Source organism: Rhinichthys klamathensis, unplaced genomic scaffold, assembly GCF_029890125.1.
Source record: "Rhinichthys klamathensis goyatoka isolate OS25496 unplaced genomic scaffold, OSU_Roscu_1.1 h1tg000082l_1, whole genome shotgun sequence".
NCBI classification, from domain to species: Eukaryota; Metazoa; Chordata; class Actinopteri; order Cypriniformes; family Leuciscidae; genus Rhinichthys; species Rhinichthys klamathensis.
Genome location: NW_026606624.1, coordinates 1,461,482 through 1,514,682, shown reverse-complemented (window position 1 = coordinate 1,514,682; position 53,201 = coordinate 1,461,482). Strand labels below are relative to the sequence as shown.

Here is a 53,201-nt window from a genome sequence, read left to right as displayed (position 1 = left end):
TTATTTTGACAAACAAGGAAAAGTTCCGTTTCCTTACCATTATATGTTTAGTCTCTCTCTCTCTCTCTCTCTCTCTCTCTCTCTCTCTCTCTCTCTCTCTCTCTCTCTCTCTCTCTCTCTCTCTCTCTCTCTCTCTCTCTCTCTCTCTCTCTTTCCTTTGCAGCAGTCCACTTTCTGGTGTAATTACTATATTATTACATATATTTTTCGGTTGTAACAAACGACTCCAAGCCAGTATCCCCCTGTTGACTCGACATAGCATGCCGTACACACTACACGAATATCACAGTTTAACTGTGAGATAGTAGCCTACCCGTCGGGATTATAATAGTAACTTCAGTCAACCAATCAAATTCCAAAACAGGTTCCCATTTTCTACGTCTGACCAATTGCATTTTAGCTGTGGGCGGGTCTTTGATGGCAGTCCAGCACTGATAACAGGGTCGATGGGAACCCTTTAAAAAAAAAAAATTAACCTCTTTTCAGGTAGTGCCACAGTTGCATCATGATCAATATATATATATATATATATATATATATATATATATATATATATATATATATATATATATATATATATATACAATAATCTAATTACAACCACAAACGCTTGTGGCAGATTCTGTTCTCATTAAAAATGAACTATAATGTAGCCTACCTTTTCTTTATTTATTAGTAGGCTATAATAAATAGACCTATATGGACATTTTTTAGCTTTAACAGTAGGCTTATTCAGTCACTGCACAATTCTGATCTGCTCAGTGATTCGAATCTTTTGAATCAATTCACTAACAAGATTCAAGCATGGTAAAGCATAAGCCTTTTGAGTATGTGAGTTGCTGGGCATTGCAGCAAAATGGCTGCCCACTGCTCCGGGTGTGTGTATCCATGGTTTGCAGTGTGTGTGTGTGTGTGTGTGTGTGTGTGTGTGTGTGTGTTCACTACTCACTGCTCCTAATGTGTGTGCACTTACTTGCAGAGGACAAATGCTGAGTATGGGTTACCACACTTGGCCTTCACGTCATGTCACTTTCACTGAATCACGATTTAAGCGATTCTCTAGAAACAAGTCACAAACAAGTTGTTTTGTTCTTTATTAAAATATGCAAACCCATTAGATTACAGAACCAGTAAATCTACTAATATACTCCACAAAAAGTGTTCATAACCATTTCCCCACAAACGTCATGGCAGAACTATTATTTTTTTCATCAATGTCAACTTATCAACCTGTATGACTTTAAAGAGGACTTATTATGGCCATTTACAAATTCTTTATTTTGTTTTTGGGGTCTACTAAGTTTTCATGCTTAATGTTCAAAACCCCCTTTTTTCTACATATTTCAAATGATTGCAGCACCTCTCTTCCCAGTCTGTCAGTAACGCTCTGTTTAGTTCCGGTGACTATATGCTAAAGTCCGTGTGGAAAAGTTCTTTGTTCACTATGGATTGCTTGGGCCTTTTCCACAATGGAGTCAATGTGATTGTCACATTCAGGTCCTGAGAGATAGTGGTGCCCAGGAACCTGAATGACTCCAATGCTTCCACAGCAGTTCCTTCTGAAGTCCACTATCATCTTGACTCTTTTGAGCGTGTTCAACTCCAGGTTGTTATGACTGCACCAGACAGACAGTTGTTTGACCTCTTTTCTTTATGGAAATTTGTCAGTGATGTCTTTCAGCAAGGCCTACGCCAGTCTCTCAAATGACTTCATAACCACAAATGTGAGAGCGACAGGTCTGTAGTCATTATGTCCAGTGATTTTTTTTTTTTTTTTTTTGGGGGGGACCAGAATGATAGTGTGGAGGGTTTGAAGTAGCAGGGAACTTCACTCTGCTCCAGTGATCTGTTGAAGATCTTGAAATTGGGGTTTGTCAGTTAGTCAGCGCAGACTTTTAAACAGGCAGGTGAAACATTGTCTAGGCCTGAAGTTTTCCTGGTCTTCTTTTTATGAAAACCCGGCTCACGTACTTCACTGCAGGTTAAATAGCAGTAGGGGGGTTGCAGGAGGTGTTGGTATATGTGTGAAGTGCAGATCAGAGCTGGTGTGGGGTGTGAGACTGGGCTTTTCAAACCTACAGTAAAACAAATTCAGATCCTCAGCCAGTTGTTGATTCTCCAGATCGTGGGGCATTGTCATGTACTTGGGAATGTTCTTCAGACCTGTCCAGACTAATGGTGGGTCATTGGCTAAGAACTGTTTTTTTCAGCTTTTCAGAGTATCTTCTTTTAGTCTCCTTTGTTAGTCTGTTTCTGGCCTGGTAATACAAGATTTTATCCCCACTTCTGTAAGCATCTTATTTGGCCTGATGAAGCTGTTTGAGATTCCCAGTAAACCATGGTTTATCATTATTGAAAGATAAGAATGTTTTGATAGGAATGTATGTATCCCCACAGAAACTGTTATGATGTTACGGTATTTGTGAGCTCATCCAGATCGGTGGCTGCAGCTTCAAAAACACTCTAATCAGTGCAAACAAAGTAGGCTTGTAAATCCCGCTTTGCTTTATTAGCCTTATTACAGGTTTAGCTGATCTCAGTTTCTGCTTGTAGGTTGGTATAAGATCAACTAGACAACTGATCTGTGAGCCCCAAAGCCGCATATGGGACAGAGTGATATACATTTTTTATTGTGGTGTGGTCCAGTATATTACTGTCTCATGGGACATGTAACATGCTGTCTGAATTTTGGCAGTTCATGGGAGAGATTTGCTTTATTAAAAAATCCCCAAGAATGATTAAAAGAGAGTCACCTTTGATCCATTCTGTTTCAGCAGGCCCAACCAATGAAATGCTCCTTCACAGCCTGTACTCGAACATTGGTTTCCTCTTAATGTCCATCTTTTTTCAAAAACAGGGAACCAAAATATCTACTACTCTTAGTATTTCTGCCATAGAAAGATATGGTAAAAGTAGTAGCCTAAGAGTATAGTATGCGGTTCCCAATTCAGCATCAGTCAATGCATTGGAATCAAATGGAAGATTTGTTCACATAGCCTAAATGATTAATTCATGAAGTAAATACCATTTAGAGGTACTTTTTAAGAAGAGATTATCAGGAAAAATACAGCTTTTATGCCTGCATTAGTTCATACTGAGCGATTACAGTCTTAGCTATTCTTGGTTAACTAATTTTATGCAAAACCTTTAGGAAATGACCTCATCTTTCACGTGTAAACATGATGTCAATCTTTAAGTAGCCTATTTATCGCAAAAAAATGCTGTTAAAGTTATTAGGAGGTTTATGTGGATTATTGTGAGTCTTTAGACTTTTCACAGCTGGAAATCACATGGAAACACAGTAGGCTACTGTAGGGTCAATGGCCAGGCCAGCCGATTACCAGTCGTTAGACTTTCAATGAGCGAGATAGTTCTCTGACGGGCAATCAAGCGCATTGTTGCGTTCATAGTGACATCTTGTGGTTAGTCTGATCAGAATGTCAACGAAGTTTAGAAAGTCAGGGTAGAAAGTTTAGAGGTAGGTAGGTAATGTAAGGTAAACGCAAGCCTTATGGCGCTTTTCCACTGACACATCATTAGCACATCATTTTTTATTTGAAGAAGTCTCTTGAGACCTTGTTGTTTGTAAGCTTAATTAAACAGACTTGCGACTTTTTTGCCTAAGAGAAACACTTGAATTCTAGGTAATGACTCTGAGTGCACATTATGTTGCACATTTGTTGTTATATGTATGCTATTTTTTAGGCCATTCCCTGTAAGGTTTAAGCTCAGTATAATTTTGTGATTTTTTTATTTTATTTTCTAAATTGCTGCATAAAACTGAATTGCCCAAAACCTCTGTACGTTTTTGTTGTTTGATACATCACTTGACCTTTATATATATATATATATATATATATATATATATATATATATATATATATATTGGTTATATATATATATATATATATATATATATATGTATTTGTATATATATATATATATATATATATATAGTCAATTACATCCCTTCTATACATCCTTATCACTTTTATTATATCTTTATATTTCATTGCAATCTATTCATTACTTTTGCACTGCTTAATTCTTAAGTGAATCTGCAATCTGGCATGTCTGCTGCTTTGACAATATTGTTGTTTAAAGCAAATAAAGAAATGCAGGAATGAAGGAGGAGAAAATTAAAACTGCAAATCGAATCCTATGTTCTTCTTCAACTCAAACGGCTCCTATCAACAGGAGGAGCCCGCGCTTCAGATAGCGCTATTATTAATAGTGGACTCTACTAACCGGGGGCTCTCTCTCTCTGTCTCTCTGTCTCTCTCTCTCTCTCAATCTCTCTCTCTCTCTCTCTTTCGGGCTGGCGCGTTGTGTGTAGCGTTATAAAAGCCCGACCAGAGAACTGTGAACGTGAGTCCTGTGTTGCTGAAACCGTAGAGGTGCACGGATACATACAGCACACGAGCACAGGGGTGAGTATAAGATCACTTTTAGCGGTGGTTATCTGCTGAATGACTCTGTTCATACACCGCCTCATGTGACTGGAGTTCTAATGAAAACGCGCGGGGAAGAGTTGGGGAGATGTGCTGTTATTCAGTCAAACCATTCCTACAAGTTGCTCAGGTTGCGTTGTGAATGATCTCAGTTTGTATAACGGTGAGTCGCTCTTCCAACTTTACTGCAATTAAACAATTCGCGATTCACAATGACTCGCTCCAGCGATGTGGGAAATGTTGATGGTTTTCCTGTTCTGTCAAGCGGTAATCTCGTGTTGGCATCCAATTGCTACATTGTATGATCTCAAAAGATGAAAGGATGTAATTGAAAAGAGAAACGCTTTTCTGTGCATCACTGCACACGAGACACTGGTACATTAAAGAGTGGCAGGGATCCAGGGAAAACGATTATAACTGTAAAGACATGAATTTAATGCTGACAAAGCAAGAAAAAATATAGGTTAATGACAAATAAATGTCAGACATGAAATATGTAAAACAGAAGAAATGTACTCATTCATGTTGGTTGCGTACATCAATCAAGTAGTCTACTAAAATACCTTTCTTGCACAAATACTTTCATTTAAAGGCAAAAACATTTGCTACAAATTTCATGTCAGGCATATGAAGACGTTTTTGGGCTTTCTTAATCTGACATGTGAACGTGCATTTAAAAAAAAAGCTGAAAATATGTGAGATTTAAAAAAAACAAACTTTAATGACCTTGACACCTTCCTGAAGGTCTGAAGGGGTCCTGTTTTATGGTGTCCTTGTCACATGAGAGTATAATGGCTTCCTGCATGTTGGTTAAATCACATTGACTTTGATTTGGTGGTCAGAAGTTTTTTCTTATATTTTAATGCTATTTTATAACACTTAATCACTTTTAAAGAATCAATATTAAAAGATTATGCAAAAAAAAGTTGGCCTATTAAAAATATGTTAATCAAAGAGGTGTTGCCTTGCCTTGCCTTGCCTTGCCTTGCCTTGTTAGAGGTTACATAGGGAGTGATGCATATGCCTTTGAATATTACTCTTAATTTTTCACGTACACCAGGTATATTACACTATGTATATTGGATTGGAAATGGTTCATTAATGTATTCATGTATGTCATTTTAGCACAAATTCACTTTTCTGTACAGTTTTACCCTACTAAACTATTGTATTTTTTTCCCTGGCTGATCTGAACGAATGGAATTTCTATTTTAATTTGGAAACAATCCCAACTGGATAAAACAAAAACAAAAGGCATCATGTTTGATGTAAACCCTGAAAAATAGGAATTTTAGTTCAAGTAGGATCTTATTTGGATTTTTCAAGGATTCCAACGGATCTCATTATGATTGGTTCCAAATTATGATAAAAAATTCCATTGGCATTCCTTTAGAAAGTATGGATGAGGGATCAAAATGTTGAGACAGGTTTATGACATTCTGTCAGACTATGAATTCCAGGCTTGTGCCTCACTTTTGTCTTTCTCTGCTTTCTCAGATTTGTGATTGTTGGCTAGTAGAAAAGGTTACCTTGTCTATATCAGAGCATAACAGAATTAGAAGAAAAATAGAAACAGCATAAAGAGAAAACAATGCGATGCAGGGACAGGAATAAAAGGTTTTGTTTTACAACTTCCTAAGTGCTTCCCAGACATAATATGAGTTTGTGAGCTTTTTATTGATCATGTGCCCAACTGATTTGTATGCACTGATACTAATGTAGTTGTAGATGTAACAATAGCACGATTAGAAGTGCAGCCTCGGTTTATATGAACTTAAGAACATTTCAAATTTCTGCTCTTCCTTAAAAGGTTTTGTTGTTCAGAGAGACTCATCAGCATAATTAGATTAATTTTGTTTTGTTTTGTCGTGTTTACCAAGATGTACAGCCTAATACAATTCTTATGTCTTTGTCAGTATTTGATGTTCTGTGATCGAATGGCCTCTAGGATGTTAAGAGTTAAATGTAAATCATGTTACGTGTGATCTAATGTTCCTGTTTATTAGAGCGATTGAGTTGCAGTTATGCCTTCAGGGGTTTACTGGCATTAACAAAACATGACAGGTTCTGACAAAGCATCATAACTGATTTGTTGTGGGAAAATAGGATGCCACTATGAAATTGCATGTCTTACAGAAAGCATTGATTTTGATAGGTCTGAATATATTATTCACTGATGTTCCTTTCAAAATAATGTAAAGTCTCTTTTTGTAAGATGAAGGCGAAGGGAGATTGTCTCCATCAGTAATAACACTAATCTAATCCTCCTGAGCACATACTTGCAGCTCTAATTCGCGGTTGTTGTTTGGGCCAGTGTGCCGGAAGGATAGGTGGTTTTCTGTTTCTGTTTTGGATGTGATTTCCTCTTCCAGGAGAAGGACATCTCTACATTCAGATGCCATGAATCGAGAAGGAGTTTCTGTTTTGTTGACAACTTTGTTCTCCGGTTTGCTGTTCCTTTGTGTTTTGGCACTGCTGTGTTTCTTCACCTGCAGACTAGCTTCAAGAGTACTGCCAGCTGGAGCCCCACTGGGTTTTTGACCGAGCTTGTGAATGAGCCTCAAGTCATGGTAAAAATCTTGAACTAGTGGGGGGTGCTTGCTTAGAAGTTTACTGGTTCAAGACGACCTGCAATGGTGTGTTGATTATAACAGGAAACAAATGTTATAAATGACTTGCATTAGTGGTTGGTTGTTGGCCTCCTCTTGATTTTTAGGGTAGTGAATTGTTTTATAATAAAATACCAAAGGGTTTGGACCAATATTGGTCCCTTACACCTTAACCCATCCTTAAACGTAACCATACCTTGAAACCTTGGGTTGCAACGGATCGCACTTGATCCGTGATCCCGACGGAACAGGCCCCCGCAGTTCGGCACGCATGTGATTCGCGGGTTAAAAGTTTAACCATCTTAGAGTGAAAGTTTATCATTTGCATGTTTTTTTCCATGATAATTTACACATTTAAGTGATTTTAAACCATTCAAGCTCAAGAAGAGGCGAAAGAAAACTTGATCGCGGGTTGTTATCTGTGCTTACAGCCGCGCACACCCGAAGCGCGCATAAACTGAGGCTCATCACCGAATTTATTCCTCTTTTGTGTCTCCTTGTGCTTGAACAGACACATACACAAAAAGTTATGTCAAAAAACCCATCTCTGCAGGTATTCTCGTAAACAGTAATTTTTAGGTCATAAGTGAACTTAAACAGTTGAGAAAGAAATCAAATGTGTATCATTATATTGGATTCATTCATTAGGGCTTAAAGTGACAGCAGCCTATTAATATCTGCTGCTAAGTCATTATTGTTAATCAAACAACAAAACACATCTTTCACAAAGATTCATCTATATTTAATTTATACAATTTATACAACATTATTACTGAATATTTACTTGTCTTTGATAATGTTTAATTATTAAAAACAAGATTTTTGCTGTAGTATCGATGTACTTAAAGTGGGCTTTACGTAATAAATGAAAAGTAAAGTTACATTATCCCCGTTCCCTCAATTTATTTTGCTGATCCAAAAAATTATCCGATCCCCGACTCAAAAACAGTAATATCCGAAGTTCCAAACCGTAAGTTTATTGATCCTTTGCACCACTATTGAAGTCTGTCACTAAATTGTTTTGCAATACAACTTAAACACAATAAGTAGCCTTGTATACTGTGGAAATATAATTTTAAAAGACAGTGTAATAACAATAATTCCCTTTCAAGGGAACTTCGAGCTGCGTCAAACGCTGCGGGAACGCCCCTGCGTTGTGCGTCATGAAGCACGTATGGAATCAGCCCAATGGAGAGATGAAACGTCATAGGCGGGTGACGTCATCGACCAGGAAACTATAAAGCACCCCAAAAACACAAGCGCATTAGCTTCTGTGCTTTCAGTCGCGCTACATGTGAATCTGTCCCTGTGTGATATTGTCTGTCTTACATACCCTGCACCACACAAACAATTTATCCCTATATATATATATTGAGAGATTATGGCGGACGAACAGCAGTTTAGAAAGTGTGTTCCTCCCTGCTCGCGTTATTTAACGAGCGGGGATACACATGATCTTTGTGTTGTTTGTTTGGGAGTTCAGCATGCCCAGTTTGCTCTCGAGGGAGCAGACTGTGAGCATTGCGAGCGTTTGCCGTTAAGGACGCTCCGCTCCCGCCGATCGCTCTTTGAGGAGAGCGGTTCGGTGCGCGCTCCCCGCGGTTCGGGTCCCGCTTCTGCCGAGGCAGAGCGGCGGCGCTTATCGTGGGGATCGCAGATGGATCTCACAGCGGGGTTTGAGACGGGCTCTGCCTTATCTCTCCCTTCACCTGTGAGATCCAGTGCCTCAGTCCCGGGTTCGGAAGCACGCGCTGCGGTTTCTTCCGCTCGGGCTGAGGCACCAATGCTGCAGCTATCCAGTTCTGAGGAACTTGATGTTGTTAGTGTTGAGGGAGATGTGGAGGATTCGCCACCCCACACTCCTCAGAGTGATGAGCTTATGGAGGTGTTAACAAGAGCTGTTGAAAAACTTAATATTGAATGGCCAGTGACTAGACAGGAGTCTGTTTCTAAATCAAAGTTGGATGAGAGATTTTTGCCGTCACGTGTGCAGCCTCCACGCCGGTGCCTGCCGTTTTTCCATGATCTCCACACCGAGGTGTCGAAATCATGGAGAAAACCGGTGTCATATAGAGTGTTTAGTCCCCAGACTTCTACATACGCTAATATTATGGGAGCCAAGGCTCATGGTTATGGTGCTTTGCCTCGTGTGGAAGAGACGCTTGCGAGCCATCTCTCCCCCGAAGCAGCATCATCTTTTAAGGCACCGGCATTACCCACCAAGCCTTTAAGAAACACTTCGGCTTTGGTGGGTAAAGCATATTCGGCAGCAGGTCAGGCTGCGTCATGTCTGCATACTATGTCAATCTTGCAGGCATACCAGGCTGATCTGCTAAGGGACATGAGTGAGAGTGAGGAGGTCAGTACTGACGTAGTTCGCGAACTGCGTCAGGCTGCTGATTTATCCCTGCGTGCCACCAGAGAATCGGCCAAATTAATGGGTCGTTCTATGGCAGCTCTGGTGGCCGCAGAAAGACATTTGTGGTTAAATCAGACTAATATTAAAGAGAGAGAAAAAGCTTTTCTTTTAGATGCTCCTCTTTCTCCCATGGGGTTGTTTGGTGATGCTGTGAATTCAGTTATCGATAAATTCCAAGAAGAAAAGAAACAAACTGCAGCTTTTAAAAAGTTTCGTCCCCTTAAAGTTCATGTCCCTGGGGCTGCTGGGCGGGAGCAGCCCCGGCCGTCTACGAGCTCATCACATAGAGCGCAGCAGAGGCAGAGTGTCGCGTCTCGTGCTCCCCCTGCTGGACAGTGGGCTCAGCCGCGACACTCTCAGCCGAAGCCTTCTCCCAGTAGAACTGATCTGAGGACAGTTATATTGGCTAAGAAGGCTTCGGCTAAGAAGAAGTCCTGACGCCAAGCCGTTCAGGATGCTGAGGGTGGTCCCCACCGAGGCGGAAAGGTGTTCACCTCTTTTTACGGTGCCCATTCCTCCTCGGTGCCCTCAGGGGCTCGTTCTGCCAACCCCGCCTTTATGCCGGGGCACAGACGATCCCAGCGAGCGCTTTCCCGAGGGACGCTCGCTCCCTCTGAGGAGGGTCTCAGAGCGGTCAGACCAGTTGTTCCCTGCCGGTGCGCCGTTACAGGGCGCTGCGTCTGCTGCTCAAGTTACACCAGAGGCCAGTCTCGAGAGGCTGGTACCCTTAGTAGAATTTCTGGCAGAGTGGAAAAGCCTTCCAAAAATATCTCATTGGGTCCTGCAGACAGTAGAAAAGGGTTATGCTATCCAGTTCAGGTGTCGTCCACCAAAATTCAGAGGGGTTCTGCACACAGTGGTGGGCCCCGAGCAGGCTCTGGTATTGGAACAAGAGGTGAAAACGCTCCTTCAAAAAGAGGCTATAGAACGGGTTCCTCCTCCCAGTTTGGAGTCAGGTTATTACAGCCGATATTTCATCGTTCCAAAGAAGGATGGGGGGTTGCGTCCAATTTTAGACCTGCGCATATTGAATCGCTCGGTAGGGAAGCTAAAATTCAAGATGCTCACTATCAAGCAGATCGTGTCTCAAATCAGGTCCGAGGACTGGTTTGTCACGATAGATCTGAAGGACGCATACTTCCATGTGTCCATCCTTCCACAACACAGGAAGTTCCTGAGGTTCGCCTTCGGGGGCGAGGCGTACCAGTACAGGGTTCTTCCGTTTGGCCTAGCTTTATCTCCCCGCACTTTCACGAAATGCATGGATGCAGCACTAGTGCCTCTGAGGCTTCAGGGCATTCGGATTCTCAATTACATCGACGATTGGTTGATTTTAGCTCAGACCGAGCAGATGGCGGTTCGGCATCGAGATGTCGTCCTCGCTCATATCAGAAAGTTGGGGTTGAGGCTGAACGCAAAGAAAAGTGTATTATCTCCTTCCCAGAAGACCACTTTTCTGGGTGTCGTTTGGGATTCGGTATCGATGCGGGCGCGACTCTCTCCGACCCGCATCGCATCGATTCTCTCAGCTGTGAAACAAGTGAAGCTAGGCCAGCTACTCACTGTCAAGCAGTTTCAGAGACTGTTGGGTCTGATGGCAGCAGCGTCCAACGTTATACCTTGCGGCCTGTTGTACATGAGACCGCTACAGTGGTGGCTCAGGACCAAGGGATTCTCCCCGAGGGGAAATCCGCTCCGCACGTTCAAAGTCACGCGGCGCTGCCTTCGTGCTCTGGTCATGTGGAGAGAAACTTGGTTCCTATCCAAAGGTCCTGTGCTGGGGGCTCTTTGTCGTCGCATAACGCTAACGACGGATGCTTCCCTCACAGGGTGGGGGGCGGTCATGAGTGGTCGCCCAGCCCAAGGTCTGTGGCAGGATCATCATCTTTCGTGGCACATAAATTGTCTAGAGATGTTGGCTGTGTTTCAGGCTCTGAAACACTTCCTAACAGACCTGAGAGGCCATCATGTGTTAGTTCAATCAGACAACACGTCGGTGGTCTCTTATATAAATCATCAGGGGGGCCTGCGGTCTCGCCGGCTTTACAAGTTGGCCCGTCAGATCCTCCTGTGGTCCCAAGGGAAGCTACTATCTCTGAGAGCAATGTATCTCCCTGGGTATTTGAATGTGGTAGCAGACTCCCTGTCGAGGCAGGGGCCGAGGCCAGGGGAATGGAGACTCCACCCCGAGGTGGTGGAGCTCCTTTGGTTGAGTTTCGGTCGCGCCGAGGTGGACCTATTCGCTTCCAAGGAGACCACTCATTGTCATCGGTGGTTCTCCATCACTCTTCCAGCCCCCCTGGGGTTGGATGCTATGGTGCAGCCGTGGCCGAGGTCACGTCTGTACGCCTTTCCCCCGATTGCTCTGTTACCAGGAGTTCTGGAGAGGGTCCGCCGGGACGGGGTCAGTCTACTACTAGTAGCCCCGTTCTGGCCGGCCCGAGTATGGTTTGCGGACCTGATTTCTCTCCTGGACGGTTCTCCTTTGGAGCTCCCGGTCAGGAGGGATCTACTCTCCCAGGCGGGGGGCACGATACTTCACCCCCGCCCAGAATTGTGGAAACTGTGGGCTTGGCCTCTGAGGGGGCCCAGCTCATAGACTCCGGTCTCTCAACCGAGGTTGTTGAGACCATTCTTAACTCCAGAGCTCCATCCACGAGGAAGCTTTATGCCTTGAAGTGGAAACTTTTCACTTCTTGGTGTGGAGAACACCTGCAGGACCCAGTTAACTGCCCAGTGGGTGCAGTGCTGGAATTCCTGCAGGAGCGCTTCTCCACAGGGTTATCCCCCTCCACACTAAAGGTGTATGTGGCGGCACTAGCTGCTTACCACGTCCCTTTCAGTGGAGTTTCTCTTGGGAGACACCCGCTTATAACTCGTTTCCTCCGTGGCACCTTGAGGCTGAGGCCAGCAGTTCGTACGAGGGTGCCGACTTGGGATCTGGCCATTGTATTAGAAGGTCTTTCCCTAGCTCCTTTTGAACCTATCGAAGAAGTTCCCGAGAAGTTTCTCACTTTTAAGACTATCTTTTTGCTTGCTATCTCTTCACTAAAAAGAATCGGAGATTTGCAGGCTCTGTCGGTTTCACCCTCGTGCCTGGAATTTGCACCTGGCATGGTTAAAGCTTTTCTGCATCCTAGACCAGGTTACGTTCCTAAGGTTCCTACTAATATTGTTAGACCTACGGTTCTGCAGGCTTTCTGTCCTCCTCCATTTATGTCATCGGACCAGGAGAAACTTAATTCACTCTGCCCTGTTAGGGCATTAGACGCTTATGTCCACAGAGCTGCCCTGTGGAGGAAATCAGAACAACTTTTTGTATGTTTCGGGCCACCCAGGAAAGGGTGTCCTGCGTCTAAACAGAGAATGAGCAAGTGGGTGGTTGAGGCTATCTCACTTGCTTATGAGTCGGCTGGCCAGCCTTCACCTTTGGTTGTCCGAGCTCACTCTACCAGGAGTATGGCTGCTTCTAAAGCTCTTTTGTCGGGGGTTTCCCTGAGTGATGTTTGTGATGCGGCTGGATGGTCTTCACCGCATACTTTTATTAAGTTCTATGACCTAGACTTAAGCTCTACCCCTGGGGCACAGGTGCTCTCGTCCTCTGTGCGCTAGTCTCACATGACGGTCATTTGGTCCTATGGCGACGTGGGTATTCGCGTTCCCGCAGCGTTTGACGCAGCTCGAAGTTCCCTTGAAAGGGAACGTCTCGGTTACGTATGTAACCCTAGTTCCCTGATAGGGAACGAGACGCTGCGTCGCTCCGCCATACTCCCGGCACTCCCGTTAGAGCTTCCTTCAAGCCTATCAGAAGCTAATGCGCTTGTGTTTTTGGGGTGCTTTATAGTTTCCTGGTCGATGACGTCACCCGCCTATGACGTTTCATCTCTCCATTGGGCTGATTCCATACGTGCTTCATGACGCACAACGCAGGGGCGTTCCCGCAGCGTTTGACGCAGCGTCTCGTTCCCTATCAGGGAACTAGGGTTACATACGTAACCGAGACGTTAACCATTTGTGTTTTCTATTCTAACCAAGTTCTCTCCTCTTTGATGGGAGTCAAGTGTATTAGTGATATTGATTTAATCTTAGTTCTTGATACCAGATGGGACTCAAAACCTTCGATAATAATGTTGTGAAACTCATTAAACCTGTTGTTTAAATTCTTTGAGATAGGTCTGCTGGAGTTTCACAACCAGGGATAATTTTCTGTTCTGATCTAAAGATGTCACCTCGAAATATTTGTAGCTCATTGCCAGGGGTAAGTTTCTGTAATTTTTTAGATGCTTTTGTTTTAGTGGTCACTAAGGCTGTGTGTAAAGTCCTCACCTTTAAGGACTGCCCACCAAATGCCTATAAAATACAGCTCCTTTAGTTAGACTTGATGACTGCAGCTACCAACATCTCGTGTTCTCAATAAAGAATCCTGCTGAAGATACAACAGAGTCTCCTGGTCTTCACGCCTGAGTTTCATACAATACCTAACAATTTTGATGTAAGTACATAGTAGTTAATGACACCTAATAGAAAGTGTCACCAAAACGGTTATGTAAACCCTATAGCTGTGCATTGCAATGCTTGACGTGGCTTTTTTTCCAGTTTTACAAATGTAAACACCATCTGGTCAAAGCTCCAGCATGGGCAATATATAGGTTGATTGAGGCTTTTATGTTGATTGATGTTTTCTGTGCAATGACTAAAGAACCCCTTTAAAAGGATGTGAAGTAAGCTGAGAAATTGTGTGTTCGTAATAGAAATCGTGCGGACCTGTGCCTTAGAACCGAGGTGTCCAGTTAATCAGCTTTGTCATGGCTATTAAAGCACTGTGTGCAATGGCACTCAATCCCATTAAAGTGACCTTGACTAAAGAGTAGAAGACAGAGAGGTTTAATACTAATGCAGGTGTGAACTTTTACTCAAATTAATGTTCAAATATGGCACTAAATGATTGTTTGTATCAGTTTTTGTGACATACATCCCCAGCTGAAACAATCTGTCCTCTTATTTCAGTTGTTTTCACACATGAATATAATATTATAATGGAAAAAAACAAGTCTTGGGATGGTAAATAGTTGTTTTCTGTGCTTAAAGATGAAGTGTGTCATTTCTGTCACCAAACGTAACGACAACAATAATGATTGTTTTCAAATCAGGGAGGTCTATAATAGCTGGAGAAAGGAAGCTCCTCCCCAAACTCACGGCATTGTTTGAGCCAATATTATTATGTTAGACCGCTCTAACAAATACACTGACACAGAGCTCAAATCATCATATGAACGGCTTACTTGTAGTTATCTCTGAACTTAAAATTGGGAATAGAAGACATATTTTAGCATTGGCTAAAACTTTTTTCACTGCAGATTTTAGAGTCTTCTGAGATCCTTGGAACGTGAGTTATTCTGCAAACGGTGACAAAATGAAGGTCGCTGCACTCCTTATCCTCGGTTGCCTGGTTTGGGAAGTTTTGGCAAAGCCTCAGTTTCCAGGTCAGTTAAGATACTTTCTGTTTATTGGCCTTTTGCCTGTATTAGATAGGACAATTGCATACTTTTATACTTTTTTTCTGCAATGATAAGCATTTTGTCTCTTTAAAAATAAATAAGATGCTCATTTTAAAAGTGGTGCTAATTCCTGTTCCTGAAGATTTAACTTCCGGGAAAGTGTACCTCCAACCCAAATCAAATGCACCTGAACCAGCTAGTCAAGATCTTCTACAAACACTTGTGTTGGAGCAGGTTTAGAACGAAACTTTGCAGGAAAGTAGCTCTTTTGGAACAAGAATGAGTCCTGCCATATAGTTTGCTTGTAGTGTCTTTGATTCATAGAGAGTCATGGCGTTACGCTGTTAATGAAGCAGCACTCATCTGACACTATCTCAGGCCAGGTTTATTAAACTGAAGGTTTAATAGTCTTCTTTTCGACCTTGTTCCAAGTATGGGCATAGAATAAAACTCATTTCAAATGTACGTTAGCTTCTATAAGAAGATTGGACCCTCGGGTCAGATGGTTCCAGATATGTTCATTTTCGTGATTGTGGGTTTAAGAAGCTTATGTGGACAGAAGAAGATATGCATAAAATAGAAAGTTGTTGTTCTTGTCCAGCATTTGTTATATATTTAGCTCAGTTTAGTTTAGAGAGAGATAGCATACTCATCATCCCTCAAGGCCATTGTCATTATCTTGTTTTGCAGGAGCATCTTTGCTGATTTTGTGTTATCATTTGTGGGCAAACGTGTAAACATGTTTTCTTACGGCTTGTAGAACAAGAGAAGGACCCTGATTTCTGGAAGGGTTGGGCTCAGCGCTCACTGAAAACTGCTTTGACCCTCCAAGAGCTCAACAAGAACGTTGCCAAGAACGTCATCCTTTTTCTTGGTGATGGTAAGTCACGCCATCCATGGATCCCTGTGGATATTTACCATGAGATATTTGTCTGGTTATATAAGTTATAAGTACCGTAAGTTGAAAATAATTTTCATTTCTGTTCTTTCAAACAATATCAATCCACTTTGCTTTTGATTTTTTTAACCAAGCCTTGAAAACTGTTTGTGCAATACTAGGTCTAACAAAAAGAGTTAAATATTTTTAAAAGCACTGCTACACTGTATGAACCTGCTTCAAAATTAAGCATTAACACGGGCAGTGACGGATATCAAGTTAATGAGAAATAAGCTAATTAACCACAGTGAACGTCAGGTTGAATGTCAGGTTTCTTCTGGACAAATTTGAAAGCGCAATGCGTATCAAAGTGAACTTGGGCACCAAAAGGATGGAGGGAAGAGGCAGTTTGATTTATTCTGGTTGAAAAATGAAGATTATCTCAGTAACAATAGATCATATTTATTGGAAATAATTTAGCTTATTGTACACCACGTCCCTGTGAAAGGAAAGCAATGCTGGTATAAAACACCTGAGTTTACAAAACCTAAAAAATATATCTTATGAACCCTCAGTTCAACCACTGTCATGTTGGTTTATTTCAGTGCTCACTGTCCACCACAACAATAAACGCATACCAGCTACAAAAAGGATGATTTCACATACAGGATTTTCTAGAAGTGACTGTTGAAATAGAGATACGAGAAGATTTCGATCAGTTGACCTGTTGGTTCATGCATTAAGATTATTAAAAGGACAATGTGACTTATGATTTTCTTGGAGGTCAGCCAACCAAGTTCAGAAAAGACTTCTGAATTTTCATATAGGTTTTGTAATTCTGTAGATGATATAAATCCTTTGGAGTCATGATCATCTGATGTTAAGTTAATTCAAGGATTGACTTCAAATGGTAACTGATTTGTCTGATACATTAAAAGGATCGGCACACTGTGTGCATTTCATTCACTAAAAAATAACATATTAAAAGAGCCATTTTACAGTTTTACACTGGTAGCACTGTTATGTGCCCGCAAGGACAACACAATAAAAACATTTATTGCCATTATTTTGCAGTACACAGTCTTTTCATCTCATCACATTCAATTCAGACTGCAAACACGGATCAAATATGACGTAATTTGCCGGTTGACTGTGAAAATGCTGGCAAGATTGATCTTGGAGTTTTAAGAGTCAATATCATTAAAATGAAGATAGTGTTTTAATTGGAAATTGATTACTTGCTTTTCAAGTTATAGTTTAAAGTTATGAAGATAGGAATATATTTTACATAAGATGTCAAGGTAAATTAATAAGCGTTTGCATAAACATTTAGAGTACTCAAATTTAATTGCTCTTTTTTATAGTTCAGAGTACTTCGGATACGTTTTCAATTCATAATTGCAACTCAAGCCACACAACCCTCATAATCCATTAACACAGTGCAGTAAATACATTGTGTAATATTTTATAATTTAATTTTAAGCGACTCTTTTTCAATGTGATTGTGCTTTTTGAACATTTCTTCTTATACAGTTTTGTACAGTTCTGCAAGCTTGAGACTTTTAACTGTACTCTAATTTGGTCCTTGTGCTTTTAAGAATAGCAGGTTGTTAAATGACAAGAAGTCATTTCATCTCACTATTCTGAATAAACTTCAAGAATTAATTTGAGAATGGCTTGTTCCTTTCTCAGGTACTATCAGACCATGTTATTCATGATAGATGGTGCTTGAAGGAAAGCATAATTTGTATTTGTTATTTTATTGTTAAAATAGTCTGTCTTAATCATGGCAACTTTTGTTGTTGGTAGGTATGGGTGTATCTACGGTCACAGCAGCACGGATTCTAAAGGGTCAAATGAGTGGACAGAGTGGTGAGGAAACACAACTGGAGATGGACAAATTCCCCTATGTTGCCCTCTCTAAGGTACATCCCTTGTGTTGTAATCCCATCATGCCATTCCTTTGTGTTCATAATCCATGCAGTCGCCCACCCCGGGTCACAGAGAACAGATTCAAATCATAGTTTGATTCTGTCTGGGTTCTGTCACAGAAGCTCTGACATTCCCGGTTTGTCATGTATTTGTGTTTAGTCTGGTTTGTTGTGAGCACATGGCTTGTCTTGTATTCCTTGTGCCATGTGCTCTCTTGTCAATTGTCTGGCCCCTCCCATCTTGTTTCCTGATTATTGATTAATTTGCCCCACCTGCCTTTTTCGTTACCCTCCTTTGTTTGTTCCCTATTTAGTCTCCCTGTGTTTGCAGTCCTGTGCTGGTTCATTATCTATGTTTCCCTTGTGTTTCCTGTGCCTGCCTGAGATCTGTCTTGTTTTTGTTTGTAGTTTTTATTTATTTTTATTACTTAATAAATACCCTTACTCCTGCACTTGAATCCTTGCTTCACTATTTTACCATTCCGTGACAGATTCAGCCACAGTTCTGGGATGATGATTCTCACATAGTTACATTTTTCACAGATGTTAACCATTATTAAAAGTGAGGATGGTGAACTATGGTCAGTTATTATCTCCTATTCAGCTGTTTTTCTTTTTGGCTTTATGTATATTTTTCACTTAATCCAATAAAGCCTTCTGTATTATACTTTATATGGAGTCCTAGTGGAAGGCCATGGTGGAGATACTAACAAGGTACAGAGGTACCGATAGATCCAGAGGGGAGATTTTAGAAAGAAGGATCATTTGCAGAGAAAGCGAGGCAGACACATCAGGGCAGGGCCGGCTGGACACAGGCGAGACAGTCAATCCAGTACAAATAATCTCACCAGATTGGTCAGGCTCTGGCAAGATGGGGCATTGGGTGAGGAATTAAGGAGAACCCCACAGCTGATGTAGTGGGCACAGGACAGTACTTGTAGCTTGGGTGAAGCCGGCTCGGCGGAAGGCTTGGGCGGGGCCGGCAGGCAAGCAGTTTTGGGGTGACCTCTGTGGCCATATCGGGGAGAGCAGGAAGCTCTAGGACCACCAGATTTTGTAAGATGGAGGAAGCCTTTCTCCTCTTCCTCCGCATACTTCAGCGAGGCGATGGGATGGAGATTGTTGCTACACTGACCGAACACAATGACACACGCAGACAGAAGGGCGTACAGCCCGAACTCGAACTCGAAACCGCACGCTTGCAAGAGAGAGCGCGAGAGAACGAGCGAATACTCATAATATCAACACTCGTAGCATGAATGTCTGAATCCCGACACAGAACCAAAACAAGACCGAAGTGCCAGGGTCCGAACACCACACTCCACACACAAAATAACTCTCATGGACCGAAGAGCGCATGGCAATATAATGCTAAATAAACAATTATAGAACTACACCAAGTGCTCCGTTGAAATAATCCCTTCAGCTATAAAAAATGTCCTTGTTTTTTCCCCAGACATATAACACTGATGCTCAGGTACCAGACAGTGCAGGCACTGCCACGGCATATCTGTGTGGGGTCAAAGCCAACGAGGGAACGGTTGGAGTGAGCGCAGCATCTGTAAGATCCCAGTGCAACACCACTCAGGGGAACGAGGTCACCTCCATTCTTAAATGGGCCAAAGACTCAGGTGAGATGCTCTGTTGAATCCTCTCATACAGCAGCTATAATGCCTCTGTCCCGACTTCTATTGTAATTAGAATATAGATGGGATATTTCTGGTCTCATTTTTTTGCTAGCAATCCATTAGCTTATTTTTGCATGAGAGAAACAAAGGTGACACTAGCACAAAAAAAAAACCAGGTTGAGCAGATTTCAGAAAGTGGAAAAACACATCCTTATCTGAAGTAAGAGGAATAAACGAGAAGGGTGACAGTTTGACTGATGAGCGCAGCACGCAGGCGGCTTTCTCATATTTTATTCTCATGTTGAAAATAAAAACAAATGAAGCGTTTTATAAGATGGAAGTCCTCCGCTGAAGGTAGAGGTGAATGTAGCCGAGTGGAATTTGCTCAACATGACCAGAATAAACATTTTAAAATCCAGCTGAGAGGTTTAAAAGGCGGACGGTCTAATCAGTGTCAAACTGATAACCTGACCTGATGTGAGTACAGGGGAAAATGCTCTCTCTCTTTAGAGCTTGTGTTCAGAGAATGCATTAAAATAGTGTGGCATAGAACTGCTTGACCTTAGCCAGACAACATGGCTTTAAATCAAGCTGTTTACTTGTCCAGTATAACATTTCTAAGCTGATGCAGTGCATAATTTAGTTAGTTTTCTGCCAGTCAGTCTGTTGATTAAATATCCGTCATCCGTCAACAACAAGTAATCAACTAGAATATAGATATAGTGATGGACATGTCTCTACTGGAACAATTAACAGTTGCACCTATCTGTATTTTCCCACAGGCAAATCAGTGGGAATTGTCACAACAACACGAGTGAATCATGCCACTCCGAGTGCCTCGTATGCCCACTGTGTAGATCGGGACTGGTATTCAGACGGGGAGATGCCAGCTGAAGCACTGCAGAGTGGATGCAAAGACATTGCCAGACAACTCTTTGAAAATATCCCTGACATTAATGTGAGTTTTCTCATGATCCCAGCCCATCCAGTTTTATAAATTGGTTTTATATTGCATAGTGTTTGTTCATTCAATATCTGTTTCTGTTAATAATGGGTTACTTTGCCCACTTGTTAAAATGCTTCTGTTTTGCATTTTTTCTTAATTATATTTCTTAGTAATAATAATAACAATAAATATCTAAACAAATAATCTATTAAAAATAATAATAAAATAACTTAAAATATTAATTATTATTTTTATTATCATTAACCCTGTATTATACACTTTTATAATAATAAATATTTAAAATAAAATAACAAAAAATATTATTAATTATAATATAATAATAATAATATGGTAAAATCATTTATAGATACTATTTTTCTTTTAAAAATGTATTATTATTATCATTGATAATAATAATGATACTAGTAAATATAATAAATTATTTTTGTATTAATAATAATAATAATGATTATTATTATTACTTGGACTATTATTATTAATATAATTGTCATTGTAATATTGTCAAATTAATTATTATATAAATTAGATATATTTTAGCAGCATTATTTATTATTATTATTAATAATACATCATTATATAATAATAATAATAACTATTATTATTTTGTTATATAATATTTATAAAATATTTAAACTACTAATTACAAATTATTTTAGCTGCATACATTTTAATAGTGCAGAATCTTAAATATGTCTACTGTATTTAACATCATAGTGTTTTTACATTTTCAACATCTTAAACTATTTTGGTTTAAATTGGGTTTCTTTTAGACCGCAGTGTGTACAATAAATTTGTGATGTTTTTTTTTCTTTTTGGATGGGCAGGTAATTATGGGGGGTGGGCGGAAATATATGTACCCCAAAAACACACCAGATGTGGAATACCCAGGAGACAAGAAACACAACGGTACACGCAAAGATGGCAGGAACCTTGTGGGGGAGTGGATTGACAGAGTGAAGGATAAGGTGAAAGATGAAACAAGGGGAAAACAGGGCACTTCATTCCATCTTTTCATTTACAATGTCATGTTCAATTCATTTCAGAAAACAAAAACAAAACAAACGATTCCACGCTATGCCTCTGCTGACAAGTCTTTTTTTATTTTCTCTCTGTGTTTGCCTGACTCTGGCAGTGTATTCGTGCTCTTTTGATGATGCCCTCTTTATTGACTTCCCTGAATCTGATCTGAAGCTCTTGAGGCCTCTAAAGCAGGCTTTACAGCTGTGCACTTAATAACAAATGAAGACAATTTGTACTTGCTGTGATACTGGATTACAGAGATTTGGTTGCAAGATATTGGATCAAAGCTTTGTCATACATTCTATAAAGCATCTAAATCTAAGAGGGTACCGCTATTTCTCTAACCTGTTTGTTGTTTCTCTCTTAACCTTTGTGTAATCAGAGAGGTTACTATGTTTGGAACAAGAAGGATCTCCTTTCCCTGAATCCAAATAATGTGGATTATCTGTTGGGTGAGTTTCATTAACATTCTGGTTAAGTGACCTTTTTTGAGATAATGTTTGGTGACACTTTATTTTAAGGTGACACGTTACTACATGTATTTACTATAGTAATGACAGTAAATGATGCATAATTACAAGTAACTAACCCCAACACTTACCATAACACTATAGTAAGTACATGTAGTTAATTAATACTACTCAGTACTTATTTGTTACACTTGTACAGTGTTGCAGTGTAATTATATATTTAAGTGATGAGTAATATTAATTAACAACATGTACTTTTCTATAGGGTTAGGGTTGGATTAAGGTTTGGAGCGAGGGTTAGTTGCATGTAATTATGCATAATTTTCTGTTATTTCTATGGTAAGTACATGTAACAAGGACACTATAAAATAAAGTGTAACCCAATGATTTACTGAATTCCTGCTCTATTTGCGCTGCAGGTCTGTTTGAGCCAGCAGACCTGTCCTATGAGCTTGAGAGAAACGAAGAAACCGACCCTTCCCTCACTGAGATGGTAGACGTGGCCATTAAGATCCTGAAAAAAAATGAACGCGGGTTCTACTTGCTGGTGGAAGGTAAAATATAGTGTACACAGAGCCGGATTAACGCAAAGGCAAACTAGGCACGTGCCTAGGGCCCGATTGGCGGGATGGGGCCCAGACAGAGGGACAAAAATAAAAAAAATAAAAAAATTACAAATGTCATATCTACAATTTATTTCAATATTTATTAATTAACTAAAAATAGTGACGATGTTTATCTTAACCATAGACTGTTATACGTCACATTAACGCCAGCCCATCAGGTGCTGCGAAGCAAAGCAGAAGCACAGCTCGTAATGCAGGTGTGTGCGTTGTCGTCATCTATTTTGGAGTGATTGCAATGTATTCTAAATATAAACTTGTAGGCCTACTGTAGATCAGCGTCATTTCTAGAAAAATCATTCACCGCTTTATTACGAGTTTAAAAGAGCGCGAGCGTCATTAACTGCCCAGACGCGATGCTTTGAATTTGCACGAACAATGAATAACATCGCGTCGGGAGCTGACTAAAAACGCTACAAAAGTAAAAGACAAGACGTTTGTATTCAAAGTTAAAAACCCAACACACTACAACATTTTTAAATGTTTCAAATAAAGGATCTCATGGGTCTATCTTCTAAATTCTGCTGATGATTAGGCTAGATTATACCCTGTCTGACATCAGCCTACTCGCGCCAATAATATCAGTTTAGAATTTTTTTTTCTAATCAGTAGTGATCGTGTCTTTCTCTTCCACTTGATTTGTGTATAGCATATTTAAGCTAGCAATGCATAATATCATATTACTTATATTAATAATATGACAATATCTGCAGTCAATATTGATTAAATGGGAGGGGAAAATACCAGCTATGAAAAAATGATAAAAGCATATATCACTGAAGTGGTATTCTGGAACTGTGAATAAATTGAATAAAACAGCAAAATAACAATAACAATAACATCTTCATTAAACAAAAAAGAGATTACCTTAGATGAAGTTTGATTAATACAGTAGCCTACTGGTAAAAAGTCTGGACCAATTACTATTTTTAATGTTTTTGAAAGAAGTTTTTATTATGCTCTACAAGCCTGCATTTATTTGATAAAAAAACCCCAAAAAAACAGGAATATTCAGCAAGGATGTGTTAAATATATAAAAAGTGATAGTGAAGACTTTTTTAAAACAACTTTTTAATAATAAAAAAAAATCCTGAAAAAAAGTATCACAGGTTATAAAATAAATATTAAGCACCATTTCTAACATTTGATAATAAATCAGAATTTTATAAAGTTTTCTGAAGGATCACATGACACTAAATTCAGCTTTGCATCCCAGAAATATATTTTAAAGTATAGTAAAATAGGAAAAACATTATTTTAATAATATTTCACTATATATTATTTTTCTGTATTTTTTATCAAATACATCCAGGCTTGATGAGCATAAGAGACTTCTTTCAAAAACATTAAAAATAGTAATGTGTCCAAACTTATGTACCGTGTAAGTAAAAACATTTAAAATTAAATGTTGTATAAATTAAAAGGTTAGGAATCATATTTTGTTTCAAGAGTTTTTTATTGGGGGTGGGGGGCCTCCAACAAGAATATTGCCTAGGGCCTCCAAATCTCTAGAACCGGCCCTGAGTGTACATCACTATTCATTAGACCGCAGATGTGCAACGGAAGGTCATTTTAACATCTAAATAAACTAGTATCAATTTGGCTTTTTTTTTAGTGCTGGGGAAGCTACTTTTTAAACGACTCTATATGCAGTTGTGCTCAAAAGTTTACATACACCTTGCAGAATCTGCACAATAGCTGAACTTATAAAAATGAATCTGTACAAATGAAAAGTTTACACACCCTTGATTCTTAATACAGTGTCGTTTTTTTTGTTTTGTGATTGTTGTTCTTGAGTCCCTTGTTTGTCCTGAGCAGTTAAACTGCCCAATGTTCTGCAGAAAAACATAAATTTCTGCAAATTCTTCATTTTTCATCATATTTTACATATTTGAACCCTTTCCAGCCGTGACTGTACGATTTTGAGATCCATCTTTTCGCACCGAGGACAATTGAGGGACTCAAACACAACTATTAAAAAAGATTCAAACATTCACTGATGCCCCAGAAGGAAACACAATGCATTAAATTGTAATTAATTTGTCTTCCGGGAAACATGTAACCATCTTCTGTTGTTTCCGAAGGGCAGTACTAAATGGAAAGAAATTATATTTAAACAAAATATGAACAATTTGGATGAATGAACATCTTCATCCTGTTCAAAAGTTTTCACCCCCAGCTTAATACATTGTGTTTCCTTCTGGAGAAATATATATACATTACACACACACACACACACACACACACACACACACATATATATATAGTATGTTTGTGTGTTTTAATTAAATATTTAACTATATTACCAGTTTAAAATGTATTTAAGAAATGTAGTATTTATGTAGCATGAAAACAGCAAAGACGTGATAAAAAACAACAACAAGAAAAAACAAGAAAAATAAAAACACTACACAGCTACACAAATATATGTAACTAAACTACAAACATAGAATAAACTGCAGTATTTTAATATTGATCTCATTAAACATTTGGATGGTGACAGAGTTGAATAAATTAATTTGAAAAATGAATTAAAATTCATTTGATGATTGCTTCAGTTTGCTCGTAGAAATGCAATGTGACAAAAATGTCGAAATCAACCACTTATTAATTAAATCAAATGAAATTAAAGTGAATTTTCAAAAGCTGCACCATAACAGCTCAGCAACTGTCAGGTACTGGCACTATAACAACCCTTTCATCTACTGAAGTGAAAGATATTTACAGAATGAATGCATGTCTACATGCTCTATATGAGACCTCTGACCGGGCTGTCCGATGACAGGTGGGCGCATTGACCACGGACACCATGAGGGCAAAGCGAAGCAGGCCTTACACGAGGCTGTGGAAATGGATCGGGCCATTACTCGAGCTGGCTTCCTCACCAGCGTTTATGACACCCTAACCGTTGTCACGGCTGATCACTCTCATGTCTTCAGCTTTGGAGGCTACACACCACGGGGAAACTCCATCTTTGGTAGGCAATGAAGGCTCAAGGCATGCTGGGAGCACTTTAATTACAGAGTGATTTCTTGGTGGTTCATGGCCCAGACTCAGAGCTTTCAATATCCTTTCCGCAGGTTTGGCCCCCACTTTGAGTGATATTGACCAGAAGCCCTTCACATCCATTTTGTATGGAAATGGCCCAGGGTTCAAGTTGGTTAACGGTTCCAGAGAAAATGTCTCAACTGTGGACTACGGTAAGTAATTGCAGATTTATCGCTTCCTGGTTCTGCCCAGGGACCTACTTTTGGGAGACTTGGAATGCTGGGTTCCCTTTCAGTCGGTCACGTTCGACGTCACATCTCCTTTCCTTTCTTCAGGGAACGAGGGTTACATGCATAACCGAGATGATTTACTTTAAATTGTTCTATGGCATGTTACATAGCCACTAAAACATAATGTAAAAAGCCTATACTCCTGATGGTGTACATTCCATACAAAAAGGGTGGGAAAACAGCTCTGATGGTAATCTTGATGGATTGAAATGCTTACAATTCATCATACTGGCTTGATGAGCACAAGAGTCTTCATTCACAAACATTAACAAATCTTACAACGTTAAGCTTTTGAACGGTAGTTTACATTATATTTTACATAATTTTATGTAATATGTTTTAACGTGAGACTTTTTGAATGGAGCGGATCGGCAATGTTCTCTGAAACAGTGTCAACTCTAGTGTAGCAGCACCCTGAATGTCAAACTCAGCGGTAGTTGAATGATGATAAAGTGAATCTCTCTCAGTTCCCACCTCCCATATTTCTTACTCTTCCTCTATGTTTGACAAGCCATAGAATTATGGCTATTGTTTTGGCTTGGTCTTTCTTTTCTCTCATTTTCTTCCCCATCACTCTCTCTCCCTGTTTTGTCTCATTACTATTCCACAGCATAGGTTTGACTCTTTCAATTTCTGTTTTCACTGATAGAACCCAATCCAAAAACAATGAAGAAAAATTCATTGTCATCCCTACTGTTGACACTCTTCTGGGGATGTCAAATATTCCAGTACAAAGACAAATGGAACTGTACCAAATTTTTATATCCGTAGTTCTGAGTATTGACAAGTAAACAGAAATATAGAAAACTCACTGCTTTTATTTTTTTTACATTTATTTCTGTGTTATTTATGTTGACTGTCTTACTGTTGATTATTTGAAAAATTAAGTGATTTTTTTATGATTTATTTTGTTTTTTTTATTGCTCATAAATTGTAATCAATACTTTTTTTTTCTAATTCCTGAGAAATGCTTTCAGGCTACATACTTCTGTTTTAATTTTAATTTGTTAATAATCATATTAATACATTGACCTTAATATATAGATTGTAATTTAATTTGAATTTAACATAATTATACATATATTTATCTTAATTACTGACATATTTAAATAACGTAGTGTTTTATTCAATATTAATTTATTATTAATTGGAATTTAGTTTTAATATAACACTTAATTTATTTCTCTTAATTATTGAGAAATGCTTTCAGTCTACATGCTATTGTTTTCATTGTAATTTGTTAATATATTAAACTTAATATTAATTGGAATAATTATTTTTATAACTTTATAATTTATTTCTCTTAATAATTGAGAATTTCATTTAATTTTCATTTGATAATATTCATATTACTATTTAACCAAACTAAGGTGTTTCATAAATATTAAAGTTTTAATATAAATATATCATTATTCATTTATTTCTCTTAATGGTAAGTAACCTAAAAGCATTTCTCTAAAATTAAGAGAAATAAATGAATGATTAAATGAATACATTTATATTAAAACTAAATTACAATTAATATTAAATAGTAATTGTAAACTACTAAACAATTGTAAACTATTAAACAATAGTATGTAGCCTGAAAGCAATAATTGTTTTAATTGTAATTTGTTAATATTCATATTTAACTAAATGTAAACTGTTCTTATTAAATATTAAATAAATTGTAATTTAATTTTAATATAATATTAAGATTAATATGAACAAATTACAATAAAAAAATGTCATTTTGATATCATGACAACTCTTCTTTCTTCTGCCCTCAGAGCAAAACAACTATCTGGCTCAGTCTGCCGTTCCCCTGCGCTCGGAGACTCATGGCGGTGAAGACGTGGCCATCTTCTCCAAAGGCCCCATGGCTCATCTTCTTCATGGAGTCCAGGAGCAGCATTACATTCCCCATGTCATGGCCTACGCCGCGTGCATCGGCCAAAACAAAGACCACTGCCGTGCAGACTCCGGCTCCTCTTCTCTCAGCCACATCTCTCCTGTGCTGGCCGTTCTTCTCTCAGTTACATGGCTTTTGTGCTGACCACTCTTCTTCAGATCATCTCTTATCCTACCGTGATTAGATCAGGAGCTGATTCTCTCAAGTGGAGTTTATGATTTTTTTTATGACATGTGATTCATTTTTAAAGCATTTATCAACTTCAGGACCAATGTGTGGGCATTTTGAAAAGGGCCAATTTGAAGAGATTCTGTTGCAATAATGGAAACAAATTGTAAAACGTGGTTAATTCCTTTTACTTGCCATCAAGTGATATCACACAAGTAAGATTGCTGGTGTACTGAATATCAGAACTGCTGTGATTCAGTACAGAAGTGCAAATGTGAGTGTGATATTGCTGTTCTCTAAAGAACATAATAATGAATAATTTAGATCAAATCTGCCCAGCAAAAATACTTCAAAAGGACGCCAAAAAAATATCACGCTTTCTGTGTCGCAAGGCAACATGCAGATTGACCGTCTGTCTGTGGAACGAATTGTTGTTTAACAAGCTCACATTACAGCATTTTACCTCTGAAATTTTGTGAGGTCTGCTGTCACATGAGATCAGTCCTTTTTTTTTTCTTGATAGAAATGAATGTTTATTCACCAAGGATACATTAAATTGAGCAAAAGTGACAAAGAGAGTGACAAAAATATTTATACTTCAGTAAAAGCTTTTTTACTTTCTAGTCATCAAATAATCCCCAAAAAAGTATCATAGTTTTGACAAAAATATGAATCAGCACAAATGTTTTCAACATTGATAATAATAAGAAATGTTTCTTGAGAATTAAAATCAGCATATTAGAATGATTTCTGAAGGATTCTGTCACATTTTGCCATCACAGGAATAAATTGCATTGTAAAGTATATAAAAATAGAAAACCGCTATTTCAAAGCTGAATAGTATTTCACAATAATACTGTATTTTTACGGAGCCCCTAAAGGGATATACTGTAGTGGTGAAAAAAATATGGGATGGGAGAAAAAAAAGAAATTTTGGCATACTCTCGCAAATGTTTTGTGTTCCCTTGAGAAACTTTGCATTCAATCGCAAAGAACTAAAAAAACTTGTGTGCAAACGCAAAGTTTTGCAGAGAACGCAAAAGCATAAACATGTAATTTTTTTTTCTCCCCCCACCCCACCCCACATCACTATGTCTCTTTAGGAGCTCCATATTTTTTACTGTATTTTTGCTTAAATAAATGCAGCCTTGTTGATCATAAGAGACTTTCAAAAACATTTAAAAATTGTACCGACCCCAAACTTTTGAACAGTAGTGTATGTCAACAGATGATGGTTTATTGAGAAGTTTATAAGATGTACAGAATAATAACAACAGAAGAGTTTGACATTTGTGTAGTGTGAGCTTGGCCTTTTTTAGTTACCTGATATTGGTTGCCCAAAAAGTGTCAGATTTTTTTTTTTTTTTTATGATTAGAAGTATAACAAGAAGAAATAACAGTCTGTGCTTATTAAAGAAAGATTTTGTTACATATCATCAGGTCTAATGCTAAAATGACTCAAAGGATTCTTTCATTCAGCATTTTTCAATTTTTTTCCTACATTTGAAGTCAAATACAATCTACCTCACTGGCATGTGATGACCTGCATTACATCCCCCTGTGAAGACCACTTCAAAACTCCAACAAAAGCAAGTCACTCATTTTGAGCAACTATTACTATTGACAAAGGACTAGTCAAGCCACGTTTTTTTTAAAGGAATCCCTTGTATGCAAAACAAAAATGTACATTTATATCCATTGGAAATGCTTGATTCATTACATTGATTGATCTGAAACAGAACTGTAACATGTTTGATGATCATCAGACCAAATGTGGTGTTTTTTTGAAATGCTGTATATCTTTCATGTTTTCACATTTTATTGAAATCAGAATCTGAATGTGGGTGCAATCGTTGTTTGTTTGTTTGTTTATAGCAGTCTGTGAGTCTCTATGAATGTTGGCAGTTCATGAATAATGACTTAAGTAAATGAGAGTTTATATTCCTTCCTTGGCTATTCACTTGGACCCAAATTCAAATATGCTGTCAAATACAAACATTACAAAAGTCATTTTAAAATATACAAAGCTCTGGAGATACAAGAAAGATTTCACAATAAAGGAAAAAATGTGTTGGGAAAAAGATTTTTGCATGGGTCATTTTGTTTTAGGTGGCTTTCCTTCACTGTTGTGGTTTTAGTGAAACACATCGAGCTCAGCCGCAGTAAATGGCCCTTAGTGAGCAATAATGGGAAAGGAGTCCAACTAACATTGACATTTAGACATGGATCTATGCTGATAGTTTAGCAAATCTACCTACCGTCATCACATTTAAAAAAAAACTTTTAGGAAAGAATATTTTATGACACACAGAGCTCAGATGCATTAACATAAAAACGACAATTATGCAGGACTGCAACAGATTTGTGGTAAAGCAAGTCAGAGGAATTCTGTCCTGCAGCATGATTTAGAGATAGATTATAACACACATTTTCATCCTCTCATTTCTGTCCCAGAGTGTGACAAAGCAGCCAAACTCTCTCTCTCGGTCAGCCTGCTGCTTTAATGAGGGAATGTGATATTTGTATTTGATGTCACCTGAGAGACTATACCACTATGGAAATGAGGGGATATCATGGCCCCAAACGAGTTGACTTTATCATCACCTACTCATTTTGCATTACATGACAGTTTGCCCAAATTTTCCCCACCCCCTTCTCCAAGGCTAGTGGTTTTTATAATGTACATCTGCCTATATCACCCTGACATTCAAATGCCAAAGCTGTTCATTTCCATAGGCTGAGAGCGCTAGTGTCCTTCTGTTGATAAAGAACAGAGGGGGATGTGGCGACTGCTGACATGTTTTGTTGCTTGACCTTGAGAAATCTCAATTAAACTATTAGCTTAATATATTAAATATAAATATACATTTATTTATAATACAATATTTATAATACATAATTTATTTTATATATTAAAATATGTATAGTAATGTATTATATATATATATATATATATAATTTATAAATGTTTAATATTTATTAATATTAGTATTTATTATTATTAATAATAATATATTCAACTAAAATATAATTATTATTAAATGCTAAAGAATACACAATATTACTAATAGTGCTGTAAAATTGATTAATCGCATCTAACATACAAGTTAGTAAATATACTGTATAATATTATTATTATTTAGGCCTAATATATATATATATTTTACACACACATACATGCACACACACAACATTTTATGTAAGATGCAATTAATCGTGTAATCGAATTTGACACCACTAATTACTAAATATTATTATGTTGACATTTCTATTTCTAATAATTAATTTTTTAAACCCTGTTATAATACACATCAAATAGAGTTTAAAACTACTGTATATTTTCTTGCAATGAACATTGATATAAAAACTATGGCAAATAGTGGTAACAGTAACCATGCTCAATTAAGCTTTAGGTTAAATATTGAAAGGTTTGTAGCTTGTTTGGGACCAAATGTGGATTTGTACTTGTAGATACTATTTATATTTTCCATAAAATATTTTTGGTAACACTATATTTTAAAATGTCAGTGTTACAGTGTAACTATACATTTCAGTACTGAGTAATAATAATTAACTATGTAGGATGAAGGTTTGGTTTAGGGTTAATTGCATGTAATTATGCATAATTTTTAGTTATTACTACAGTAACTACATGTAACATGCGTATCAATGACACTGTAAAATAAAGTATAACCTATTTTTTTACTCGTTTTTTCATTGTTTGATTATTTCAAAATCATTTTTTGATAATTGGGTAATATGGGTTGAATGGTTGACCTTGACCAATGCAGTCCACATTTGCATAGACGAATGCAAAGTACATTTTTATGCTATAGGTTCATTTTATGTTAAATAATCCTATCTAATATTATTGAAACATATTGGATTTTGCTTCTAATGCTTTAAAAAAATTTTTTTTAAATAAACAACCCGTGGAATACCATATTCACAGGAAAGTGCCAGTTACAGATGACCCTGAAGAGAATTTGATCGTATCTTCAAAGCCTCTTTTGGAGCAGCTGTGATTGACAGTGAATCCATCAGAGGAAGTCTTTATCTGTGAGAGCCGGGAATGAGGGCACTGTCTGACAACTCGCAAGCACGTGGCACCATTGCGACTTTATCTGCCTCTCGCTTTCTTTCTCTCCAAACTAACCTCTTCCCCAGAAAGGATCCTGTGTGAAAGAGTGCGTCCTCTGCAGAGCTGATCTCATGATCTGTCTTTTTGAGAGGCCTGGCATAAGGCCTGCGTAACTGGGCTGAATAATTTCGGGAGGAAGGGGCTTGGGATGGACTCTTGCTCTCTCAGATCAAATCCAGAGAGCAGGGCCAAGCTGACAGCCACTGGCTGCCCTCATAAAAGGAGTGCTGAGGCTGCAACAAGACAGTAATGCTCCCTTTTGCAAAACCCATATCCTCCTTTAACCCCTATTGCTCTCTCCCTGACCTCTTACACAAGCCTTCAGAATGTAGAAGCAGTCATAAAGTGACAATGTATCCCGAACAATGCATCTACTATTTGAGATCAAACAACATATTTGATTAAATGTGGGCTTTATTGTGGCTTAGCAAACCAAACACAGTAATTTTGTGTTCATACGTCAGAGAAATTTGTATAATGCTAACATATCATCTGTTTTGATCTATTTTGGATTGCTTTATGATATCCTGGTATGAGGAGTGGTGACGGATCCAGCTGGTTTTTGGTGGAGGTCATGAAGTATTTATTGAAAAAGAGGGCTTTTAAGTGTGTTGACAAAGCATTAGTATTGTACACATTGGTTGTGAGAGTTTCCCATAACTTATAAGCTTTTTATGTTATATAATCTTTTTGTCATTTTCTGTCATCTTTGTCCTCACCCAAAAGCTAATTTTCCATACACTGATAACACATTTTGAAGAACAAATTTTACAAGCAACATAGCTATAAACAACATTTTTTATTAATTTAATAATTTTATTATAACATACAATGTGTTTAATGAATTAAATGAAGTTATGATGGGTAACACTTTACAATAAGGTTCATTAGTTAGTTGACATGAACTAAGAGTGAACAATACTTCTTCAGCATTTATTAATCTTTGTTAATATTAATTTCAACATTTACTAATACGTTATTAAAATAAAAGGTATTTGTAAACGATAATTATTTCACTGTGAACTAAAATGAACAAACAATGAACAGCTGTATTTTATTTGATTAACTAACATAAACAAATATGAATACATACTGCAACAAATGTATTGCTCATTGTTGGTTCATGTTAGTTAATACTAATGTTAACTAATGAACCTTACTGTAAAGTGTTACCAATTTATATGAATTAGAATGTTATTTTAATAACAAATTATTACATTTAATTTTCCTTTTAGACTAAAAATATGAAACATACATTCCAGATCCAGAAATAAAAGACAGATTACAGACCTGAATAAATAATTTCATTACATTTTTCATTAATAGATTCTGCATCAAATTCTGGAGTCTTGATCCAACATTAAGCCCTGGATTTGTGAAATGTTGATGATATTGTTCTCTTTACTCTTAGTTATGATTTTAGGAAAGAAATGAGTGTCCACACGTTTGACAGCCATGGTGAACATTCACAACACAAACAAGAATACTATATCCTCAGTGCCTTTTTCCTAAGAAAAGCCAATCGACTTCCAAGTAGTTACATGCTTGCAGTTCACAAATATTTGTCTGTCTCATTTCTTATTTATTATATACAAACCTGTTTTCCAGAGGAAGTTGAGGTCATTGCAGAAAGGGGAATTCCTGAAAGAATTAACATACACTAATATCAGTGATCAAGCTTTAAAGGGGTCATCGGATGCCCATTTTCCACAAATTGGTATGATTCTTTAGGGTGTTCAAGTAAAGTTTGTAATATACTTATATAATATTCCTCAAAGTTGTGTAAACAACACCCTTTTTACCCCCTCAAAACCAGCTTTGTTCACAGTGACCTGTTTCGGTGCATGTCTCTTTAAATGATAATGAGCAACTGCTCACCCCACCCCTCTCTTCCATGGGGGGTGTCGAATGGCTGAGGGCAGAAATTTGGGACAGTCCATCAGTGGTCGTGGGCGGAGCATGAGCATTATGACATCATAGTGCTCAGAAAATCCAAACGCCTGATTATATTGAGAGTGTTTAGACTTTTTGAGGATTAAAAAGGAGCAAATGGATTTTTTTCATTGTATGGTGGTTGTGTCCACACACTGCAAAGATAACACATTTATATGCAAACACCATATAAAAGTGAATTTTGCATCCAACGACCCCTTTAATAATTGTAAAGATGATCTAGCCTGATATCTAAGAGCCTTTGGCATTGAATATCATCCATTCTCGCTCACATCATTTTTCATTTATACACAGTTCCGGCTTTCTGCAAAGCTCCAGGGTGATTTTTACCTCAGTCTTTAAATTAATTGAAAAGGGGAACAGTTCTGCTTGGCCTCCCCCACATATTGCTTTGGTTTGTTCTTCATATGAGCTCAGCATAATGAGAATAATGAGAAGAAATAGTCCACAAATGAAAAGACATCAAATTAATCCAACCGAACACTTTGGCCCATTCTAAAAACACGTTTTTGAGAAGATTCTTAATGCTATTAAAAGGCCAATTTAGTTTGTCAAATGATATAGTGTTACATCACAAAATACTGTCATTTTCCAAGTTTATATAGATGGAGGTTTTGTATTTGATTTAAAACAAATATTTTCAACCCTGCATGTTTAAATGTAAGCACAATTATGCAACCACTGAATGTTTCTTTTTACAAGCACAGTTTGCATTCAGTTGAATTAACACCTAACAGTTTATTTGTAGAGAAACGCGTCTATAAAGTGAGATCTTTTGCCATTACAGACTGTATTTCCCGGCATGATTTCAAGACACTATTCTGTTTTCTGTTCCTCCTAAATCCATCATCCCCAAACCCTGATCCTTCATGGTCTTTTCTTGCTTTTGCACCAAAAGCCACAAGCTTGTAATGGTCATGACTTTTGAAAGATGGGTGAGTAAATCCTTCATTCACACTCTAAGAAAAAAAGGTTCAATAGTGTCAGTCTACTTTTTGTACAAAAAAAGGTTCTATAAAAGGAGAAAAAAAAATATTATTATATTATCATTATTTACGAACTATTAAATTCATCAAATTTAATCAAAATAAAAATTTAATTAAAACAAAATGAACTAAATCCATGAAATGATCCCATGAGATTCGCCTGACAGTGACAGAATCCTATAGAACCTTTTCTTCAAAGAGTGCAGACTGGTTTTATTTTTATTTTACTCAACGTGTTATACATCTTGTGTTTCCTCAGACAGAGTCAGGGTCAAACACTTTCAGTTAGTGTTTACTGAACATTCATTGTCCTGTGTTAAAGTTTCCTGTGTTGGTAGAACTTGTGCTGCAGTTTTAACAATCACACAATGTAGTGGAAAATTACAGTACAGCTGTTTGCCATTGGTGTATTGGTGTTCATGCCACAAGGTAATGTTTGCACATTTTTCTATGGTTTTCAGCTTGTGAATTATGAATGCACAAACACAGGGAATACATGCGGTTTCTGAATGAAAATATTACCATCTCATTCTTAACCCCTCTGTTTAACCCTTTAATAGGCAATGGCATCACTTTGAGCATTGATATTATGTTCAAATTATTTTTGTACTCAACTCAACCTGACCCCGTTTGCAATGCTATTGGTAGCTAATAGCAAATTACTACAGATTTATTCCAGGTAAAAGTCACTGTAGTCTCTATATGGCAATTTTTTTAACAACCTGGTTACCATGTTTTAAAGTTGTCCTAAAGCAGAAGATGTGATCGTATTTTAGGAGTAAAACTGCTTCTCAAACGAGAAAAAATGTTGGGCGAGACTTGATTTGGATTTTTGACATACATTTTTTAAATAATAATGATGTGCAAGAGTTCATAATTTATCAAAAATACTGCAATATTCCACTAAAGACATACTAAATACTAATACTTTGACATACTAATGAATTAAAATACAATTAAATAATTAAATTAAAATGTATTAAAATACATTTCTCAGTTTTGCTCTATTATGCAGTAAGCTGGTCTGATTTTATTTTTATTAAAATATATATTTCAGGTAATTTTATTCTTTTTTTTTTTCTTTTTTTTCCCACCTCCACCCCCCCTCTTCGGAGGGCAACTTTATTTTTTAATTTTTTTAAACTTTAGACTGGTAACTGATAACGAGAGTGCAGGCCACTGAGCTGGTCTACAGACTGGTAACGGGAATGTGCTGATTGCAAACTCCTGGGCTGGGACACAGACTGAGAGCTGGTTAATGCTGACTGCAGGCCACTAGGATGGTCCACAGACTAGTAGCCAGTTTGTGCTATACGCAGACCACTGAGATCTAGTCCACAAACTGTGAGCTGGCTTAAGCTGGTTGTTGAATGCCAGACTGGTCCACAGTTTGTAAGCTGGCTTGGGCTAGTTTTTGGATGCCGGACTGGACCGCAGATTATGAGCTGACTTGGGCTGGTTATTGGATACTAGACTGGTCTGAGGTAATTTTATTCTGAGTGTGTCCATTAAAGGGTTAAGTGTGATGATTTGTTTTGGCTGAGACTGTTCAATAACTTTACGTTCATCAAGGATGAAAAAATGTCAATAGTCAAAACAGGTTACATATTGACTTGTAAGGGAGAGATAAAAAGACAGTGAAAGAAACTTAGAAATCAGGGTTTGCTGTAAAAGGACCACCAGACGCACAGCGTGTACCGTGCCCTGCGTGATAGAAAACAAATGTTCAAAAACAGAGCAGGCCAGGGTATATAAAAAGTGTTCATTAGTCTCTCCCACAGTTCTCCAGTAACAGTACAGCTCCACTGAGACTTACAAAGGGCATCCATTTAATGCTTTTACAAACATTACATGCAGTAGACAGTCTTAATCACGAACAGCCCATTCTGGGAAATCAAAACTAAACACAAAATATGCCAGAGTGAAATCTTTTGGTTTAGACTGAGACGTCATTGTGTTGTTTGTGGTGACCATAATATTTAACTCTTGACTCTATTACAATGTAAGACCCAATTATGTATAGAAACGTACACAATGAAGTAAGGAACTTTGAGACCTTTCAAAGGAAATCTGTAATCCAAAGACTGCTAAACATTAATATATTTGACAGAGTGAGCTTATGATGACAAAAGTTCAGCATTTCACGGCCTTTTACTTATTTACTCTGTCTATAGTGGGAGATATGCCCATCATATGTGTAACTTCATCCATAAAAGGTATTTAACACCTAAGTTTGTCATGAGATTTGGTTACAATGGCATTGAAAAATGTGGCAATTTGCAATAGAGCTCAGTTGAGCAGTTTAATAAACAAGTTATAACCGACACAAGTTTCTTTGTCTATTTTTGCTCTGCAAACAAGGATTCAAACGTATAATCGTGGCGTTCTTGAATGAACATTGAATAACAAATCGGTTAAGTAACTGATTCAGTGATTCACTCATGGGCTGCATTTTCCAAAAGCAACATGAGCCAAGTTAATCAGAGACCATGGTTTTACGTTCTACTTATGCTTACGATGTTTTCGGGAAACGCAGCCCTGTTTTATTCAAAACACTCATTAGGTGTGTTTGACTTGAAGTGGTGCTGCACAGACCGATCGGTGTATAACATCAAAGTACCACGAGAGAGGACGATTCTACATGGTTTCGAAACGCTCTCGCGGTTCTTTGATGCCAAACACCGATCAGTCTGTGCGGTGTTTTGAACGAATCGTTGAATTAATGATTCACTCAGTCTCTTGCTGGCACCTATTGGCGTAAAGATATAATATAATCATCATTGATGTATATTGTTTTTATACTTAAAATAAGTCAATAGTTTTATTGTAACGCTTAGGTTCTCAAAAGGACAATGAAGGCAACGAGATACAAATAATGAGATGATTTATTCCAAGACACGATGAATCCAAGATGCGAAACAATATGTGAGACACAGACATGTGCACTAACCACAAACAATAACCGACACTGAACTCTGACACGAGAGGAAGTTAAATACACAGATGAATTAGTGAAGACAAGGTGACAACAGCTGAACACAGTGAGTGATGACGATGATCGCTGGCAGGTGCGGGTAATGGTTGAGTGAGTGCAGGTGTGAGCCGGAGAGGATGATGGGACATGTAGTGCAAACGGTGACTAACAGATGACAGTGACAGTACTCCCCCCTCCCGGTAGGCGCGTCATCGCGCCGAAGATGGTGAAACTAGGGACGCCCTGGTCTCCCGAACTGCCGGTACCATCCTGGAGTCATCAGTCCCTGCTGACCCTCCGGAGGAAGACTCCAGGACGGTACCGGCAGTTCGGGAGACCAGGGCGGAGAAGGCTGAGCAGGCGGCCATGGCAGAGACAACCCTTCGGGCTGCCATGGCGGAGACGTATAGGCGTGGCCATCTTGTTGCGAGACGAGGGTTCAGGCGCGGCTGACCAGGCATGACGTGACCGGTCTCTGGCTCGGCAGGCGTGACGTGAACGGTCTCTGGCTCGGCAGGCGTGACGTGACCGGTCTCTGACTCGGCAGGCGTGACGTGACCGGTCTCTGACTCGGCAGGCGTGACGTGAACGGTCTCTGGCTCGGCAGGCGTGACGTGAACGGTCTCTGACTCGGCAGGCGTGACGTGAACAGTCTCTGGTTCGGCAGGCGTGACGTGAACGGTCTCTGGCTCGGCAGGCGTGACGTGAACGGTCTCTGGCTCGGCAGGCGTGACGTGACCGGTCTCTGGCTCGGCAGGCGTGACGTGAACGGTCTCTGGCTCGGCAGGCGTGACGTGAACGGTCTCTGGCTCGGCAGGCGTGACGTGAACGGTCTCTGGCTCGGCAGGCGTGACGTGAACGGTCTCTGGCTCGGCAGGCGTGACGTGAACGGTCTCTGGCTCGGCAGGCGTGACGTGACCGGTCTCTGACTCGGCAGGCGTGACGTGAACGGTCTCTGGCTCGGCAGGCGTGACGTGAACGGTCTCTGGCTCGGCAGGCGTGACGTGAACGGTCTCTGGCTCGGCAGGCGTGACGAGAACAGGCTCTGCAGACATGACGTGAAGCACTGGCTCGGTAGACCTGACGAGAACAGGCTCTGCAGACATGACGTGAAGCACTGGCTCGGCAGACATGATGTGAAGATCCGGAGGAAGTCAGGGTACATCAGTGTTGAAATCAATTAAGTTAATGTCCTCAGGACTCTGGACAAGGACAGGAACAGGGGACTCAGGAAGAGTGATCTCAAGGGGACGAGACTCTGGTAGTGTAGTGGGGACAGAAAGATTTGCAGGTGGTGTGGCGATGAAAATGGCTGGTGATGGTGGTTGAGTGGTGATGTCATCAGCCTCACCCACGGTGAAGGTTGAGCCACTCAACCACAGCACACGATCCAGGTATTGAGCAAATGACTCTGGTTTTACGGCTGAAGCTGGCTGGTTCTGAGGATCGTCCAGTCCAAGCCTTAACACTTTCTCTAGGACATCATCTTTCCAGTTGATATGGTTTGAAATCTCCAGAAAATCTTGCACATACACTTCAATCGGACGGCCTTCCTGGAAACAGGTCAGTAGATGACTGGTTGGAGTTAGATGGGTGCGGGAAATGCCCATGTTTAGTTTTATGGTCGGTTATTCTGTAAGGCTTAGGTTCTCAAAAGAACGATGAAGGCAACGAGATACAAATAATGAGATGATTTATTCCAAGACACAATGAATCCAAGATGCGAAACAGTATGTGAGACACGTGCACTAACCAAAAACAATAACCAACACTGACACGAGAGGAACTTAAATACACAGATGAGAAGAAAAGGTGACAACAGCTGAACACGGTGAGTGATGACGATGATCGCTGGCAGGTGCGGGTAATGGTGGAGTGAGTGCAGGTGTGAGCCGGAGAGGATGGTGGGACATGTAGTACAGACGGTGACTAACAGATGACAGTGACAGTGACTGTGACATTTATAGTGCACCATAATTTTTTTATTTGATATAATTTGCACAATTTGCAATGCCTCATTGGATGTGTGGTTTGGTTTCTAACCTCGTGAATAAATAAATAATAAAAATGATTTTCCAACTTAGCCCTTCAAAAAGCCCACTCAATATAATAGCAGTTGCCACATACTCATGAAAAGTGTCATGACTCATAGCAATAGTCAGAAGTCAGGATGAAGTCTAAATCTACTCTGCATCCATAACAGTTGTCAAGCACTCTGAAGCTATTACCATCCCCCCAAATGCTAAATGAAACAGTGCCAAGTCTTTTTCTCCTTACCAATTTGGGATTACATTCCAAAGTGGGGCCATAATGGCATCCAAGACATGTTTTACAACAACTACTAGTCCTACACAGTTAAATCATTAACAAAGAACCATGGTCAGATTGTGACAATAAATGTCATATATCAAAGCCAAGAATGCAATGCTTAAGTACAAGCTCAATGTGTTTGAATCCATTTGGTTGTAGGAAGACATGACATTTGAAATATTATCTTCCTATTTAATTACATTTATCTACAGCATAAAATATTATTGAGGTTGAATTTTCCTGATAAGTGAATCCCAATGGGTGGGGATCAATGCTCTGTCTTTGTATGCAAGAATGTTGACATGATTAGGTAGAGTAGATGAGACATTTCTCCTTTATGATACAATACTCATTCTGAAGGCTGACACATAAAATCAGACCAAAATCTCTCAAAGTGCCTGTTGTGGAGTCTGTGCTTACATCATCTCTGTCACAACATTCTTCCAACAATGATGCTGCCCGATGTAAACGCCGTTTTTCATTAGATGACAGTAAATCACATTACAGAATGCATAACAAACAGCCTCTCGGATTCATGTTGGCTGTCTTTGTTTCAAATGCATTGCGTAATTCTGTTAACATCCAATTAACCTGGTCGGTGAACCTGAATGATGCCCATTGAGTGACTGCCATACAGGATAATGTACCAAATTAAAGAGGACATTAGGCCAGACTTCATTATAGTATCTTTATCCAAGAGCAGCAGGTTACTCTTCTTATACTGTTCTGTCATGGGCTTTATTTTATGAAATTCCAGTGCAACATTAATGCATTCACAGGAATTAATTCAAATTATGAGCTGTACAGTTACAACGAATAGCACTATTATTTAAAGGATTAGTGCACCCAAAAATTCCAAATCTGTGTGACTTTCTTTCTCCTTTGAAACACGAAAGAACAGGCTCATTGGAAAAACGTGCCTCTATTTTTAATCAGAAATAATTTTATCCCTGGAATTCACTGCAGTTTCCAGTTGAAGTGATCATTAGAGGCAATTCAATGGCAAGAACTTTTTTATTTTCAAATTATGATTACAGAAGCATAAATAATTATTTTTGCACGGTTCCTTGCACAATACTATGTTATGAATTAAAAACACTTTTTCGTAGGATTTATAAACTAATACATTTTGACGTTTGCATCACAGAACTATCCATATGGCTTTTCTATAGGTTTTGTAAACTTGCTTCAGCAAATGCAAACATGCTTCATTTTCATCTCATGTTTGCTTTTGTTACCATTATCGATTTAACCTTTTAGCGCCACTTACTAGCATTTCACGAGTTCACACTTACAAATGATCAGAGAATAGATGGTTATGCGTATTTGGCGTGCTGTCCGGGGGGAGGGCTCCGAGCTCGGAAATTGGGCCCGAACCCAGAGTACTCCCCCCGTATCTCTGTTTAGGAAGATAACTAGGCAAGTGTGAGGAGATGGGGTGGTGGAGGGATGCTGAAAACTGTCGAGGAATATGGGTGAGTCGACTGAGTATATTTATAGGCTTTACTCGTGCTGATTGAGTGGACCTGTTGATTACTGATTGCTGACAGCTGGCTGGAATGACTTGTTTGTTTGATCATTAGAACGTGTTCCTCCCGAACCTTGTTAATAAAACATCAATTAATTTCTGAACTGCCGCGATAGACTACGTACAACAATCAGTGCAATAAAACGTTACCAGATTCACATTCATCAGTTTCGGATAAAACCGAACACGCTTTTAGCACTTACTAGAAATTTCCCTTTGAAGTAATACACTATCATTTTGCCAAACTGTCGCCAGAAGCACCTTTTTTTCCTAATAGCATGGGTTTTTCAACAGATGAAATTTTGAGGAAAAATTGGGGCTCAAACAACATCTGACCCCAGTGATTTTCAACAACAACAAAACACTAAGATGTAGGCTATTTCCCCAAAATATCTTTGTCACATCTGTTTTGTGTTTCTTGACTTTTGTTTTGTAATCATGTTTTTCATGTGCTTCCCTTGCTCTTCATGTTATCCTGCCATGTGCTCCCCTTGTGAATGTGTCATGTTCTGATTGGTTGTTTTGGTCATGTGTTCATCAGTTCTGTTTTGTCATTGGTTCATTGTCTTGATCATGCTTAGGTGTTCTTGTTAGTCATTAGTCTTTCACTGTACCCAAAATCAAATACTTCCCTTTTATATAGTATGTGAAAAACAGTACGCCAACAGAGTTCTATGTCTGAAAGTCCCTGGATTTTGAAGTGTGCATTCGATGGACACTTTACTATCCCATGAGGCCATGGGAGAGGAATTATGAATGGAGGTGAAGGGACACAACTGATGCTGGTAGGTAGTGGGCAGATCGAGGCTTCGTGGAACACTGAAACAGTTTAAGCAAATGTGCCGTATTGTGTCAAGGCTTCGAAACAATCCAAGACCCGTCTCCACGGTGACCCCTAGTGGTTAGAACAGTGTAAATGCAACCAAAAACCAGGGCCAAACATGCATAAAAACACCTTATAAAAACCTATTGCAATATTTTTAATAAAAGTAAAATCTTTCAAATAAGATTATCAAGTGTCTAGATGTTCTTTTATCAATTGTCAGGGTTTGTTTTGTTTGTTCTATGAATGGCTCAGCTAAACAGGCCAATAAGAGATTATTAACATTATTCATTTGAATTATAATATCAAATTAAAACGTCTACAAATGTATAAAACTGATCAGAGATCAGGTAAAACCCACAGTTTCATGTTGATCTGTTCATTGGTTCTCAGTGCCTCCTCATGATTCATGGGTTGACAGATATCATCGCCCCCAGCGGTGAACCATTGAAATTTCGAAGTGTTTCGAAACGGTTCGAAACAGTTGTGACGTAATGAAGCCTCGTTTACTGAAATCACATGACTCCACATGAACATGAACCATTGATTCGGAACAAAAGATTCGTAAAGGTTTGAAGCTTCATGAAGAAGTGTTTTGAAATTGCCATCACTACTGGTAGGTCACATGGTAATGACAACATGGCAGATGTAGTACGTCTGGATTACATTCATTCTACACACATTCATCCTAGTACATACTTTTTTAACGGTTGCGAATTTAAAATTCAAATGTTGTACCTACTCAGAGTACATGATTTCGGATGTAGCTTTCGTGTATATTTAGCACTCATGTTTTCATTGTCTCTTGTCTAATGTTTCCTGTGGCCGCTGATGGTGATTGTTTCATGTTCATGCTCAAGTCCAGTTCATGTATCAAGTCAAGCCAAGTCTTAGTTTACTTTGTATCTGTTGGGATTTAATGTATAGGCTACTCCACATGGGTTCAACTCTTCTCTCCTTCAGTGGACTTTCATTACAATCTTCATTTGTGTTCCACAGAAGAAATAAGAAAGTCATACAGGTTTGGAAAAAGTGGGTAAGTAAATGATGACAGAATTTACATTTTTTGTTGTACTATCCCTTTAACAGTATGAATTGTGGAACAATTCAGATGGAACAATGAGAGCTGACTAATACTGAGAGGTCAGTTTGAGGACCAAATTGAATTGACGCGTGATGATTCAGAGCCACTTACAACCTCCACCTCCATTCTCATCATCAGACCAAACACTTTTTCAAAGAAATCCTTGAACACCTTGCTCGTGCTCAAAATGTCTTTCAGCAGTTGCCTCAGACAATCCAAGGACATTCTCTTTCAGTGACTACTGTATATGCCTGGCTTTGGCTTGCGCCTTTAAACAGCCCCTCAGTAAATCAGACGATAATTAACAGTCTCTAATCCCCTCTCCACTACCATACTCTTCCATCTGCCCATGAAATGGGATTATTAGTGGAACTCCAGAGAGCTACACCACCACCGGCAGCATACTGCCAGGGACTCCGGGTGGAATTGGTATATTTAGCGCTTTTTCCAAAAGCCCAAACTCAGACGATTCAAATTTAAATTTTATAGCTTGAGAGGGAAAGACTTTCCTTCCTTTCAAACAATGTCCACTCCTTATTTATATTGATACTGGACGGTGTTCAGAGTGGCCCAGGTTCCTGTCAGTCTTCCAACAGTCAGTCAAACAAAACTTTGGTTTAGACTGGGTGAGGTGTTCCTGTATCCACATAGGAAATGGGATGGCACAATGTGAGAAGCTCCTGTGTGCCGTGTAGCCTTTTAGCATCTGGCAAGAATAAAATTGGTCCCTGTTTGATTCATTTGTCTAAATCTAATCTAAAGCTTCGATGATGCTATCAGTCATCAGTTGAAGATACAGGCGCCTCAACCCCTGTGATGTGTGGCAGCAGCAGCAGAGCGAGATATCTCGGGAGAATGATCAAGCAGACAGAGCAGTGAAATACCATAACACATTAATAAACTATATTAAGGAAGATGGGTCATATTTATACACACAAGATCAGGCAATAACATCCATGATGTCCTGGTAATCCAATCATATTACTCCTCAGAGGTCAAACCTCAACATATTTGACATATTAAGAAATATAGTAACAACAAGTAAGAGATGTGTGTGAGCAAACACATGTCCGCATCTTGAGTTCGAGTGTCCCAGTGTGTCCAAGGTCTGGTTCTTGTTTTGTCTAGGTCTGTCTACGATGTGCATTTAATATAATTGAAAGTAGTTACACATGGGCAGTCTTAAAGTCAAAATAAGAAAATATTAACAGTCCCCTCATAGTCTTCTGTTTATGCATGTAGACTAGACTGTAATGTTTTGGAGGACAAACTCTGTAACTTGTTCAAATAGCTATTTATACACTATGTTCTTCAGCAAATACATGAATAGCACCTTGCCAATTTGCCCTGTTTTATATTTACAAAGAGTAGGCCTGGTAGAAAATAAGGGCCAGTTCAGTTCAGCAATAGCTAAAACAGTTTATGCTACATTGCCACGCAACAGAACACAGATAAAATCAACACAACATACTGTGTAGGGCCTATATACTGCTGTGTTCATACAAGGCTATACTGAACACAGAGAGAAAGAGATATAATTATTAATAATAATAAACAGATTTAGCTTTTCATTTTTGCTGATAAAATATTGGGATGTCAATAAAACAAAATAACTGAGATTAATTTCATGATTTTCAACCAGTTTTTTGAAATCAGAACAAAACTGTAATAATAATTGATAGATAATATTGAAAATATTGGTTTAGGCATAGCCTATTTAATTAATATCTTAATTTAAAATTGACAGCCTTAAGAAACACATTTTGTACCGTTTTTCCTCTCCCATTACTGCAGACTCCAGTTTGAAAAGATATTAAAGGGTTAGTTCACCTAAAAATTAAAATTATGTCATCATTTAGCCTACTCACCGTCATGTGAAAAGCGATCGGCTCTCCTCAGAAATTTTGGACTTAACTGCACATGGATTTCATTTACGATGTCTTAATGACCTTTTTGAAGTGTCAAAGTGATAGTTGCGTGGCTGTCAATGGAGGGACAAAAATCGCTCAGATTTCATTAAAAATATCTTAATTTGTGTCCTGAAGATGAACAAAAGTCTTACAGGTTTGGAACGAGTAAATTAAGACAGAATTTTTAATTTTTGGGTAAACCATCTGCATCCCGTTTCAGGACGCCAACCTCAATGACATGATTTAGGCCCCGTTTACACGAGAACGATTCCGGGTGAAAACGTAAAAATATTTTATCGGATGTGCCTTTCGTTTACACGGCAACGGCGTTTTGGGGGCTCAAAAACACAAAAAAGTGAAACCACCCTCCAGAGTGGAAACCGTCTCCGGTTACTATCGTAACCTCGGTTCCCTGAGAGGCGGGAACGAGACATTACGTCATACTGACGTATATGGGAACTCCTCCCTTCTCCATTTTCACTGAAATCGTCTCCGGTTACTATCGTAACCTCGGTTCCCTGAGAGGCGGGAATGAGACATTACGTCATACTGACGTATATGGGAACTCCTCCCTTCTCCATTTTCACTGAAATCTTATAGGTTAACGCCAGCAGGAGACAGCTGGCCAATTGACGCAAAACATGCAAATGCTGACCGGTCCGCGGGCAGTATAAATAGCATGGGCGCGACAATTACATCAAAATCAAGACTGAACGCTAGCGCAGCTGATCAAACGGCGAGCACGGCGGTTGACGTAATGTCTCGTTCCCGCCTCTCAGGGAACCGAGGTTACGATAGTAACTGGAGACGTTCCCTTTCAAGGCGGTCACTTCGACATTACGTCATACTGACGTATATGGGAACTGTATAGAATCCCGCCGTGAGCGCAGTGAAGATAAGCCCTGAACGGGTCAAGCTACACTCCCACAGGAATAACAGTTCTAAGCCAGCAGCGCCGCTAGGAGCACTCAAAACTGATAGGCGAAACTAGACCAACGTCTGCTCCGGCTTACCAAGTTGCGCATCCACTGCAATGAGGCGAAGGCTGCACTGGACAGGGCAGCACAACACCATAAGCACTCGAGCACAAGAGCTAACACAGTGTCGACGGCATAGCGGTGACAGCTGCATAACCTTAAGCCACACACAGAGTTAACAGTACGTTGGAACTACTGCGTAATGTGGAAACAGCTATGTAACCTTATAGTCATAACACAGAGTTAGCAGCAATGGTAACTCCGCAATACAGACTACTGCACAGCTGGTGGTAACAGTTTCATGAGTACATCGATAAAACTCACCGAACCCACGACGCTAAGGTGGTGCATCAAACTTGGAACCCTGGCGAATGTGTTCTGAGAAGACAGCCAGCATACCTAAATCCCGTAGGCATTAAGCAACCATTTAAAGCGTAGAATTCAGAGAAAAAGTCTCTGTATAAAACAGCACGTCCCTAGTACCATCCACCAAGCACACAAACAGCTGGTAGACTGCTGCCTAGTGATCCACGTACATCCACAAATCCCTTACAGGGCCAACATCACTCTGAGCATCGGCATCATGCGAGGCTGAAACTCAGCAGATAAGGCGGGCAGGGATCAACCTGTGATCTGAACGGTGTAAGCGACTTAGGAACCTAGCTAGGTATCGGACTGAGAGTGACGCTGCAGTCATCAGGTCCGAGACAATGCGACAACATTCACTAGAATGAGCGTAAGTCTCCAAGTGCTTCGCTGGGGCGAGAGCCTTTGGTAAGGCCATCTCAGGGAGAGCTCCGTCTCAGCACTTGTCAGTGTGAAGTGTCTTGCTCAACTAAGGACCCAGCAGCGGACACACAAGAAGGTTCCACAGCTTGGGGCTGGGGTGCCACCTTGTAGAACATAGCCGATGTTATATAGCCAATGTACAGAAGTGCAAATCAACCAATAACTGAATGTACATAAACACAGTGCCAGTGGCCGTAGCGACGACAACTGTGAATATACGCAGTTAGAAAATAGCCCCATAATAGCATAGCACCTCATTAAGCACACAAACACAGTCATAACTGTAGCTACAACTGTGAATATATGAGTTAGCACAGAATAACCAGTTGCCCTGATAGGAACGGGGCAATATAACAGCGTAGCACATGCACGTACAGCATAGGTCGCTGTAGCGCCAACTTAATACACGCAGTTAGCTCCGTATTAGGCTGAAGGATACGGGGCAACACCGCTGCATGAACACATCCATTTGTAAATAAATACAGCGCATGTCGCCGTATCGACGGAGACTGTGAATATGCACAGTTTGACTGGGATAGCTAGTTGCACTGAAGATACAGGGCAACATGGCAGCATAACACAAGTGAGTAAGGAATAGCGCATCCTTGCATGTACATAACGCAGCGTAAGTCGCTGTAGCAACAGAAACTGTGTAGAGACAGAAACTAAGATGCATAGTTAGATTAGGATGGCTAGCAGCACTGAAGGAAACAGGGCAGCATTACAGCATAACACATCCGTTTACGTACATACATCCAGAACTGTGAATATGCACGGTTAGATTAGGATAGCTAGTTTTGCACTGAAGGAAACAGGGCAACAAAATAGCAAAAACACGTCCTTGTACGTGCCGTGTAGTCGCCATAGCGACAGAACCGAATATGCAGTTAGATAGGATAGCTGGATGTTGCACTGAAGGATAGAGGGCAACCTAACAGCATTACCCATCAGTGTGCACATTTCAAACATCTGAGTGTATAATGCGGTGCAAGTCGACGAAGCGACCGAAACTGCATGAATATGCACAGTTCACATAGGCCTCGTTTACACTGTCAGTGAAATGTGACCCAATTCCGATTTTTTACTCGTATGCGACACAGATCGGATGTGTTCTATGACAGTGTAAACAGGAAAAAAACGCATGCATTCGGATATTTCGAGATCGGTTTCAGGCCTCGTTCATATGTGGAAATAAATCAGATGTAAATCGGATATGTGCCAATGCGACTGTCATGTAAACGGGCAGATCGGATTTTCCGAGGCATTAGGCTGCGTCTCCGCGGTTTAATGACGAGAGAAACCCCGACGCGCATCTGCGGATGGACGGATGGCCCGATGAAACATTGTGTCGTTGTAGGAGAGGAATGTGGACACACGTTGACACAACATATCAAAGGTTGGCTTGCTCATCCTAAAATTTCGGACCCACTGCTCCTCGTTAAAGCCCGCCACGATCTCATGAAAGTGCGTTTATTGCACGATTTTTTTTTCACGTCGCATTTACGCCAAAAATAGTTTTTGCGTGCATGATACGCACTTTATGGCGTTTAATACGCACGTTTACAGTGCGTATCATATGCAAGCAAAAACTATTTTTGGCGTATAAATGGCATGAGAAATAAAATTTGTGCTATATACTCACTTTTATGAGATCGTGTTGTATGTTCCCACCTGTCCTGAGATCTCACTGCACGTTCGTCCATCTGAGCAAGAAGACCCCTTTAAACATGCGTGATGTTTCAGTCAAGTGTAAACACATGACTCGGATATGGGTCACAATTTAAAGAACGTGTAAACGGACGGTAAAAAAAATCGGATATAGGCAACAAATCAGAATTGGGCATCAAGACCTGCAGTGTAAACGAGGCCATAATGGTCAGTTACGTTAGCAACATAACTGCATAACGCTTCAGTGTGGACACAGATGCAGCGCAAGTCGCCGTATCGACAAACTGTGACTATGCACAGTTAGATAGGATAGCTAGGTGCACTGAAGGATACAGGGCAACGCGATAGCATAGTCACATTAGTGTGTACAAAAACACAGCGTCAGAGGCATCGCGACATCGACTGTGAATACATAGTAAGTCAGAATAGCCGGTTGCACTGATGATACAGGGCAATATTTAGCGGCGTAATCATAGCACATCAGTGCGTAGCGTGTACACAGCGTCAGTTGCACCGCACAACAACTGTGTACGTAATCAGAAAAGCCATTTGCACTGAAGGATACAGGGCAATGTACAACGGCATAAATCATAACACATACAGTGTGTAGAGTGTACATAGACACGGCATCAGTTGCATCACACGACAACTGTGAATATGCACTGCGTAGTAATCAGAATAGCCATTTGCACTGAAGGACACAGGGCAATATATATTGGCATAAATCATTACACATAACAGTGAGTTGTATGTACGTAACACAGTGTCAGTTGCATCGCGCCATACTGTGAATACGTAGTAATCAGAATAGTTATTTGCACTGAAGAATACAGGGCAATATACAACGGCAAAATTCATAACACATAGTGTGTAGTGTGTACATAAACACAGCGTCAGTTGCATCGCACAACAACTGTGAATACGTACTGCATAGTAATCAGAATAGCCATTTGCACTGAAAATTACAGGGCAATATATAATGGCATAAATCCCAACACATAACGCTGTGTAGTGTGTACGTAACACAGCGTCAGTTGCATCGCACAACAACTGTGAATACGTAGTAATCAGAATAGCCATTTGCACTGAAGGATACAGGGCAACAACGGCAAAATTCATAACACAGTGTACAGTGTGTACGTAACACACCGTCAGTTGCATCGCACGACTGTGAATACGTAGTAATCGGAATAGCCATTTGCACTGAAGGATAAGGAACAGGGCAATATATAATGGCATAAATCATACACATAACAGTGCGTAGTGTGTACGTAACACAGCGTCATTTCATCGCACAACAACTGTGAGTATGTGGTAATCAGAATAGCCAGTTGCACTGAAGGGTACAGGGCAATATCGTGGCATAAGCATAACACACACATACAGCGTCAGTGGCATCGCACAACTGTGAATCAGAATAGCCTGTTGCACTGAGGATACAGGGCAATTTATAGCGGCATGAATCATGAACACATATCAGTGTGTAGAGTGCACGTAAACACAGCGTCATTTCATCGCACAACAACTGTGAATACGTGGTAATCAGAATAGCCATTTGCACTGAAGAAACAGGGCAGCATATAACGGCGCAAATCTTAGCACATATCAGTGTGCAGTGTGAACATAAACACAGCGTCAGTGGCGTAGCGACAACAACTGTGAATACGTGGTTAAATCAGAATGGCCAGTTGCACTTTGGGATACAGGGCAATATATAAGGGCATAACAGTTGAATCATAGCACATATCAGTGTGCAGTGTGTACATAAACACAGCGTCAGTGGCATAGCGACAACAACTGTGAATACGTCGTTAATAGAATGGCCAGTTGCACTGAGGGATACAGGGCAACGTATAAGGATATAACAGTTAAACCATAGCACATATCAGTGTGCAGTGTGTACATAAACACAGCGTCAGTGGCATAGCGACAACAACTGTGAATACGTGGTAATCAGAATGGCCAGTTGCACTTTGGGATACAGGGCAATATATAAGGGCATAACAGTTGAATCATAGCACATATCAGTGTGCAGTGTGTACATAAACACAGCGTCAGTGGCATAGCGACAACAACTGTGAATACGTCGTTAATAGAATGGCCAGTTGCACTGAGGGATACAGGGCAATGTATAAGGATATAACAGTTAAACCATAGCACATATCAGTGTGCAGTGTGTACATAAACACAGCGTCAGTGGCATAGCGACAACAACTGTGAATACGTGGTAATCAGAATAGCCATTCGCACTGAAAGAAACAGGGCAATATGTAACGGCACAAATCATAGCACATATCAGTGTGCAGTGTGAACATAAACACAGCGTCCGTGGCGTAACGACAACAACTGTGGATACGTGGTTAAATCAGAATGGCCAGTTGCACTGAAGGATACAGGGCAGCCTGACGACATAAGCTGTAAGCTGTGCACCTCCATTACCAGAGCGGGGCGTCCTGGCGCGGCGCTATCCGTGGCCTGTGTCGCCACATTCCCGGTCCCGCCCTCTGCCAGCGGTGAAGATCCGGTTCGTTCGGGTTCGAACCGTTTTGGCAGCTGTAGCTGAATTAGGCGGGACGAGGTGCCGACGAAGAGAGACATCGAGGAAGGCTGGACCGTATAGAGATCAAAAGTTTCGTTTTAAAGTCTGGCCGCGGCGAGACTAAATTGTATCCGAGAGCTGGGATCGAACACGGGTCTCCCGTGCGACGGCTTTGGGTTTCGCCACTGAGCCACAGGGGGAAACAACCACCTTTGCGCCTTTAGACACAGAGCCATGGCCTTGCCTCGTCTCTCTGGATGCGTCTTCGCATGACTTACCATAGGACGTCGTGAAGACGGAATCTTTCTTGAAGTAGCCTGGCTGTTAGATACCGGGCTAAGTAAAATAATAAAAGTATCCTTTCCGACGAAGCCTATCGCGTCGAGTCCTTCTAGCGAGCCCGCGAAAAGAACCGGAGAGGCGACGGGCAGGTTAAAATGTATCTGCTGCGAGAGCCGGGATCGAACACGGGTCTCTCGAGCGAAGGCTTCAGGTTCCGCCACTGGGCCACAGGGGAGAACAACTGTCAACTCTTTTTTTTGGGCGTGAGAGGGCTGGCGGCAGTGGGCCTCATCCCTGCTGATGCCCGGGTTTATGAGGGCGCGCACTGGTAGACCGGCACATGCCTGTCGTCCGTGAGTGCGGCCTCGGTAGATCCTTGTTTGGGTAGAGCGAGTCAAAACCGCACATATCTGGCATGTAGCAGCCATCGGATGCGGGGAGGAAACATGGTGAGTAACCTCTATTGCAACTTCCACGATGACTTCAGATAAGACTTCTAGCGTGAAGAAAGAGATTCTGACGTAATTGTCGCGCCCATGCTATTTATACTGCCCGCGGACCGGTCAGCATTTGCATGTTTTGCGTCAATTGGCCAGCTGTCTCCAGCTGGCGTTAACCTATAAGATTTCAGTGAAAATGGAGAAGGGAGGAGTTCCCATATACGTCAGTATGACGTAATGTCGAAGTGACCGCCTTGAAAGGGAACTTAAAAACGCTCCACCGTCGCGTTCCCGTCTAAACGGTAAAAACGCAAATCTGCTCACGGTGGCTCTCGTCGCGTACGTGTTTACGTCACATGCATGCGCCAGTACAGGAAAATAACAACCAACATGTCAGATTATTTCCATACGTCGGACCTTTCTAGTTGCCCTAGCAGCTCTGAAAACATACATAGTCTTTTCAGCAGTTGTACAAAATATTCTAAGATATTGGTGTTGTTGTGTGGCAGTGCTTCACATTGCCACCTAGCCGCCTGGAGTGCATACTACATCGAATTTCACACACTTTTGCGTCATATGCACGCGGACTTCCCAACCATAACGCTCGTCTAAACGCAGAATAAAAAGTGATAACGCAACGCCACCTTTGCGTTTTCTCTTCAGATCGTTTCCGTGTAAACAGCCTCAGTCACCGCCAATCAGACACATTGATCTGTGATGTACCGCTATGTGGAGCCAGAGCCATTAAAGGGTTATTTCACCCCAAAATGAAAATTCTGTCAGGAATTACTCACCCTCATGTTGTTCCTACCCCACTTTCATTCATTTCGTTCATCACAAATGAAGATATTTTTTATTAAATCTGAGAGCTGGATCACTCCATAGGCTTCTTAAAGGACAACTCCGTCGCAAAATGAACCTTGGTCTAATAACACATTGGTACCTACCTCAACCGTTCTCTGAGATT

At 39.8% G+C, this 53,201-nt stretch overlaps 1 protein-coding gene across 3 annotated transcripts; it reads left to right on the top strand.

Annotated features, from left to right (window-relative positions):
* The first annotated feature begins 4,329 nt into the window (after positions 1-4,329).
* On the top strand, positions 4,330-28,344 carry alpl (alkaline phosphatase, biomineralization associated). 3 transcript variants are annotated; one of them, XM_056251389.1, is made up of 12 exons: positions 4,330-4,430; positions 14,837-14,962; positions 15,738-15,857; positions 17,664-17,779; positions 19,242-19,416; positions 20,196-20,371; positions 21,205-21,345; positions 21,783-21,852; positions 22,290-22,424; positions 25,279-25,470; positions 25,574-25,693; positions 27,541-28,344. In XM_056251389.1, the coding sequence occupies exons 2-12, from the start codon at positions 14,893-14,895 to the stop codon at positions 27,804-27,806; spliced, it is 1,581 nt and encodes a 526-aa protein (XP_056107364.1). In that variant the 5' UTR covers positions 4,330-4,430; positions 14,837-14,892; the 3' UTR covers positions 27,807-28,344. The 3 variants fall into 3 exon arrangements, 2 of the variants coding, with proteins under 2 accessions (XP_056107364.1, XP_056107365.1); XM_056251390.1 differs by having other exon boundaries at positions 4,336-4,430; positions 14,844-14,962; XR_008807157.1 differs by lacking the exon at positions 4,330-4,430 and having other exon boundaries at positions 27,541-28,031; positions 28,090-28,344.
* The last annotated feature ends 24,857 nt before the right edge of the window (positions 28,345-53,201 follow it).

What these genes read in the sequence shown, in the direction of transcription:
- alpl (XM_056251389.1), top strand. Translation starts at nt 14,893, where the DNA reads ATGAAGGTCGCTGCACTCCTTATCCTCGGTTGCCTGGTTTGGGAAGTT. An exon ending in CATCCTTTTTCTTGGTGATG is followed by an intron (nt 15,858 to 17,663) that starts GTAAGTCACGCC and finishes TGTTGTTGGTAG; the next exon opens with GTATGGGTGTATCTACGGTC. An exon ending in TAAATGGGCCAAAGACTCAG is followed by an intron (nt 19,417 to 20,195) that starts GTGAGATGCTCT and finishes ATTTTCCCACAG; the next exon opens with GCAAATCAGTGGGAATTGTC.